We start from the raw sequence: 67,059 nt of genomic DNA, 5'->3' as shown, positions 1-67,059 counted from the left end.
CTGGTTCGATCCCTGGTTGGGGATCTAAGATCCCACATGCTTTGAGGCAACGAAGCCCAGGCACCGCAACCACTGAGCCCATGCACTCTGGAGCCCACGCGACACCACTAGAGAGAGAAGCCTGCACGCCGCAACAAAGAGCCCACGCACCGCCATGAAAGATCCCACATGCCGCAACGGAGACCCAAAGCAGCCAAAAAAATAATAATAATAATAAATAAATATTTTAAAAATTGTGTGTGTGTTTGTGTGTGGGAAGCTCCACAGGCTCCCATTAGTAGTTGGGGTGTGCTGGGGTGGTCTGGGTCCTCAGAGGTCTCAGAATTACTCAACGGAATCTCTCTTTTGGAAGAACAAAACTCCATACTTAAAAAAAATTATTATTGAAATCTATTGACAGATAATATTGTATAAATTTAAGGTATACAACATGTTAATTTGATACATTTATATATTGTAATATGATTGGTATTGTAGTGATAATTAGCATCTATCACGTTACAGAATTATCCTTTTTTAGTGGTTGGACAAAGCTCTATTCTTGTGAAAACGAATGGAAGCAAAACCCAGATTGATTGTGGCAGGAACTCTGGGGGTAAAGGAGAGAAAAGGTTCAGGTACTGAGGGGCAGGGGGGAAGTAAACAGAGGAGGTATATCTCTCTCTGAAATATTGGCAATGTGGCTATGCTGAGAGGTCGTATTTTTTCATACTGTATGGAAACAGCAGAGAGTGAACTATGAGAATGATGAGGCTAGGAAAGCTATCCTGGCCACCCCACTCCCTACCAAACAAATTCCTCAGTTACTTACATGTGAGCAAGAGAAGATGGATTGTGGCAACTGCATATAGAGGTGTGTACTGAGTTAAATAGCATCCCCTGGAAATGCCCGTCCCCTGGAACCAGTGAATGTGGCCATATTTGGAAATAGGGTCTTTATCAAGTTAATGTGAGGTCATACTGGGTTAGAGTGGTACCCTCGTAAGAAGAAACAGACACTGGGGAGAAGGCCATGTGAAGATGGAAGCAGAGATGGGAGTGTTGTGTCTAAAGCCTAGGGATGCCAAGGATTGTCAGCAACCACCAGAAGCTGGGAAGAAGCAAGGAAGGATCTTCCCCTAGAGCCTTTAGAGAGGGCATTGCCCTGGTGACACCTTGATTTCAGACTTCTAGCCTCTAGAACTGTGAGAGAACAAACTTCTGTTATTTGCAGCCCTGTAGTTTGTGGTACTTTCTTACCGCAGCCCTAGGAAACTAATAAATCCTCATTCCATTCTCCCACCAGTTGGTGGCAGTCACTGATCTGATTTCTGGCCCTATGAATTAGCCTTTCTCCCGGAATTTTGGATTCAGTAGGTCTGGGCTCCAGAACGTGCATTTCTAACAAGTTCCCGGGTGATGCTAATGCTGCTGGTTTGGGGCCACGCTTTGAGAACAGCCACTCTACAGCATCTCAAGTTTAGACCACTTGGGGTGCAGGTTCCGGCCAACGAAAGAGCAAACTAGGGCCACCCCCCAGCCCCTAGAGCTCACCCTGGAATCTGGACTCTCTGTCAATCAAGTCATCTACCAGCTCCCCTTCCCAGACTGGCTGCCCAGTTTGCTGTCAATTTCAAGGGGAAGATCTTGCAATTCTTTTGGTGCGTGTCATAGTTCCTCACTGATCACGCTTTGTACCTCACCCAGTGGAGGCTGCCAGGAGTCAAGTCTAGAAGCATTTGGAGATAAGGAGGTGGATCCTGAGGAAGATCGGCAGCCCTGTGTCAGGCAGCAACCTCAGAGGATGGTCTTTGGACAAGGGGACACTAACCTGCTTCTACCAGAAAGGAGGCACTACAAGTTGGGGGCTTAAAGTGCTCAGACCGAGTGACAGGTGCTCGTTTGAACACATTTTGCAGGTTCCCTGTCTGATTCCCTCTTTCTGGGTCCCCGCCCTTTTTCCAGTGAGAACTCTCCCTTGACTGAGCCAGTCTGGTTCCATCGGAGTGAGAAACTATATTTTCTACAAGACACAGATCTTCATTTTCTCCAGGCATTGAATCCCTCCCATGACCTTCTGGGACCCACACTTATATTCCTTTTGACTGAGATGTTCCTCTCACTTGGACCTTGGAATTTAGATCAAGGGCTTGAGACCACAACTCCTGTGAGGCTGCAGTGGTCAGTCAGACACCTGGGGTCCAGCCAACGCTGACCCACCCCTGTGAAATGTAGTCTAAATCTTTGACTTCAAATCTTTCCTAACCAGGAAATAACTTGCACAGCAATATTGAAATCTAAGTTGTGGAAAGGGAGGAAGATGGGCAACGTGCTCACTGAGACTGGATTCTGTGACAGTCATTACACTCCAAAGTCCATAAGCACCTGGATGGAAGCATTCAGATTCTCAGGTCCTTTCCCTGAGACCCAGGACTCCCAATCTTCAGCCCCTCCTCTCTCAGACCAGCGTGCCCAGGTTCTTATTCCCCTGTTCTCCAGGATCCAGGTGTCCAGGTGTCCAGCCCACTGATCCCTCAGGACCCAAGAGTGTGTTCCTAGAACCAACTACACCCCCAGAATCCAAGAGTCCTTGCCCCAGCACTGAGGACCAAGATGTCTTTCCATTCCTAGTGCTAAATGAACCCAGAAAACTACATTTCCCATGAGGCTGTGGGTCTGCTGTGTCATTTTTTTAAAATGTCCCCCGTTATTGAGTTACCTCAGAGAAATAGTTCCACAACATTAACACAAGGTTGGGGACAGGGGGAGGGGGAGGGGGAGAATAACAAGTCCTGTCCTGTCAAAGGGCAGGGATAGTCCAGAGTCCCTGGGAACAACTTAGTGGAGCAGAAATCTGAGGGCTGGCCAGGGGAGGGGGGGCAGAAAGACTGGGACTTTCCCACAGCCTGTGGCAATGCGGGGGGGCAAGGGGAGACAAGGAAGCTGACCCCATTTCCTCCCTCAAACACATGTGCTCACTCTGATCCTCCTCTCAGACTCTTTATTATTTCAAGTAAGAAAAAAAAGAAAATAAATAAGATAAATAATACAATAAATAAAGAGGAGACTCTAATAAACAGCCTGTGGCTTCAGGAAGTATAGCTGGGGCTTCGGCCATGTGAAGGTCCCACCATGCTCAAGGGGTCCGAGGAACCCACGTTGGGAGGCTCGGGGGCCAAGATCCCTGGAGGCTCCAGGGGTGGCGGGAGGAAGCCTGGCAGCGGCAGGAAGCGAGCAGGTCCCCGGGGGGCCAGGTCCCAGTTGGAGGAGCGGTGCGGGGGCAGGCGGAGGGGAATGCCAAGAGCCTCAGACTGGTAAACGTTGTATCCATCCTCAAGAAGCAGCTCCCGGAAGCTGCAGGCCTGGGGGTTGAAGTGGAGCTGAGGGGATGAGAACAAAGATCAGAGACGTGGGATTCCTCTACACCTGCCTCCTGCAGGAACCCCAGCTCCATCCTCTCCCACACTCAGGGGTGCAGGCCCCCAGCTCTCTCTTCTTTCAGACCACAGAGTCCTGTCCTCCAGCAGGATGTGGGAGTCCCGGGACTCCTGGGGAGCCAGGGAACCCACTCCTTCCTCAGATGCAGAGTCCAGGTCCCCAGCCCCTTCCTCAAAACCACAGAAGCAGGCTCTTCCTTTACCCCTAGGCAGTCCCGCCAGGCTCACCTCCTTGCCCTCACTTCACAGAGAAGAATATTCCAGCCCAGGGATCAGTGGAGGCTCTCTAAGTCCTGGCAGGGGCATCTGGCTAGCACCCAAGGTCATGTTCACTTTACAGGCCATCGATTCCCAGAGTGACCCTGCACCCAGCATGAGTCAGGTCTGTAGGAGCCCGTGTGGTCAGCATGGGTTACGAGTCACAAGACTCGGTCTCCCAGGTCATTCTGTCATTCACAGGCTTTGTGACTTGGGGCCGGTGGTGGCCCTGCCTGAGCCTCAGTTTCCTCTTCTTGTGAACATGGATGACAACAGTTGCCCCCTCCAGGGACTGTGGCGAGGTCGGGGCATGCAGAGAGCATCGAGCCAAGCCTGGCCAAGGTCAAAGGTGCAAAACATGGTCCCCCAGCCTGTGAGGGTGGGGAGAGGAAGGGTGGAGCACAGGGACAGGGGTCCTGGAAACTCACCGATCCATACAGCCTCCCCTCTGGCCCCTGGCACAGGAACCTGGATGTTTTAACTCCCAAGATTTGAATGACCCCTGGCTTTAGGGCTTTCAGCTCCAGAAGACCTGAGAGGAGAAAGTGATCAGGGACTCAGAAGGCCTTTGCCCATCCCTCTCCTCCCTCAGACCCAGGAGGCCAGCCCCCAATTCTCTCCTCCCTCAGGACCAGGCCCTACCCCTACACTCACTTTCGGGGCTCCGGCGGGCCGTCCCCACCACTGTGCCATCAGCCCTGATCTCCAGGTGGGCCTCTGTCTCCTGGGCGTCATCCGTGTAGAGGTATCGCTGGCGGACTTGGCCCCCAAACTGGAGGAGGGGGCTGGAGTCAGGAATGGGATGTGCCTGGCAGGGTCCCAGCAGGACAGCTAGCACAGGGACCCACAGTCCCAGGTGCTCGAATTTGGTCTTGTCCCAGCCCATCAACGGTTCACGTCCTCAAGTGAGGTATGGGGTCTGGGCTTTGAAGACCTGAATGGTCTAGATTCTGTTTCAGAGCCTGGTTGTCGGGGAGAGCAGATTCACGATGGCTTCTCTGGTAGCTGGAATGCCTGGGTCCTCTTGCACGCAGATTCACAGCTGACAGGACACCCAAATCTCTTGGGAAGAATGCAGATACTCCAGAATTTATACCCAGACAGACCCGCCCAATCACCTTCCCGACGCTTGACCCTTGATATTTGACCCACATGGCAGATGCTAGAATTCCACGGTGGCCAGGTCAGCCTGATCGGATGATGCAATCAGGGGTCCTTCCAGCTGAGGCCCTGGGCTCCTGGGTCTGAGGCATCAGGGGGATAGAAATGTGATGAAGTGGGACCTGAGTGATAGGGGCTGGGGGCCCAGACCGTTTGGTCTGAGGCAGGAGGGAGCTGGGGTTTCAGACTCGTGGGTCTGAAGAAGCAGGAGGCTGGGGGTTCAGGCTCTTGGGTCTGAGGGAGGAGGGGGCTGGGGGCCTGGACTCCTGAGTCTGAGCAGGAAGGGGGCTGGGATCCACCTCTCTGCCTGACTGATGCAGATGGTGTCCCACAACTGGCGTTTCTGCATCTCACCTGACTTTCTGGGTTTCTGGGGGTCAGACACTGAGGTTCCTTGGTCATTAAGAAAGCAGCAAGTGCTGCATGACCCAAGCGTTCTCCTCAAGGACACAGGAGTCCTGGTGTGGGAGCTTCAGACCAACCTGCCCACAAATCCCAGCCCAGGCACTCACACACCAAACATCCCAGCCTCCTCATCCTGGACCCTGATGCAATCCTGATGTTTCTTTCACCAGAGAAGCTAACCAAGATCAGACCGGTGCCCTCAGAATAGCCTGGGGAAGTTGGGGGAGGGTGAGAATCTTTGACTCAGAGTTGACAACTGACGCAGGCTCAGGAGGGAGAAGTTAGACCCAAGATCCCAAAGGGAATGAGGGGTTGGGCAATTTCCTGGAACCTAAACGTGCAAGAGTCTGAACACCAGATCTGAAGGAGGCAGGTGACTGGAGGCCCGGACTTCTCATTCTGAGGAGGGGGCTGGGGGCTGGGAATCCTGGGTCTGGAGAAATTATGATCGGATCTCTAGAGAGTCAAGTCCAATTCCTGGGTCTTTGCTTTCTTGAATGGTAATGGTCAGACCGCTCGGGCCAGGCTGGGGGTTGGCGGGAAAAAGCCTCGGTGGAGGGAAGCCGCCTCAGGTCTGCAAAAGAGGGAGGCTTTTGCTCCTAGCCGGGTCTGCCTCGGCGTCTGCGGAAGAGAGTTTCTCTTCCACTTCTGCTTTCTCTGTTCCTGTCCTCGGGAGAGGCGGGACGTTCCCTTCACCGTCAGGTGCCGGACGCTAGGCTTCGCTCAGACGGAGAGACTGGGAGCCGGGACTCTCGAATTTGAGGGTGGGTGGGGCGGAGGGGGGATCGGCGGCCCCTGGTGGGCGCGGGGACACGTTCCCGCCAGAGGCTCTCACGCCGGGACTCAGAGCCGGCGGAGGCTTTGCACCCGCCCGGGGAGCAGCCAGGTTAACAGGTTCTGCATCTCCACGGGAGGACGCGACAGGGGGCGGAAGCCGCTGGGCCGTGGCCGGACTCGGCGCATCCTGGTACACAGGGCGGATGGTGAACCCAGAAACTGGAGGGGAAGAGGGAGAGGTCGAAGTCCAGCATTGCAGCTGGGCGCTAGATCACGGTGTCCACGGAAGGATGGGCTGCTAGGAGGCCAGGTAGGCTGCCCCTCGCTGGCCGATGTCAGGCAGGAGGGGGGCTGGGGCGTGGGTCTCCTGGTCCGGGGGAGGGCAGACGGCGGGGGCTGCGGCCCTAGAACTGGGAGCTGGGGCTCGGCGCCAGGGAAGGGGCGGGGCTCCGCCTCCGAGCTACCTGCCGGCCGGGGAGGGGCGGGCCTGGGATCCTCCGGACCGCGTCCCCTCTCCCACCTCCGCTTCCCGAGCCCTCGCAGCCAGTCGGGGGAGGCGGCGTGGAGGGGGAGGGCTGTCGGGCCTGGGAACCTGGAGTCCAGGGTTCCGGGGGCCGCCGGATGTGGGCTGCACTTGGGGCCGGAACGCTCCGTTCACGCCAAGCTGACTGTGGAGCTCAGGTAAGTGAGAAATGCAGATGCCTCGGACCCAGGAATCGGGCCTTCAGTCCCAGGAGGCGCTCCCCCAACCTCTAACCCCCTGTGACCCCCAGGAGTCTCCTCCACCCCGACCCCCAACTCCTGCTTCTCCAGGAAACAAGATCCCCTATCCAGGCCTGGACCTCCAGCCTCTCATGTTCTACTTGGCCCGTTGCTTCCTGCCACCTCCCTGGTGGACTCTGCCCCTCACACACAGGTTCACTGAGAAAGAAGTTGGGGGAACACTGTCCAACGTCAGTGGACCTTACAGCCTGGGAGAGTGAAATTCCAAGATGTGAGGACAAGGTGGTGGGTCCTGGACCATTGCTATTTTGGAAACCACTAATTTTCACCATCTTCCATCTGCGCGATTCCAAGCCCTTAGCTTCTCCTAATTCAGATCCAGGAGCCCTGATCCCCTTTTCCCTCAGACCCAGGTCTCCAAACCTAGAGTTTCCTTTCTCTCAGGCCTCTCCTCCTTGACATTCATTCTCAAGCTTCGAGTATCTCGTAATTCACTTTTCTTCCCTTGCAGCCATGTGGGCACCCAGGCTCCGTCACCTCTGTCTGACCTTCCTGCTAACCTGTGTTTTTACCTCAATCTTCTTCTTCCACATCCGCCAAGACCTCTTTCACAATGGCTTAGGCCTGTCTGCCCTATGTCCAGACCGTAACCCAGTGACATCCCCTGTGGCCATCATCTGCCTGTCGGGCACACCCATAAACCCCAACGCCCCTTTTTCCTGTCCCAAGCATCCTGCTTCCCTCTCAGGAACCTGGACTATCTACCCAAACGGCCGGCTTGGGAACCAGATGGGGCAGTACGCCACGCTGCTGCCCTGGCCCAGCTCAACGGCCGCCAGGCCTTCATCCAGCCTGCCATGCACGCCACCCTGGCCCCCGTGTTCCGCATCACCCTGCCCGTGCTGGCGCCTGAGGTGAACAGCCGTACACCTTGGCGGGAGCTGGAGCTTCACGACTGGATGTCGGAGGAGTACGCCCAACTGAAGGAGCCCTGGCTGAAGCTCAGCGGTTTCCCCTGCTCCTGGACTTTCTTCCATCATATCCGGGAACAGATCCGCAGTGAGTTCACCTTGCACGACCACCTTCGGCGAGAGGCCCAGAGTTTACTGAGTCAGCTCCGGCTCAGCCGCACGGGGGACCGCCCGAGCACTTTCGTGGGTGTCCACGTGCGCCGTGGGGACTACGTGAAGGTGATGCCCTATCACTGGAAGGGTGTAGTGGGTGATCGCGCTTACCTCCAGCAGGCTATGGACTGGTTCCGGGCCCAGCATGAAGCCCCGATCTTTGTGGTCACCAGCAACGGCATGGAGTGGTGCCGGGAAAACATCGACACCTCCCAGGGGGATGTGACCTTCACTGGCGATGGGCAAGAAGATGTCCCCAGCAAGGACTTCGCGCTGCTCACACAATGCAACCACACCATCATGACTATTGGCACCTTCGGCTTCTGGGCCGCCTACCTGGCTGGTGGAGACACCGTCTACCTGGCCAACTTTACCCTGCCTAACTCCAGCTTCCTGAATATCTTTAAACCCAAGGCCGCCTTCCTGCCTGAGTGGGTGAGCATTAATGCAGACTTGACTCCACTCCAGATGTTGGCTGAGCACTGAGCAGCAGGGAGACTTTCTGAAACAGTCTGATCAACCTAGGGCCAGTGTTATGTATCTCTGGAAGCCCAGCAGCTTCTGGAGAAGCTGGTGGTCCTGCAGCTGGTGGACACCCATTTCTAGAGTGATTCTAGTTGGCTAGACTTGGAGAAAAAGGGGGGCTGGCGTTCTGCAACTGCCAGAACATTCTAGAACCAATGGAAGATCTTTTCCTGATGGCTGGCAACTCTGCAGAAGCTCATGGAAGTTCTAGAATGCACAGTGCCCACCTGTTCTTCCCAGCCCATATCCAGAGTACTTCTAGATCACTGCCCCACCAGGAACAGGGAACTCCCTGTTCCAGCATTGACCATCCTGGTCTTTTTGAGAAGAGATATTTCTCTTCCCTGGGTCATCAGGACAGAAGGAACTCATGGATGTGCTATAGCAAGCACTCACCAACTTCCCTTCTGTGTTTCTGGCGTGATTCCAGAGGAGGGATTTTTTCCGGAGAGGGTCAGCTCTAATGCCTGTAAAGAACCCTGTGGGGACCTTCCAGAGGGCTTGGGATTCTGGAATTCCAGATTATCTCGGCAAAGAAGCTAACAAAGGTAAAACCAGCAGCCCAACACCTCACCACTGCTAGAAAGGTTGATGAACGACAAACTCTCTGTAGCTGGGGCAGTTTGTGTGACAAGTGGAACTTTACCCAACATTTCAGCCCCTGAAAAACCACAGAGATGCTAAAACATGGGAGGGGTGGGGGAAGGGATGCTGCTGAATGCTGCAGCTTAAGGAGCAAGGCTCTGCAGAGATCTAGGGACACCATTTTTTTTTTTTAAGCTCAAAACTGCCAAAGGTAGACATGCACATCTTGGCTCCAAGTTCCTGTTGCTTTACCCAGTTAAGGAAGTTTCCTCCTCTGCAGCTGGGCTGCTGGGGAGTGATGGTGTAACAGGGAAGAACAAAATCTGACTCAATGTTGGATGTTTCTTTTATGTTAACTTTTGCTTTCCCTTGCTTTTGTTACTATAATCACTAAAAGGATGCTATCTATAGCTATAAGCATACATGATGGTCTGCATGGGGAACTCTGCCCCTCTGACTGAATGTTAAACCAAAGTGCCTTTGTTCAGCTCACAGGGAAACATCCTGCCCACGCACCCATGAAGGACTGCAAGAAAGAAGAAATTAACACACCCCCTCCCGGATGCTGGCCAAGCCAGGAGATGTTTTGCAAGACTTATGGCCTTTTTACTTTACTTCGTCACATCCTCCCCATCTCTGTTCTATAAAAGAAACTAGCATCCAGGCCCCATAAGATGGTACTCTAGGACACTAATCTGCCCTCTTCTCAAACACCCGGCTTTCTGAATAAAGTCACTGTTCCTTTCCTCAACACCTCATCTCCCAATTTATTGGCCTGTCATGCAGCGAGCTTGGACTCGGTAACAATGGGGTTGATTTACTGGAAGTCAGCTGGCGTAAGGGTGCCCTGTGGGCTTGCAGAAAGCTGCAGGTATTGTGCCCCTTGCCAACCACTCTCTGCCCCTGAATTCACAGAGCCTCTAAATCTGGCTTTGGGTAAGTCAGGGATGAAAGAATCAGAAGGTATGCAGACCCAAGACTGGTCTCCAACCCAGGCAGGAGCACAGCGTCTGGCCAAAGAGGATGGGATTCTTGACTCAGATTTCAGGACTCCCTTGAGGCTTTTTGAAGGAAGCGAAGGTAGACACTTTAATCACAGAGTTGTCTGAGAATTTAAGCCCTTTTCTAGTCTTCTCAGGGAGTTTTGGAGGACCAGTCCCTACTCAGCTGCCATAGGTGGGAGAGAGGGAAGTATGAATTAAAAATCCTCATCACCAACCCATCTCTGCAGGGTTTTGTTTTTTTTTTTTCCCCTTCGGTATGCGGGCCTCTCACTGTTGTGGCCTCTCCCGTTGCGGAGCACAGGCTCCGGACGCGCAGGCTCAGCGGCTATGGGTCTCGGGCCCAGCCGCTCCACGGCATGTGGGATCTTCCCGGACTGGGGCACGAACCCGTGTCCCCTGCATCGGCAGGCGGACTCTCAACCACTGCACCACCAGGGAAGCACTCTGCAGGTTTTTTTGAGTCTCGTGTGCATGAGGGTGTGTGTAAGTGAGTAGGAGTAAAGATGTGGAGCTTCCGGGGACTCTCACTTCTCACGTCTTGGGATACTGTTCCTGCTCTCTTGTTAGTGCACTTGTGTGAGTTATGGTCTCAGAGACCCAATTCCTTTCCCGGACTCTCAGCACTGGCCTCCAGACCTCTCTTTCCCCTGGGACCTCAGCATCCAGCCCGAGGCTGGAGAAAGAAGGAGGGGTGGATGGGGGAGTGAGCAAAGATTATAATTTAAAAAAAAAATTTTTTTTTGTCCACGCTGCTTGGCATGCGGGATCTTAATTCCCCCACCAGGGATCAAACTCGAGTCCCCTGCAGTGGAAGCGCAGAATCTTAACCGATGGACCGCCAGTGAAGTCCCAACATTACAATTCTTGAACTACATTTCCCATAAAGCTATGGGGTTGTCTCCAGTAATCTCCTACGGAGAGACCCCAGGGCCTTCTGGGAGTCGTAGTCCTAGGGCTAGAAAGGACCACTTCCCACGTTTTCGTGGCTAGAGGACAGTTTTCCGAGGGCCGTGGGCAGCTAGCCAAAAGCCTGGGTCCTGGGGCCCAGAGAGAGGCGGAGATTGAAGGCTAGAAGCCCTTTCCTTAGCTTGGAAACCAGAGTCCCCAGGGTAAGCCCCCTTCGGTAGACTCTGGGAAAGTTCTAGTCTGAAAAGGGGGCTGTGACATCACGGAGCTATGGGCGGGGCCTCCCTTTGTTGCGGTCCAATCAGGCTAAGAGTTGGGCTTCTGGGCGGGGCCAAGGAAACCTCAGGGAATATCTCTTGGGAATTTGGGACCCTGCGTGGGTAGCCGGAAGGCAGAGGCTGGGGAGTTCCTATTAGTAAGGGGCGAACCGTGGCTATGAGCCCCAGTTAAAAACTGTCTATACCGCGCAACCAACCTCACCCTCACCACCCTCCTCCGCCAAAATCTTTAATTTTGGTCGAGGGAAAAAGAGTGGAAGGAGTGGCCTGTTCTTCCTCTCTGAAAGCCCTCAGAACCTGGACTCTTCAGCGAACCCTAGTGTTGGAAGGTGCAACAGTCAGGAGTCAAGGTCGGGCTGCGGCTGTTAGAGTGCTTCGGGACTCCTCGGTTTTCTAATGAGAAGTGTGCGCCCTGCAGATTGGGGCTCCATTAGTCTCGGGGAAGGGTTTCTCTCCGTTTAGCGTTCACCTTCTCGGTTTGGGGTAAGAGGAGCCTCCCCGGAGTTCGGCGCGAACTGCGCGCTCTGGCCGCAATGGGGCCGTGGCGGCTCCCCCTCCTGGTGGCGGCTCTGGCCGGCTGCCTGCTTCCTGCCCGGGGCTGTGTCATGTGTGATCCAAACGTCGTGGAGGCGCTGAACTCCTTGGAGACGGATTACCTGCCTGGCCACCTGGAGGCCAAGCATCACAAAAACGTGATGAAAAGGGTAAAGCAGGCAGTGGAAGCTTTCAAGGACCTGCCGATTGACGAGGATTCCTATATGGGGGTCGTCGGTGAGGGCGGAGTGCGACTCCTGGGTCCTGGGAAAGGAGGGGTCTGGGGCTAGGATTACTGGGAGGTGCTGGGGAGAAAGGGCTGGAGGTACAGTCTCCTGGTTTCGGGAATGGAGAAGGCTGGGATGCAGATTCTGGGGTTCCCCAGGGCTGGCAAATACTGTTCTCCCTACCTTTTATCCTGCAATTTTATTCCATATGTAATAAATAAGACTACAACTCCCAGAAGGCAACGGCGTGGGTTAATCCCTTTACCAGGCCAATCCTTGCCCATTGGCCCCGTGGGTGTTGTAGTTTCTAAGACTAGGTGAGCCAATGAGACAGCAATGCTTGGAATCTGGGGTTTATCTCCCCCCACAGATGAGGCCACACTGGAAAAGGCAGCTTGGAGTTTGCTGAAGGATCTGAAACGCATCACGGACAGTGATGTAAAAGGTAAATGCACAGAGGGGGCAGGAGAGGGGCTTCCAGAAACTCTCAGGGAAGTGATTGCTGGTGACACCTGGTCTGGTGGTCAGGTACTGGACTCTGGAACCAGACTGCCTAGGTTCAAATTCTGGCTCTGCCGGTTTCCTAGCTGTGTGGCGTTGAGCGCTTTGTCACCTCTAAAATGGAAACCATAACACAGCCTTCATCCCAGTTGTTGCTTAGCCCAGTGGCCAGCATTATGTTAAGTGGTCATTAAATTGTATTGTCTTTCCCTGAGGAGACCCAAAAGCCACGCTCTGCAGGCAGAGGTCAACTTCCTGTGCCTCACATCTGGGAGGAGCAGGAGGGTGGGGGTGGGGACTCCTCTGCGTCATCCTGCTTCTTCCCAGGCGAGCTCTTCGTGAAGGAGCTGTTATGGACGTTGCACCTGGCAAAGGATAACTTTGCCAGCTACGCTGCTCAGTTTCAAAAAACGGGTGAGAGAAGATGGGAGGCCGGCATCCCAGCGTTCTCTTTTCACAGTCCAAGAGTCCCTGACCCCAGCCTTCTGCTTCTCCGAGTCCCATCCATCAGCTCTCCCAACTCCTTCCTCCCTCAGACCCAGGGGTCCAGACACCCAAGTCTTTCCTTCCTGGAACTCAAGAGCCCCAGCCCTAGCCTGTTCCTTCACCCCCTCTCTCATCCCCTTTAACGTAGAAATCTGATTTTTTTTTTAATTCTTTATACCGAGGCAGCGTTTTGTCCCAACAAATGTGGTGAGTCCGGATTATGGGAACTGGTCCTCTATCCCTCATCCCTGCCCCGTGAATACCCAGCCTCCCTCTTTTGGGTCTGTGTGTTTTTTCATTCTCCACGTGGAGAGGTTCCTGGGTCTCCCGTATTCCTTTTGCACCTCGGACTTCTTGGGAAGCGGGCATATACTTTTTGCACTCTTTACTGAGCTTGGTTAGACCGGCTTCCTACAGGGCTGTGTTCTAGCCCAGCCCCGCAGGCTGACCTCCTCAGGATTCGGCTCTTGAGCCCGCCCCAGCCCTTGGCCCTGCCCTCTCCTCTTAGCCCCGCCTGTTAGTGGGAGAACACCGCCTCGAACCTGCCCCTTCAGGTTTGATGTTGCAGCCTCTGATCTGGTGCAGTACCTGCCAGAAGCAGGTTCACTCTTGTCGAAAGTCCTCGAATTGCGGAGGTGAGAAAGCTGGGCCCAGCCGGAGGGGTTGGCGCAAGAGGGGCGGTGCCAGAGGAGAGATCAAGAGTCTAAAGAGGTCGGAGACTGGAGACAGCCAACAAGAAAAGGCGGGGCGAGACCAAGTGGAAGGGGGTTGGGAGAGGGCCCAGAACCGTGAAAGAGCATCCCACAGTAACCGCCTATTCCCAGAGCGCAAAGTCAAGGTCCATCAGATGGAAGATATGATCCTGGACTGTGAGCTCAACTGGCATAAACTCTCTCAAGGCCTGACCGATTACAGCTTTTACAGGGTGGGGCCCTCCAACTCCCGTTACCCTTGAACTCCATCAGGCTTGCATGAGCCCCCTGGCCCCTGTATCCACAGGCCTGCACCCATAATGCCCATGACCCATGACCTACCAAGTTTGGCTTCTTCTGATCCCCTGGGAACCCATGCCCTGACCAGTACACCCTGAAGCCCCATGATCTTCTCACCCCTGTACTCCCCAACCCCTGAATTCCCGAGGCCTGTGTGACCCCTTGAGCTTGGGTTTAGGTTTGGGGGAACAATTCTGAGACCTTGATGTCCAAGGGGAAGGAGCCCACGCTGACCAAGACCATGGTGCGTCCAAAGGATGCAGGCACCTATCGCTGCGAGCTGGGCTCCGTGCAATCCAGTCCAGCCACGATCATCTATTTTCGTGTCACAGGTCAGTGCTGGGGAGTTGAGAGAAGTGGGATTCAGGGTCCTGGTGTGTGTGTGGGGGCGGCTTCAGGGGAGTGGCCTGCTTCAGGGGCGTGGCTTATGGGGCATAACTTCCCATCGGGGTGTGGTTTCAGGCCACGAGGGTATGGCTTCCTGTCCTGAGTGTGGCCTCTGGCCACTGGGCCAGGGCTCCCTTGTGGGTGTGTTTGGGCTTCACGCAGTTGGAGGCGTAATTATGTCCCGGAGGGCCTGGGTCCTGGGGCAAGTTACTGTGGGGAGAGCTTGCCTTGGCCTTGGCAGGACCTTCGCGCCCTCCCAGGACTGCTCCTTAACCCTGTTCTATCAGTATTGCCCAAAAGAATCGTGGAGGAGATACCGTCACCAAACACTGAAACCGAGGATGAGGTGGCCCCAGGTGAGGTGACTTTGGATCGCCCCCGGACGGCCACAACCCTCCAGTCACAGTCTCCGAAGCCAGAGAAAGTGCTGAGGAGCCGCCTGGCCGGGCTGCTGATCTGGGGCTTTGTCGTGCTGATAGCCAGTGTTGCCACCGTGTGAGCCGCCCACTGAAGAAGGCAGGGCTTGGAGCGAGGGGCGGGGGCTTCCAACTACCTAATACAGAAGGGGGTCTCCAGCCAAGGAGCGCTGAGAGCCGGACTTCCTCCGGGAGCGGGGCTTACCTAGGAGGGCGAAGCTTGGATAACTGCTAGAATAAGATCAAACATAGGGAGGCCGAGAGGGGTGTTCCTCCCTCATTAGGACCTAACCTTGTTTCTGCTATTTGTACCCCAACCAGGATACTTTTATCTCGGTCTGGGAAAGTGATCGATTTCATAAAGTCCTCCTGGTTCAGCACTGGCCGTGGAGCTGCTCAGGACTCTGAGGTTTCAGAAGAAAAGGCCAAAGAATCAAGGAGAAAATAAATATTTATCTGGTTGTCTAAGTATCTGACTCACTCCTCCGGACTGATTCTAACTTTTGGTTCCCCTAGGGAAGCCTGGGGATGGTCTTCTGTCTGAGGGAGGAGGGGCTGGGAACCTGGTCCTGTGGGTCCTGGAAGGGGCCAACTGGCTGCGATGTAATTCCAGAATCAAGGAGTGGGGCCGGGCCAGCCTTCCCCAGGTCTCCTCCCCCAGGCCCGGTCCCCTCACAGGACGCCCCCTCCCCGCTCTTCCTGCCGGTTTCCTCTTGCCTTTTCCTGTCCCCCACCCAGTGCTGGGAGCTGGGGCAGAGGCAAAGGCTGAACAGGAGCAGCGGGGTCAGGAACCAACCAGGGCAAGCGGAGCCAGGGCCCCCGGGTGCTGCCGGGACCCGAAGCAGGGTAAGAGCTGGGGACCCAGGAGTCCAGCACCCTCCTCCCTCAGACCCAGGAGTCAGTCCCCAGCCACCCCCTATCCCAGCAACCAGCAATCCGGGCTCCCATCCCCTCCTCCGCCCAGATTCTGGAGGCTGGGTCCCAGACCCCTCCTCCCTCTGACTCAGGAGTCCAGGTCCCCCTTCACCCCATCCCTACCTCTCAAGGCCTCAGGAGCCGGGGCTTTATCCACCCTCCCTTAGGGCCATGCTATCTGGTGAGCGGAAGGAGGGCGGAAGCCCCCGCTTTGGGAAGCTCCATCTCCCGGTGGGCCTGTGGATCAATTCTCCCAGGAAGCAACTGGCCAAGCTGGGTCGACGCTGGCCCAGCGCTGTCTCTGTCAAGTGAGTACCCACCTCCTCACGGCTCCTGCCCCTGCCCCACCTGCCTCCCATCTGTCCCTGTTTATGACCCAGTCCCTGCACTGGGTAATGCCAGGGAACCGGAAAGAGTTGGCTCCAGTTCCTGTCCTGAATGGGCAAGTGAGATGGCAGGCGGTAGGGGACAGTGGGCCCCAGTGATATAGGGTCCGGTGAGGGAAGTGCTGGGCCTGGAGATGGGCTTAGGCCAGTGGACACGGGGATAGGGACACAGTAGGAGTAGCGGTTTGGTTCACCTTCCTCCTCTCCCTGCTCACCTCTTGGAATTTCCTTCTGTGGGACTCGCCTTTATTTATTTATTTTCTCTCCTTCGCTCTCCCTTTGCCTCTGGCCTCTGCCCACGCCACCCCCCATCTCTATACACCTCGCGTCTCTCGTCCTTCTGGGGGTGTCTGTCCCTCCCTTTCTGGGTCTCTTTTCCCCCCCCCCCCCCCCCACTCTGGGTCTCTGCCCACCTCTCTCTTTCTCTAACCCCTACCCCCGTCTCTGCATGTCTTTCTGGATCTCTCTCCCGTGTCTCTGCTCGCCGGTGGGCTCCCAGGTCTTCGTCTTCGGACACGGGGAGCCGCAGCAGCGAGCCACTGCCCCCGCCGCCGCCGCACGTGGAGCTGCGGCGAGTGGGCGCGGTCAAGGCGGCCGGGGGAGCCTCAGGGAGCCGCGCCAAGCGCATCTCTCAGCTCTTTCGGGGCTCGGGGACCACGGGGTCCGGTGGCGCGGGAGCCCCCGGGACTCCGGGGGCCGCGCAGCGCTGGGCCAGCGAGAAGAAGCTGCCGGAGCTGGCGGCGGGCGTGGCCCCCGAGCCGCCACTGGCCGCCCGCGCCACGGCGCCCCCGGGGGTCCTCAAGATCTTCGGCGCCGGGTTGGCTTCCGGCGCCAACTACAAGAGCGTGCTGGCCACGGCGCGCTCCACGGCGCGCGAGCTGGTGGCCGAGGCGCTGGAGCGCTACGGTCTGGCCGGCAGCCCCGGCAGCGGCCCCGGCGAGAGCAGCTGCGTGGACGCCTTCGCGCTGTGCGACGCGCTGGGCCGGCCCGCGGCGGGCACCATTGGCAGCGGCGAGTGGCGGGCGGAGCACCTGCGAGTTCTGGGCGACTCGGAGCGCCCACTGCTGGTGCAGGAGCTTTGGCGGGCGCGGCCCGGCTGGGCGCGGCGTTTCGAGCTGCGCGGCCGCGAGGAGGCGCGCCGCCTGGAGCAGGAGGCCTTCGGAGCGGCAGACGGCGACGGTGAGCTGGGGGTGGGTGGGGTGGGGAAGCCGGATTCTGGGGGCGGGGCCTGCGGAGGGATGGGTGGGACTTGAGGCGGATCCAGTGTGGGCGGGGCCTGAGGGACTGTTGGGACAGGATGGCGGGCGCCGGGGGAGGGGTCCGCGGGACGGGGACTGCGCGGGACCTATAGCACTGGGTCTAGGGGAAGGCGGAGGTGGGGCAGGACCTAGGTCAGCCAGATGGCCTAGGCCCGAGGACTTTGCTCTTGGGATAGGTGCAGAGTTGATGGGCGGGGCCTGCGATGCTGGGGCGGGGCCTCGGAATGGAGTAATAGGAAGGCAGAGATACTGCGCGGGGCAGATGAGTGGTCCTGATGGCAGATGGCCTCTCAGTAGTAGGCTGAATTGGCTCGTGAGGGGCAGGGCCTATGTGGATGGAAGCTAGAAGGGGGACGCGCTTGGAAGGTGAAGAAATGGGCTATTAGATCAGGGCCTAAGAAAGGGCGGAGCTTCAGAAGGGTGGGCCTTGGACCAGGTGACCTTAGGCTGGGTTGGCTGCAAAGCCTGAGTGGGGGCTTGAGGGTGGTGCACCGGAAATGAAGCGGTATTTGTATTGGCCAACGACCAGGCTACTTGGGGGCCTAGTATTTGAGAAGGCCCGGCCTGGAACAGGAGGTGCACCTGTGATGAAATAACAAAGGAGGGGGCACAGTCTGGCAGGGGTGGGGCTGGGCTCACAAAGATAGTGTCTGCTCAGGGAGCCTTCTCACAGCTTTTCTGTTCCCGAGTCTCCCTTTGAGAGATAGAGTGGTGTAGCAGTTACACTCATGGGCTTTCTTCGCCGGTTAAACCCAGCAAAATCCTAGGCGAAGATTCAATGATATAATGCATATAAAGGGGTTTAGCACAGGGTTTGGCACATAGTAGTTGCTAAATAAAGAATGCAATTATAACCATCATTGTCTTTTTTTCTTTTCCTTTTTTTTTTTTTTCCAAAAAGCATTCACTGAACACCTTCTGTGGGCCACACATTATTTAGGGCCCTGGGGGAATACAGTGGGGACATTGACAAGTTCCCGACCTTCTAGATTTCACAGCCCAGTGAGAAAAACATCAGTTCACTCATTCAGCTCATTTCCACTGGGCACCTACTAGATGCCAGGGCTGTGTGTGACAAAGTTCGGAGCGCCAGTGGTGCCCTTCTCTGCTTCGACTTGGAATGTCAGGGAAGGGTGTTCAAGAGGAGGTGGTTTCTGCTTTCCTTGGGGCAGTATCTTCTCGGTTCTTCGTGAACAGTTCTAGTGCCTAGAACAGTGCCTGGCACATAGTAGGGGCTCAAAAAATATTAACTGAAAGAATGAATGAATTTTTAAAAAAATTAATTAATTAATTTATTTTTGGCTGTGTTGGGTCTTCGTTTCTGTGCGAGGGCTTTCTCTAGTTGTGGCAAGCGGAGGCCACTCTTCATCGCGGTGCACGGGCCTCTCACTATCGTGGCCTCTCTTGTTGCGGAGCACAGGCTCCAGACGCGCAGGCTCAGTAGTTGTGGCTCACGGGCCTAGTTGCTCCGTGGCATGTGGGATCTTCCCAGACCAGGGCTCGAACCCGTGTCCCCTGCATTGGCAGGCGGACTCTCAACCACTGCGCCACCAGGGAAGCCCAGAATGAATGAATTTATGAGCTGAAATTACAAGATGGGTAGGAGTCAAGCAGGAAGTATGTTCCAGGCACAGGGAACAGCATATGCAAAAACCTAAATGTGGGAAGCAGCCTCACCTCTTTGCAGCCAATTGTCTCTTTAGAATCTCTAGCTCTTTCCAGTCTCTGTCTCATCTTTCTCCATCTCTCTCGGCAGGCACGGGCGCCCCCTCGTGGCGGCCACAGAAGAACCGCTCCCGCGCGGCGTCAGGTGGGGCGGCGCTGGCCAGTCCCGGCCCGGGGTCGGGGTCAGGGCCCTCGGCTGGGTCCGGGGGCAAGGAGCGCTCGGAAAACCTGTCCTTGCGGCGCAGCGTATCGGAGCTCAGTCTGCAGGGTCGGAGGCGGCGGCAGCAGGAGCGCAGGCAGCAGGCACTTAGCATGGCCCCAGGGGCAGCCGATGCCCAAATCGGACCTGTAGACCCCGGCGACTTCGATCAATTGACCCAGTGCCTCATCCAGGCCCCCAGCAACCGCCCCTACTTCCTGCTGCTGCAGGGCTACCAGGACGCCCAGGTAAGCGCAACCTGACCTAACGAGAGAGACCCATGCCCCACCCTTTGGTTGAATGGGCGGCAAAACTACAACTCCCAGAATCCCGTGGGTCGCGTTAGTTTCAGGTATGTTGGAAGGTACGGTCCCAGCCAGGTTCCAGAGTAGGAGATAATATCAGAGAAGAGAATGGGAGTGGTGGAGATAGATGTCGGAGAAGGATTTCACTGGAGGGGCAAGTAGGCGATGATTCATTTCTTTCAAAGTTGGGAGAAGTCTTCCTCCAGGGAGAATGGGAGAGCCCACTTTATTTTATATTTTATTTTATTTTCCCGCACTGTGCGACTTGCGGGATCTCAGTTCCCCGACCAGGGATTGAACCCGGGCCACAGCAGTGAAAGCCCGGAATTCTAACCACTAGTCCATGCCCAGCCGTAACTCCTGGGAGAGCCTATTTTAGAAAGATCTTCTTGGAGGCCTCTCTTTCTTGAGGGAGAGTAATGGAAGAGTATCTTCTGGGGAGGGAGATAATTTGATTGATGCCTGGAATCTTGTTCGGGGTAAGCCTATGTTGTCTTAGGAGGAGTGGATTGAATCATTTTTTAAAGAATATTTAATTAATTAATTTTTATTTTTGGCGGTCTTGGGTCTTAGTTGCGGCATGCGGGATCTCTTGTTGCGGGCGCGGACACTTCGTTGCGGTGCAAGGGCTTCTCTCTAGTTGTGTCGCGCGGACTCCGTACTTTGCAGCACGCGGGCTTAGTTGCCCCGCAGCATGTGGGGTCTTAGTTCCCCGACCAGGGATCGAACCCGAGTCCCCTGCATTGGAAGGCGAATTCTTTACCACTGGACCACCAGGGAAGTCCCTAAATCATTTTTTAAAGTTGATGGTTTACTTTGGAACGATTGTGAACATTGTTGATGGGGACAGGTGGTAGTGATACTTTTATTTTACATATATGAGTGGCAATAGGAGAACTTGTTTGAGTGTTGGGGAACTAGAGAAAGAAAGGATTAGTGGTTGGGGGCCAGTGGTAAGTTATTTCATTAAAGAAATGTAATGTATTATTGGAAATATTCGTGTGTGTGTGTATGATAATTAGGAGAATCATTCTTATGGTTTTGTCCACCTTTGGGTAACAGTGGTACAGCCAAGCTCAACAGGTACAACTGGAATCAATGGGAAAGCCCACTCTGGAAGGTGGTGGAGTTTACTGAACAGTTCCATTTTTACACTCAGAGAGGGATCCATCTGGGTTAGGTCACTTGGCTGTGTATATGGGTGAGAGGTTAAAACTATTCAAAGAACTTGCATTGGAGGAATTCATTCTTCCTTGCTGGGGCAACAGGACAGGGAAAGTTCATTGTAGGAAGGGCTTTGTCTATATTATAACAGCCCATTCCTCCAGACAAGGTTGGTGAATAGGAGGCTCTATTTAGGAAAGGTGGTCAAATTGGAAGGATCTATTCTGGGAATATAAGAAAGTACGTTATGGGAAGAGAGGGAAACATTGGAAACATCCATTCTTTCAGATGGGATTCATGAGAAATTTCTTTGTAAGAGGCTTCATTGGAAGTGTCCGTTCCTTGGGAACAGGAGTAATTGTTGAATCTCTTGTAGAGAGGAATTTCTTTGCATTCATCTATTCGTGGGTGTCTGTAATGTGAGAGTTCATATGAGGTGCAGTGGAAGAACCCCTTCTTGGGTTAAGGAACAGGGGAGCCCATTGTAAAAAGGGGGTTCGGGTAGTCAGGATCATTCCATTCCTCCAGACAGGGATGAAAAATAGGAGATTCTACCTTCAGAAGGTGATCAGAAATATGGAAAGATCCATATTTCTCAAGAGGCAAATGAACCAATACATTGTAGTAAGGAAATTTAGAAATGTGCATTCATGGGGTGGAGGTAGTGGGAGAGAGTTCAGTGTAGGGAGGGGATTTATGGATATCAGGATGACTGTTTTCTCAGACATGAATGGGGAACAGAAGTGTCTACTTTAGGAAGGGGGTCAGATAGAGTGCTTCCATTTTTATAGGATGCAGATGGGAGAGTCATTTTTAGGAAGGGGTCTTCTGGAATGCACCTCTTCATCTGGTGGATGAAATGGGACACTCCATTATAAGAAGAGGGTCTCCTTGAAAACATCTATTTATAAGATGGGGTTACTAGAAGTGCCACTGTATGGAGATCTCCTTGGAGACGTCCTTTTTGGGGATGGGGAATATTGAGAGCATCCGTTGATGGGAGGGAGAGTGTCTTTGGAATCCTCCATCCTGGGAGTGGGGGGAATAGGTGAGTCCGTTGTAGAATTACGGCTCCTTGGAAGTAAATTCATGGGGTGGGAAAAAATGAGAGTCCATTACAGAAAGTGGGTCTCCTTGGAAGTGTACATTCATGGGGTAGAGATAATGGAAGAAACCTTTGTTCAAAGGGGAAGTCTCTTTAAAGGTATCCTTGCTTTGGGAATATTGAGAGAAACTATTATTGGAAGGGGAAATGTCTTTGAAAGCCTCCATCACAGGGGTGGAATGATGGGCAAGTGGGGACTAGGGTAGGGAAATGGGAGAGTTCCTAGGAGAAAGAAGGTTTCCTTGGGAAGGTCCATTCTTAGAGGGTGAGGGTAGTGGGACAGTCCATTTTAGTAATGGAGATGTGGTGTCCTTGGAAGCACCCATTCTTTGGGCTGGATGTTATGGGAGAATCCACTGTAGGAAGGGATTGGCTTGAAGGAGTCCATTCAGAGGAGGTGAGAAGATGGGAGAATCCATTGGAAAAAGATCTCCCGGGAAGCATCCATTCTTTGAGGGAGGGAAATGGTAGAGCCCATGTCAAGAAAGGGGTTTCCTCGTATCCAGTCTTCAGGATGGATGTTATGGGACAGTTCACCATAGGAAGTGCCTTTGAAGAGTCCACTCATGGGAGGTCAGAGGTAATTGGTGAGTCCTTTGGGATCCCAGGAGATCTCCTTGGAAGTGCTCATTCAAGGGATCTGGTCAACTGTGGGTAAGGGATTTCCTCAGAAGCATCCAGTCCTCGTGGAGTGGTGTCCTTTAGTGCATCTTCACTTTCCCTCCAGGACTTCGTGGTGTATGTGATGACTCGGGAGCAGCACGTGTTCGGCCGGGGTGGGAACTCCTCGGCCCGCGGCGGGTCCCCAGCCCCGTATGTAGACACCTTTCTCAACGCCCCGGACATCCTGCCGCGTCACTGCACAGTGCGCGCAGGTCCTGAGCCCCCGGCGATGGTGCGCCCATCACGTGGAGCCCCGGTCACGCACAATGGGTGCCTCCTGCTGCGGGAGACTGAGCTGCATCCGGGCGACCTGCTGGGGCTCGGTGAGCACTTCCTGTTCATGTACAAGGACCCCCGCGCTGGGGGCGCGGGGCCGGCGAGGCCTCCGTGGCTGCCCGCACGCCCCGGGGCCACACCGCCGGGCCCCGGCTGGGCTTTCTCTTGCCGCCTGTGTGGCCGTGGCCTGCAGGAGCGTGGTGAGGCACTAGCGGCCTACCTGGACGGCCGCGAGCCCGTGCTGCGCTTTCGGCCGCGCGAGGAAGAGGCGCTGCTGGGTGAGATCGTGCGTGCCGCGGCCGCCGGTGCCGGGGACCTGCCGCCCCTGGGGCCCGCCACGCTGCTGGCGCTGTGTGTGCAGCACTCAGCTCGGGAGCTGGAGCTGGGCCACCTGCCGCGCCTGCTGGGCCGCCTGGCCCGTCTCATCAAGGAGGCTGTCTGGGTGAGCACTGCCAACCTGCGTCCAGTCCCATCTGCGCCCCAACTCCTTTCCCGAGCCTCCTCTAGCCACCTCCAACCTTAGTTCCGTAGTTGGGCAGGACAAAACTACATCTCCCAGGATACCTCAGGAGGGGGCTTGGGCTATTAAGCAAGGGGCCCCAAGGGATGCTGGGAGCTGTGGATTAATCCACAGTGCTTTAAGAGAAGACAGTACAGTAGTACCTATCTTTGCAGCCGGGGGATATTGGAAGAAACCATCCTGGGAGATGGGGTAGGGGAAGAGATCCCTGAAGGTTGGAGCCATAGTGGGCGAGACCATTCTTGGAGGCGAGTGAGAACAAACCCACTGGACCAGCAGATGGAACTGCCAGGGAGAAGCCATTCAGAGTTGGGGGTGGGGGAGGCGGGGAAAGTTCCATCCTATTGAGCTGGGGCCTAGTTAGAAGAAAGGTTTAGGAGGTTGTTTTTGAATAGGGGGAAACTCCATTTGAGCAGAAGTAGACCTAAAGGGAGACAGACCACCATTAATCATAGGTGTGTGTGTTTTAAACTGTAAGAAGAGGATTGACTATTCTGAAGCTTGAGGATCAGAGTCCATTTGAAAATTGGGGAGAGTCTCTTGTCAAAAAGGAAAACTCAGGGCATTAACTCATAGGCCTCTCTTCCTCATCCACCTCACCTTAATTCTGATCTTACTGTTCCACAGGAAAAGATTAAGGAAATTGGAGACCGTCAGCCAGAAAAGTAAGAGAAACTCTGGGGAGAAGGGTCTAGAGTGATGTGGGGGTCAGGATTCGCAGCCAGTTCTATGTTCACATTTCCTTGCATGTTTTAGTGCAAGCTTCTTTGGGACTCAACTTTTCTAGTTGTGAAATGAGGGTTGGACTCTGACCCCAGTTAGACCCAGATCTCAGGGCTTGGACATATTTGGGGGGGGGGAATTGGGCAAGGATTCCAAGTCCCTTCCCCTTTTCCCAGCCACCCTGAGGGGGTTCCTGAGGTGCCCTTGACCCCTGAGGCTGTGTCTGTGGAGTTGCGGCCACTCATGCTATGGATGGCCAACACCACGGAGCTACTGAGCTTTGTGCAGGAGAAGGTGCTAGAGATGGAGAAGGAGGCCGACCAGGAGGGTGAGCTCTGACCCAGGCCCATGCTTGTCCAAGCCTCCTGCCGTTCCCTGCACCTGGGGACCTGGGCTTCTGCCTGGCAGCCTCTGGTTCTCCCTCTCACTCCTATGCCTGTCCTCAGACCCACAGCTCTGCAATGACTTGGAATTGTGTGACGAGGCTATGGCCCTCCTGGATGAGGTCATCATGTGTACCTTCCAGCAGTCTGTCTACTACCTCACCAAGGTTGGCCTTGATCCCTGCTTCCTGTTTGGTATAGCATCACTTCCTGTTTGAACTACATCACATGAACTACATCTGGTGTCACTTCTTATTTGACCTAGCAACATGTCCTGCTTCTGACATCACTTCCCATGTCCCAGCCCCTCCCCCACCTCGCACTTTGCTGTTCTGGTACCAGTTCCTGTTTGAGCTTACATCACTTCCTGCCTTCCTGACTTCTCTTCCTGTCTCTGCAACTATCCCCTCCTCATAGGCTGACTTCACTGCCTGGTTATATCACTGTTACCACTTTCTCAAGCTACTGTTTTCTAAGTCCAGTCTTAAGTCACTGATAAGTTAGATAGATAGATAGATAGATATAGATCAAATAATACTAGGCACTGTCATTTAAATTAAACCTCTTTATTCAGTCCTCACTTTCTGTGTTTGCTGACCTCACTTCCTATAGCTTTGAATTCATTCCCTTTTCTGAGCCACAAGCCTTTTTCTCCCTGGAGTGCCCATCCTGTAGGGCCTGCTTCCTGCCCCAGTCCCCCACCACCACTCTTTTTTTTTTTTTAATATTTATTTATTTGGTTGTGCTGGGCCTTAGTTGCGGCAGGTGGGCTCCTTAGTTTTGGCATGTGAACTCTTAGTTGCAGCACACATGTGGGATCTAGTTCCCTGACCAGGGATTGAACCTGGGCCCCCTGCATTGGGAGCATGGAGTCTTATGCACTGTGCACCAGGGAAGTCCCACCACCTGCACTCCTGAACTTAATATTGCTTCTTGGAATTCTCAGGGTTTCTGTCTTATGGTGGGCCTCATTCCTTATCTGTAGAATGAAAGGGGATATTTTGGGACAGGTAGTCTCTATGTTCCTTGAGCAGCCTTGATTTGTGAAGCCCTTTCCTCCTAGGCTTCACTTCCTGTACATCCCTGCCAAGTGTGGTTTTATTTCTTCTTTGGCTCTGACCTCATTTCCTGTCCTTGGCCTGATCTCACTTTCCACTGGCTACCTGCCACCCCACTCCCACTTCCTGACTCTCCATTCTTTTCCTTTCCTTCGGGAATTCTGGATAAATAATTCTTTGATTGAAGGGAGCCTCTTTTTTCAACGTCCTTTGTCCTCCTTGAGCTGTCTCTGTTGAGAACTACATCAGAGGTGGTCTTAAAATACCCAAGACACTTCTGGAAAGCCTTTCTTAAACTTGAGGTATCCCAGGCCTGATGAATGCTAGGAACCTATCTGGAAAGTAGGATTTTGCTCATGGAGACCTTTGGGATGTTGAAGGTAGAATGGACTACAATTCCCAGAAGCCTTTGGTGGAGCTCCCCAGTACCTTCATGCTCTACTACCCTGAAGCTTCCAGGGAGTTGTAGTCCGATCCCTTGTTTGCATCTCTGTGTCTCCTCAGACTCTGTATTCAACGCTGCCTGCTCTCCTGGATAGTAACCCTTTCACAGCTGGGGCAGAGCTGCCGGGGCCTGGAGCCGAGCTGGGGGCCATGCCTCCAGGGTTGAGACCTACCCTGGGCGTGTTTCAAGCTGCCCTGGAACTGACCAGCCAGTGCGAGCTGCACCCGGACCTTGTGTCTCAGACTTTCGGCTACTTGTTCTTCTTCTCCAATGCATCCCTTCTCAACTCGCTGATGGAACGAGGTGAGGGTTGGTCTGGAAAGGGTCCGGGAAGCAGAGACAGGAGCCACTGAGACCTGCATCAGTTAAGACACATCAGAGGCTCAGGCCTCATCTTTAGGGACTCTGGAGAGGAAGCTCCAGATCCCAAGCTGAAGAATAGGAAAGGTCTGGGAGGCAGGAGGGCAGAATCCGTGCACCCATTGCTTTTCACACCGTTCCCCCACAGGTCAAGGCCGACCTTTCTATCAATGGTCCCGAGCTGTCCAAATCCGAACCAACCTGGACCTTGTCTTGGACTGGCTGCAGGGGGCCGGGCTGGGTGACATTGCCACTGAGTTCTTCCGGAAACTCTCCATAGCTGTGAACCTGCTCTGTGTGCCTCGCACCTCCCTGCTCAAGGTGACTCCTGACCCCTGACCTCTGAGTCCCCAATCCCACTCATCCATCCTCTGTATTCAGCTTACCCTTGGATCTCCCCTTGGACTCCATGGTATCCCCAGTCCCAGTTCAGACACCATGGGTGATGCATCAGCAGCTAGAAGGAAGCCAGCCACATAAATGTCCAATTTTGGCTGCATCTGAATCCCAGCTGGACTTATTAATAATAGTTTCCAGGGTCCCCTCCCTCAGACATGCTGATTCAGGAAGTCTGGTATGGGACCAAGGAATGTGACGTTTAAAACATTCATTGAACGTAAACTACACGCCAGATACTGTGTTTAGCCCTTCTCACTGAGTGCTGACTAAGTCTCGTGAAGTAGGTTATTAATTGACAATTTTGTTCAGACAAAGAAACTGAGAATCAGGCAGGCTAGGTCACTTGATTTCATTTATTTACTTTTATTTATCAAACTTCTACAGAGCATTTAATAAGCACCAGTCAGAGTTCTGTGTACTTTACAATCTTGCCATATTAAATCGTCCTAACAACCCTGTTAGGTAGTTCCTGTTCTCCCCCAATTTACAGGTGAGGAAACTGAGGCACAGGGTTTGCAAGAAGGTAATGAGTAGCCTGGGACTTTTGAACCCAGGCAATCTGGGTTGAGTTTCTTGTTTTAACCACAGTGATGATTCTGTTGCCTAGATCTAGGTTAGGTACAGAAATTTTCAAACAGTTACAAAAAGTAGCCACAGTAGAATAATGAACACCTATGCACACAGTAACATAAACTAATGGTCAGTTTTGTTTCTTCTCCACCCCCGCCTACTCCTACCTCCTCATGTATTCCAAAGCAAATCACATTTTTCTTTTTTAAAGCTGAGGGTATGCCTTTTCCCACTATCACTTTGGTGACAACCATGTCTCACAGTACCTAGAAAACATTGCACAGACATCACTGTCTACCCACTACATCCATGCCCTCTTCTATGGAGGGCCTTCCACTTAGGATTTCTCAGCTGCCCCATAATGATCGTGGACTTTTCACCTCATCTTCCCACCAGGCTTCATGGAGCAGCCTACGAACTGACCACCCCACGCTGACCCCTGCTCAGCTCCACCATCTGCTCAGCCACTACCAGCTGGGTCCTGGCCGCGGGCCTCCACCTGCCTGGGATCCTCCCCCTGCAGAGCGAGATGCTGTGGACACAGGTGAGGAGAAATAGGGACAGAGGCATTGGGGCTGTCAGCTTTCTTCTGTCCTCAGGACCTAGGGATCCATAGCCCCAACTCCTTCCTCCTGGTCCAAGATTCTGGACCCCTAACCCTCTCCTGCCCCGGGATCTAAGTGCAGGATCCCAGGATACAGGAGTTCAAGCCCCCAGCTCCTTATTTTTTTCGCAGCGGTTCAGGTCCCCAGCCTCTTTCCCCCTTTCCCTCTTTCCTCCTCACCTAGGAGGCCGAGTTCGAGGCCCCTCCACTCTAAGGAAACTGTACAACGAAGTTCCCAGTCCTTCCTCCCTAATGGACCCAAGAACCCAACTATATCGCCCGTTTCCCAGGCAACGGTGGCCTTTCATAGTCTGAACTACAGCTCCCATGATGCTTGGGGACTCCCAAGAGTCGCGTTTGAGGGGACCCTGCTCCAGTAGTTGCCAGGGTTTTTTTCCTTTCTTCGGGCGTGACGCAGTCTCGGCTATCCCCGACACTGCTGCCTCACGCCCATTTTCAGAATTTAACTCCGACTTCTTCGGTCTCATAGGGGACATCTTCGAAAGCTTCTCCTCCCATCCTCCCCTCATCCTGCCCTTGGGCAGCTCGCGCCTCAGCCTCACCGGTCCTGTGACGGACGACGCCCTGCACCGTGAACTGCGCAGGCTCCGCCGCCTCCTCTGGGATCTTGAGCAGCAGGAACTGCCGGCCAATCACCGCCACGGACCTCCCGTGGCCACGCCTCCTTGAAAGCCAATAGCAAACGAGCGCGCGAACCTTGAAAATTCATCGGCTTCTCTAGAGTCTAGAGCCTGTCTGAGCGCAGAGCTTTCTGGGAGTTGTAGTTTTTCCCCGCGTGGAATGCTGGGAGTTTGAGTTTTGGGGTAGTAGAGGATGGGACCGTGGGAAGATGGGTTTGGGAATTTGAGTGCCAGGAACAATAAAGGTATCTGTGGTATTGGCAATGCCTCTATTGTTAAGACTCGGGAGCGGTAGTGATGATTTTCTGTGGAATAAGGCATCAGGGCCCTTGCCTGGAGCATTGGGCTCCTGCCGAATCCTCCGTGATATTTATAGCCACGGCCTCAGCTTGCCCTCTTGCATGTAATCCAATCCAGGAGCACTGTGGCCTCCCACGCATCTCAGGACAGAGCCCTAAACTTGTTCTGCCAAAGATCACGCCCTCAGTCCTGCCAGTGGGAAATAGCCAGCGCTCCCTTCGACCTTCCATAGCCCATACTCCAGCCTCCTCCCTCAGACCCAGGAGTCTGGGTTCCCAAGCCCCTTCTGGACCTTTCTGCCTGTCGGGCACACTGATGAGTCTCAACGTTTCTTGTCCCTGTTCTGGAATCCCTCTTCCCTCACATCCGAAAGTATGGGCCCGCAACGCACTCCTCCCTCGGGCCCAGGAGTCCAAGCCTCTGCCTCTTTTTCTTCAAACGCAGGAATTCAGGTCTCCAGCCCCCTCCTCCCTCACACCCAGGAGTTCGGGGCTCCAGTTTGAACTTTTCCCTCCCCTGAATCCGACTCTGGCTGCTGCGTCAGGGAAAAAGTAAGCGACAGGTGGCACCTGCCTATAGGGACGGGGCACGACCACCTGCCGCTGCTGCTCACCCTGAGCCCCTCTCCTGGCACCTGCTTCTGTCAGTCCTCCCGCCGCTGCCCCTTTCGACCCCGCAGCCCCAGGACGTGGAGGAGGAGCGAGCCGGGAACCCCGACTTCCGCCCCGCCCCAGGCCCTCCCAGTCCGTGCTCCCGCCCCTTCTCAGGATGCCAGGAGGGGCTCCTGTCTCCCCCCGCCCCTCTCCATCGCTCCCGACACGCCCCCAAAAGGGGGGTACGAGGCGGTCCCAGGCCGGTAGGGCGGAACCTGCCGCCTCCAGCCTTGACTGCGGGACTCAACCCGCTCCAGAGCACAGCTGAGCCGAGCCCACCTGGTGAGAAGCCCCTGGGGTGGGGGGTGGGAGGGGAACCCGCCTTAACCCTTCTGTCACCTCTCTGATCCTAGTCCCTTCCCCACAGACCGTGGCGGCTGACACCCACCCACGCCCTTCTCAAGTGCAGGTGGCAGAGACCCTTCCATTCCCCAGGGACCTATCGGGTCCCCTTTCCCCTCTTGATCAAGGCTGTTGGATTCTAGGCCCCTTAGAGTATTGAGTTCCTTCCCTTCACCCCCTTTTCCTCCCTCTCCTTTCATAGACCCGGGGTCCAGGCCACCAGTGCCCTCCTTCTTAGGACCCAGGAGTCCCAGATCTGAGGTCCTTCCTCCCCCAGACTCCAGGAGTTGGGGCCCTCAGCGCGTCCTCCCTCACACCCAGGAGTCTGGGCACCCAGCCCCCTCCTCCCCCAGGATCCAGAAGTCATGGCTCAAGGCCGCTCCCATCTCTAAGTTCCTCAGGCCCTTTCCCTGCTGCGTTCACATGCAAGGGACGCCTCCTGACCTCCACTCTGACCCTGCCTCCTGTGGGGGGCCTGCTCTCCCCGCCAGTCCAGGTGCCCATCCCAGCCTTGGCAATGACCCTGGCAGCTTCCTCCCAGCGCTCCCAAATCATTCGCTCCAAGTTCCGATCTGGTGAGAGTCTTCTCTCTGTGCACGTAGGGAAGGGAGTCTGGGAGTCCGCACGGCGGGGTGACATGGGAGGGGGTGGTGACACATGCCAAAGGCATGTGTTTTCTGTGCAAGAGATTATTTATGTAAAGGAGGCCCCAGCAAAGGGGTGGAGTTGTGGTTGACAGTGAGTGTGCAAATGGCTGGTGCAATGCTCACGTGAATAGTGGGGAATGGGCGGCTAGGGGTGGGTGTGCAGAGGACCAGGTACTGCAAAGGAACAGGGGCTTAAATTGACACCTGTGCAAATCGGAGGAGCGCCCAGTGTGGAACTGTGGGCAAGGGGACAATGAGCTCTCAAGCCTTGAAAGCGGCAAAGGTTGCATTTCAGGTCCCAGCACAGGTGAAAAGTGTGCAAGTGGATACACCTGGAGGTAAAGTCCTGAGTAGACAGAGTGTACTTGAGTGTGCAAATGAGTCTGCTTCTGTGGTTGGGTGGGTGCGAAGACACCAGTAACCAAAGAGCAAGGAGTGTGCAAAAGAGTGCACGTGTACAAAGAAATGTGCAAAGAGAGATCCTTGCTCCACAACTGGGGGCCAAATTCTGAATGCGTTAACGTGGCTGGGTGTGTGCCGAGACAGTGAACCTAGGATGAAGAGTGGCAAAGGGTACCAGTGCACAAAAGTGCTGTAGATGCAAAAATAGAGGCCAGGGAAATGCGTGTTTGAAGGTGGGTGTGCAAAGGGGGCGACTGAGGGGAGGCCCAGAGGTAGTGCAGAAGGGAGTGGGCGTGTGCAAAACGGGGTGTGGGGATGAAAGGGGGCGAGGTACAAACACTAAGATGGTGATTGGGCGGAGGATGGGGTGGGCATCAGCTGACGAAGGGGGCAGGTGGAGGAGTTGGGGGCAGGGCTGCCTCCTGCCTGCACCGCTGGCTGGCTCCTGGCCCCAGAACGGCTCTGGCCTTCGGCGCTGTGCTGGCAGGGAACAAGCAGGAGGCCCTGGAAGGGAGCAGGCTGCCCGCCCACCCGCCTGCACGGGGTGTGTAAGGGGGCTGGGCACACGTGTCCCGCCAACAACTGCAGCTCACACTCGCCTGCCAGGCCAGGCTCTTGGACACTCCCTTCCCGCCTTTCTCCTCCCACCTTCCTCCACAGTCCTCCAGCTTCGGATCCACAGACGCTATCAGGACACGAGTAAGTGTGGGCCCTGAAAGGGAGGGGATGGCGGCCCTACTCCCTTGGGGCACCCTGGAGTGCAGCTGCCACACATCTTGTTTCGGTTCCCGAGCCTCAGCGCCTATGCCCCAGGGTACTTGCAATCCCATCCTGCCCTTCCCCAGGACCCAGGAGTACAGATCCCTGGCTGCCCCACCCCTAGGAGCTTTTCTTCCTGCTCTTGGGCTTTTCCCACTCCAATGAAATGCATGGATCCAGATCCTGTTTCTTTGGAGAAGACAGGCATCCCACACCCCACACTTGGCACACATACAAATCTCAGGATGTGGCTTTCAGCTTCTTTCTCCCCAAGAACCAGGAGTGCTGGTCCCACCCCTGTCCCAGCAAAACCCCAGGAATCTGTGATCCTCAGCTACCACACCCCTCGGTGACTGAGGAGGAGATTCCTGCCTTTCTTCAGAATGTAAAATTCTGGGTCCCTAGCACTTCTGCCCTTAGATCCAGGAGTCCAGACAACCAGCTCCTGCCACTTGGGTTTCACTCCCTGGCTCTGTCCTCTTGCACCCGGGGGGGCGGTGGGGCCTCCAGGGTCCTCCTTCCCATGCAGCCTTGTTTCTCCCTGCCTGGCTTGCTGCCTGCAGGCCTCTCAGGGTCCTTTGCTGCCTCTCCATTCTCGGATCCAGATCCATGGATCTCAGCCGCAGACCCGGCTCTGGCTCCGGCCCCAGCCTCACCCTCGAGCCCAGCGCCTTTCCTCTTCAGCCCTGGGGTCCTTCTCCCTGAGCCAAAACACTACCCTTGGCGGTCCCTGAAGAAGGTGAGTCTCGACCAGAGTGAAGGGAAGTCCCCCTGAGAGTCTAGCCTTGGTCCTCCTTACTGCTGCCCATTTTGCTCCTCTCTGATGGGGACAAGCCGACCCCATACTTTTCATGGGGCTCTGGGGCAGGAAAGTGGGAATGGAGCAGAAGCATTTGACGTCATACCTGCTTTTTCAGGAGTCTTCCAAGATCTCCCAACATTGGAGGGAGCCCAAGCCCAAGAAGAACTTGACATACCACCAGTACATGCCCCCAGAGCCGAGACAAGGGTCCAGGGCAGACCCCCAGGCTGAAGGGTCGGCCTTGGGTCCCCCTGGACCACCTCCATGGGAATGGACAAACTCACAGCAGCCACCTCCTAGGTATGACCCCTGTTTTTGTTCTCTGGGAAGTTCAGGCCCCCAGCTCCCTCCTCCCCCAGGACGCAAGAGTCCAAATCCCCGGCCCCTCTTCCTTCAGTTCCCAGAAATCCTGACCTCATCCCCGAGAGCCTGAGCCACCTCCTCCCCACCCCCGCCCCCTGCCGCGGTTCCTCGTCTCTCAGGCACCGGAACTAGCCTCCTCTGTTCTCGCGGAGCTTCAGAACTCAGGTCCCTTGCTTTCCTGCATCTTCACGAGCCCCTGTCTTTGAGGACTCCAGAATGCCTTTTCTCTCTGCTCCTTCTAACCTGTTTTCCCTTCACAACTCTCGCCAGGATGAAGCTCAGTCCCCTCACTCCCTCCCCACCAGGAGTCCCCAGCCCCTCGCCCTCTCCACACAAGTTGGAACTTCAGACTCTCAAACTGGAGGAGCTGACGGTGAGTTTGGGGAGTAGCTTCCCAGGCTGGCCCTCTCGCTCAGTGGGGACCCAGAAGTCTAACCTTGCAGCCTCTGCTCCATTGGAGATCCAGGACCTAGGGTCCCCAGTCCCTCCTCTCTCGGTTTCCAAATGTCCAGCTCCAACCTCCCCCTCCCCGCCACCTGCGCCCCGGAGCCCGCCTAGCACGGCCTCTTTCCGCCTCCCTCCGTAGGTCTCAGAGCTCCGGCAGCAGCTGCGCCTGCGGGGCCTCCCAGTGTCTGGGACCAAGTCGATGCTCCTGGAGCGCATGCGCGGTGGCGCCCCGCCCCGCGAGCGGCCGAAGCCGCGGCGCGAGGAAGGTCCGGCGGGTGCTCCCTGGCCTCGCTTCAGGCGCAAGGCTTTGGGAGCCGCTGGGAGGCCGGGCTCGGTGAGAGCGGGACTACGCGCATGGACCAATGAGGAGAAGACAAAGCGGGACGGGGCGGGAAGTCGAGAAAAGAATAGCCAATAAAGTGTGGGGGGCGCGGTTAAGAGCAAAGGGGGAGGATCTTAAGGGAAGGGAAGCCAATGAAAGAATAGGGGGCGAAGCCGAAGGGAGCCATGGATGAGTGAAGGCCTGGGCCGGGACCAGGAGGTGGAGCCACAGGTAGCGAGTGGATAGGGTTGCTCCCCGTGGGCACGGCTTAAAGGAACTCGTCCTCTTCGCCGTTCTAGTTGAAGCCGAGTCAGACATCTCACTCGCTGCCCCCTCCACGTGCCGCGGAAACCCTTGTGACGGTTCCGGCTCCTGCTCCGGCTCCGGCTGCATCGACGGCTCAGGCTCCAGCTCCAGCTCCAGCTCCAGTACCGATTCCTTCTTCAGCAGCAGCCTCGACAGCCCTGACACTGGAGGAGGAGCTGCAGGAAGCGATCCGCAGAGCGCAGGTGAGAGGGAGCGGGCCTAGGGTCTCAGTCAGGATCAGGCTGGAGTCCCAGGTTCACGCCAGTTCTGCCCGTCCACAGTTGCTTCCGAACCGGGGCATCAGTGACATCCTGGAGGATCAGGTGGAGCCTGAGGGTAAGAGCCGAAGTCCTAGATTTGGGGGGAAAGGGGGCCGAGGTTCTGGGCTTCTGTGTTCGCGGGAGGAATAGGTTGGTATCTGGACTCCTGAGGTGTCTGGACTCCTGAGTCCTAGGGAGGAATGCGCTGGGGGCCTAGACTCCTGGAAAGGACGAATAGGGAGCTGGGGTCCGGATCCCTGCCTTCCTAAGCTCACGCTTCATTCCTTTCCCTACAGACATGCTGCCCCCCATTCCCCTGGACTTCCCCGGCTCCTTCGACTTGCTGTCCCCCTCCCCGGACTCTGAAGGCCTCTCATCTGTCTTCTCTTCCTCGCTCCCATCCCCCACGAACTCCCCGTCCCCCTCTCCCAGGGGCCCCACCGACTCCTTGGATTGGCTGGAGGCTCTGAGTGGGGGTCCCCCACTGGGCTGTGGCCCCCCAGCCCCCAGCATTTTCTCTGCTGACTTATCTGATTCCAGTGGCACCAGGCTGTGGGACCTGCTGGAGGATCCATGGTGATGGATTTTGGGGTTTCCAGGGACTGTGAACTGGTGGGGATGGAGAGGCCACAGAGATAGACTCCGTGAGGGAGGGGTTGGAACAACCAGCAGAATCCCTCCCACCACAGACACAAAATCAGAGACAACTCTCATGCCCACCTGGCCCCTGCACTGCTGCTGACATGCCAACCTCCTGGCTTCTGCCTGACCTCCATGTGATCCCCTCCATGGTTGTGTGGTTGGGGGCAAAGAGGTTTCATTTGCTGCTGACCAGGGCAAAATAAGCTGCTTGCTGCTCCCCTCAGAGAACTCCTGGATGTTTTTGTTCCCACTTTCATCCCCCCGTCCCACTGACTAGATGGATGCCTGTTGCTGGGGAGTCTGGAAGGTGGTCTGTGCTTTTTGGATGCAGGAGAGGGACAGGGAAGAGTAGGGAGAGAGAATAGTCTGCCAGACCCTTGGCTTCTGATTGGAGATGAGAAAAATCAGATGTGTCACATCTGGGGTCAGATTCTCTCGGAAGCAGAGTCTGAGACAAGGTTTGTGTATCCATGACCCGGGAAAGAAATGCTCCCAGGAGAAACGAATGAAGGAATAGATGAAACAGGACAGCGATGGGGGAGAAGACTAGCTAGAATGCGATTTCAGGTGAAGTCCCAGCCTTAGCCTGATCCCATGGGGAGCTCTGCAGGCTAAATTAAGTGGTAGAGTCTTTCCCACCTTGAGGCAAAGGGAACTGGGCCTTTGAGGCAAAGGGAGATCTCTGTTTGGGTTTATTGTTGCTGAATAACAAACCGCCCCTAAATTTAGAGTCTTAATTCCTGTCTGTGATTGTTCACAATTCCATGGATTGGCGGGGCTCAGTGAGGCACCATATAATGTCAACTAAAGCTGCAGTCGGGACTTCCCTGGTGGCACAGGTGGTTAAGACTCCAAGCTCCCAATGCAGGGGGCTTGGGTTCGATCCCTGATCAAGGAACAATGTCCCACATGCATGCCGCAACTAAGAGTTTGCATGCCACAACTAAGGAGCTGGCAAGCCTCAATTAAGGAGCCCTCGAGCTGCAACTAAGGAGCCTGCCAGCTGCAACAAAGACCTGGCACAACCAAATAAATAAATAACTAATAAAATATTTATAAAAAAAAAAAAAAAAAAGCTGCAGTCCTCTTAGGGCCCAACTGGGCTGGAATATCCCAGATGGCGCACTCAGGTGCCTCTGGCACCTGGGCAGGGATGGCTAGTAGGCTTGACCCTACTGGGCTGTGGGATATCTGGACTTCTCTCATTCTGGATTTGGTCTCAGTGCTCTCCCTCTCCATGTGGTTCCTTTCTCCAGCAGGTAGCTGGACCCCTCACATGGTAGCTCACGGCCCCCCAAAGTGAGCATTCCTAGGGGAGGAAGCAAAAACTTCCAGTCTCTGAAAGACTAAGCTTGGAACTGGCACAACGTCACTTCCACCACATCTTATTGGTTAGTGCGAGTCAAGGTAGCCCAGGCTGAATATGATATGGGATAAGACTACACAAATGTATGAATACCGGGGGCGTGGTCATTGGGCACTGTCTTCAGAGACCTGCCACTACACCCCTCTAGGCAGTCATGGGCCACAGGTCACAAGAAGGGGCCAGGATATAAACTCCAGGCACCTCAAGCTCAAGGGCAGTCTTGGGAACAAGGTTGCAGGGTAAGCCCTTAGCAGCAAACTGTTTTAAAATATAGGTTTATTATCATTCAGGTATGGTGAGGCCAGTAGATCGGGAGACAATTGCCATTGAAAAGATAGTTTGTTATTTTCAGAGATCCCAAAGGAAGGGGGCATGCCAAACTCTGCAGGGCACCAGGGTCGGTCAGGAGTTAGAGGGGAAGAGGAGAAACTTGGACAAGAGTCTTGACTGTGGTTTCCTTGGGAAGGAACAGATGAGGCAGGGTAAGCTTAGGATTGTCTAGTTTGAATAATTTCAGCAGGCTCTGGGGTGTAAGCGTTGTCCCCAGTTGCCTGGAACTTGGCCCTGGGGTGACTAGGCAGATGGAAAGTGACCTGAAGTATAGAATGCCATAAAGGAAGTGGTTGGGGGTATGGGCTCTGGGTTGGTTGCTTTGCATGTGAAAGGCATACTTACATGTCAGTCCTTTATTACCTCTAGGAATTGGCTAGCCCTGGGAGGGGCAGTCCCTCCAATGTCAGCAAGGCCCCAGATGTCAAAGCACCAGAAATACAGAAATAAAAAACCATGATTAATGCATAAAGCACACAGAAGCCGGGTGTTGGGTGCACAGAACTGGTAAGAGGAATCTGAGGGGACCTGGGCAGGCTGCCAACAGTGTCCACTACAGGTGGGAAGGTACAGTGGATTAGTTATGTGTTACAGGACCTAGAACCAGTGACTTCCCCTGGCTTGCTGTCATGTCAGTTTCCTTATTTGTACCTACAGCCAAGTGTGGCTGAGAGAGTTCACTGAGAATGTCCATGAACTGGACCTGGCATGTGACGTGTGATGGTAAACATTAATCACCATTATTAGCTGCTGATCGACAATTCTAGTGCCTCGAAGTGTGTAAACTCTGGTGAACATTGAGGATCCAAGACAAAAATGGAAGGGAACAAATGCTCGTTACCATGAGGCAAAGGGAATCTTTGATGTCTTCCAAACCAATCAGGTAGAATTTGTCCTCCTTACTTTCCAGATGAATTAATTAAAGATCAGAGAAGGGGAGCGACCTGCTCAGTGTCACACAGACAGGAGGTGTTGGAGTAGGGTTTTGGGGTTTTTTTTTTGCGGTACGCGGGCCTCTCACCGTGTGGCCTCTCCCTTTGCGGAGCACAGGCTCCGGATGCGCAGGCTCAGCGGCCATGGCTCACGGGCCCAGCCGCTCCGCGGCATGTGGGATCTTCCCGGACCGGGGCACGAACCCATGTCCCCTGCATCGGCAGGCGGACTCTCAACCACTGCGCCACCAGGGAAGTCCCTGGAGTAGGGTTTTAAATCAGATTAATATGTCTACAGCCTGTACCCTCAGGGTTGAAAAATCAAAGAACCTCAATCTCTGCTCTGGTGAAGCTCAGACATTTGCAAAGAGAGTCCCAAGGCAGGGTGATAGGTATTTTCATGGCAAAGGTACAAGGAATAGGAGGGGCGTGACTCCTAGAAAGTGACCAGAAGCTGCAGGGGAATGGGGAGGTTGGTCAGAGAAAATATTTTTGCCAAGACGCAAAGGGTGAGGAGAAGCTGGTCAGAGGAACCTCTTGGAAGACAGCATCCTTGTAGAGGGAGAAGAACATGCAAAGCCTTGAAGGTGTGAAGGGCGCTGCCACCTGGGGAAACTTGTGAGGTCAGGGGTCCTGGAATAAAAGGTGGGTGTTGGTGCTGTGGCAGAATTCAGGGCTGAAGAGGTGGTGGCGGCCGAGTCCTGCAGGACCCTTCACATCAGGATGAAGATTGCTGGGAAAAGGGTACAGTCAGCCCTGGAAAGATCAGAAGGGGTCTGGCAGGTCTTCCTCTGTCTCTCTTTCCCTTCTGACACTTCTATGCCTATACCCCTATATCAGTCTCTTCCCATCTCTGCCTGCCTCTGTGTCTTCACTCTGTCCCCATCTCTTCTGTGTCCAGAGGAGGGTGGCCTTGGGCTGAGAGCCTGTGGGCCCTGTGTGCAGTTTCAAAGAGAGTCAGGGCTAGGGGCGGCTAAGGAATTCTCTGGAAGGTGGAGATTTGAAAGACAGACCCAGGATTGCGAGGAGTGTGCAGGTTTGAGTCCAGAGTCTGAGGGGCGGGCTTGGGTCCTGCATTTTCCATGGCCTGTCCCTCAGCCCTCTTCCAGACATGTCAGCTACTTCCTCCTGCCCCTGAGGCAAGGACTGGGCCTCCCCCAAGGGGGTGGGGAAAAATGAGGGCTGGACCTATGGGGGAGCTGGGGGGAGGCTGAGGTCAGATGGGGATCCCTCCCCCCACCATGCTGCCATCCCACGATCTCAATGGAAGCATGAAAAACACCAAGAATATATTTGACAAATTACCAATTTATTTTATAGACGTATTCCCCAGAAAGGTACATTCATATTCATTGGGTAGACTGGAGAAGAATATATTTTGCTTTTCTCCCCCTTCTCCTTCCCTCTGCTTCTCTTCTCTGCCCCCCAACCCCATTTCTCCCTCCCTCCCTTCGTATCTCTCTTTCTCCCTCCTTTCTCTGTTACCACATAGCTAACTGGCTGCTTCCAATCACTGACTTCTATTCTATTCTGCCTTTTACCTCTACGTTATTATTATTATTATTATTATCATTATTATTTGGCCTCGCAGTTTGTGGGATCTTAGTTCCCCAACCAGGGATTGAACCTGGGCCCTCAGCAATGAAAGCATGGGGTCCTAACCACTGGACCGCCAGGGAATTCCCATCATCCACCTTCTTTTTTCTTTCTGCTTCACCAGAGATGACCACCCCCCAGCTCCCAACTGCACCAACCATCATCGAGCACAGCCTCTTAGGGACCTGTGGGAGAATTTCTCTGGGAAACACACCCAGGAGAGCTTGACACAGAAGCAGGTGCCTTGGTGGTTGAGGGTCATCTCTGGGGCCAGATTTACCTGTGTGGACTTATCTCTCCATCACTAGCTGCCTGGCCTAGGGCAAGCCATTTAACCTCTCTGTGCCTCAGTTTCTTCATTCATATAATAGGAACAAGGGCAATAGTACTTTGTGTGGGTGGTGTGAGGAATAAATGAGTTGACCTGTGTAAGGTGCTTAGAACAATGCCTGGCGTATAGTAAGTGCTCATTAAGTGTCAGTGACTGTCACCGCCCCACAGGATTGATTTGATTTCCAGTCCTCTGCCAAATGGCTGTGTCCCCCCACGCCACCACCGTGTGTGTACGAGGGTTGCCCTGCCCTTGGTGTTGTCCAGCTATCTCATTTTCAGTCTGTCCACTGTTACCTCTTGTTTCTCTCAAATCTTGTTTATCCCTGATGGTGGATTATGGGGACTCCCATACCTCAGACAGCCTGGTGATGAAGACCTCAGAGCCAGGGCAGGGGGGAGTTAGATGGCTGAACTGGGAGGAAAAGAGGGAAATGGGAATTGTGAACATTTATTCTCTAGAAGACAGGCTCTTTCCTTCCCTTGGGCAAACTGCTTCAGTGCCAAACCTTCATTCAGACTTTGAACCCAGCCCCTCCCTATCTGGGGATCCTAGACAAGTCGTTTCTTCTCTCTGACCTCATAGATGACCAGGTTCCTAGGTATTTTCCCAAGAGAAGTGAAAACATGTTTGCATAAAGACTTGTACACAAATGTTGATAACAGCATCATTCATTATAGCTCTAAACTGGGGAGAGCCCAAATGTCCATCAGATGGTGAACAGATAAGCACCCCATGGGACACCCACACAGTGCAATGCTACTCAGCGGTGAAAAGGTGGTGAATGGTTGATGCCTGCAAGGATATGAATGAATCTCAGAAACACGAGGCTAAGTGAAAGAAGTCAAACACAAAACACTAAACATGGAACGATTCTTTATGATTCTAGAAAAGGCAAAACTAAAGTGACCAGGAGGTGTAACCAAGCACGACCCTATGGAGCCTTCCCGGAACAGATCCCCCTATGTCCTCCACATACCTCTTGTCTGTAGAAACACTTTAGCCTCCTAGGCCTTCCCCGAGTTACAAAGAATAAATTTTATCAGAGAGGTGAGATATGCAGAAGCAAAGGAAAAACAGTCTAGCAAGACAATAATAGTTTAGCCATTAAACAAAGTCAAGGACCTTTAGTTCCTCCTCAAGGGCTATAGATAATATTCTGAGTCATATCCTTTGAGCTGTTTTGCAGATACTGAAACCCCCACCAGGTGGAAGAAGTTAATTGTATGCTGCCCACAAGAATGTAGACCCCAGACTGGTTGGAACCAGAAGGTTGATGATGTTGACTCCCAATTACCTCACTACCAACCAATCAGGAGAATGTCCAAGAGCTGATCACGCACCCCACAGCCCCTCTCCCTTACCCTGTCTTTAAAAACCTTTCCCTGGGCTTCCCTGGTGGCACAGTGGTTGAGAGTCCGCCTGCCGATGCAGGGGACACGGGTTCGTGCCCCGGTCCGGGAAGATCCCACATGCTGCGGAGCGGCTGGGCCCGTGAGCCATGGCCGCTGAGGCCGTGCGTCTGGAGCCTGTGCTCCGCAACGGGAGAGGCCACAGCAGTGAGAGGCCCGCGTACTGCAACAACAACAAAACACCTTTCCCTGAAATCCATCGGGTCTTTTAAGCACTTGCTGCCTGGACTCCTTGCTTGGTACCCTGCAATAAACACTGCACTTTCCTTCACCACAACCCGGTGTCAGTAGATTGTCTTTACTCCACGTGGGCAGGCAGACCCAAGCTAGGTTCAGTAACAGAAGCAGCTCAGTGGTTCCTTTTAGTATATTCACAGAGTGGCCCATCCAGCAGTACAATCAATATCAGAGCATTTTCATCACCACAAAAAGAGACCCCATCCATACCCATTAGCAGTCACTGCCCATTTCCTCCCAAACCTCTGCTCCTCCCACTAGGCAAACACTAATCTACTTTTTGTCTCTGTGGATTTGCCTGTTCTGGATATGTCATATGGAACCACATGGGGTCCATTGTGTTCAGCTTCTTTCACTCAGCATGATGTTTCCAAGGTTCACCCATGTTTTAGCATGTACAGTATTAAAATGGAGCAGGACCCTATGGTCCTTCCCCGCCATGTCCTCTGCCTGCCTTTTGTCTGTGGAAAACCTTTAGCCAAAGAATAAATTTAATCAGAGAAGTGAGAAGATGCAGAAGCAAAAAAAGCAGTCAAACAGGACAAAACAGTAATAGCTTAGTCACTAAGCAAAGTCAAGGCCCTTTAGTTCCTCTTCAAGGGCTATAGATAATATTCTGAGTCATGTCCTGTGATCCATCTTGTAGATACTGAAATCCCCACCAGGTGGAAGAAGTTAACTACATGATGACCAGAGTGTAGGCATGACATAAGCTGCCATAATTCTGAGAGTTGTCCTCAAGGAAATGGGAACAAACTGACCCTGGAACTGAAGACTAACCGTACTTAAAACAGTCAAGATGATGCTGGTCAGACCACCAATGACCAATTTCAAGACGACGGTCAGAGCTGACCGCTATTTCTGCATGTAGCCCCCTCCCTCTGTCTATAAAAGCTCTTTCCCACTGATTGTCAAGGGGGGCGAGTTGGCCTTTGGACAGAATTCCACCCTCACCCCCACCCCAGTTGCCAGCATCGAAAATAAGGCAAACTTTCTTTTCCACCAACTTTGCCTCTTTATTAGCTTTTGAGCGGTGAGCAGCCAGACCCCCACTTTCGGTTCCAGTATTTCACTCGTTTTTCTGGCTGAATAATATGCCATTTTATGAATCCACCGTATTTTGTTCATCCCTTCAGCAGGTGATGGACATTTGGGTTGTTTCCCCTTTTTGGCTGTTATGAATAATGCTGCTCTCAAACGGGTGGATATTACGTATATAAATTGTATTCACTGAAGCTGGGAAATAAAGACCAAGCAGAACAAAATGGTTGTGTTTACAGACACATCCAGAGATGGGAAAAGGATAAAGAAAGGTAGAAATATGCCAACAAAAGTGAGGATCACCATCAACTGCAGTGGAGGGAGAGAGGCTTTCTGGGTGTTTCCGTATCCTGACAGCCTCCCTGGTGTGCAGTAAAGGGTTAACTCAACAGTCTTGGGGTGCTTAAACCCTGCACATTCCAAAGAGAGGACTGACCAATGATCAGCTCCTGGGACATAACCTCTAAGCTCTTGGCTTGTCCTACCTGATAAGAGTGTCTTTGTTTACTTGGGGCCTTGGACCACATGGTGTCAGCTTAACTTCTGGAGGTACTGGAGACTGAGTAGCTGAGGTCAGTCCCATGGGCATCCAGCCATTCCTACACGACCAACCCACAGTAAAAATCCTGGACACCAAGGCTCGTGGGAGCTTCTCTGGTTGGCAATACTTAGTATGTGTTGTCCCACATCGTTGCCGGGAGACTTAAGTGCTGTTCATATGACTCCACTGGTAGGGACAACTGGAAGCTTCCACCTGGTCTCTCCTGAACTCTACCCTGTGCACCTTTTGCTGATTTTTTTTTTTTTTTTTTCCTTTTGCTGATTTTAATCTGTATCTTTTCACTGTAATAAAACACAAACATGAGTATAACGGCTTTCCTGTGAGTCCTTCCAGCAGATCATTGAACCCGAGAGCGGTGTTGGGGTCCACCGACACACCAGGTCGTAATCTGGATGGGAGTTTCTGCCGTTATTCTTTTTATTTATTTATTTATGTATTTAGGCTGCACCGGCTCTTAGTTGTGGCACGCAGGATATTCGTTGCTGCATGTGAACTCTTAGTTGCGGCATGCACGTGGGATCTAGTTCCCCGACCAGGGATCGAACCCAGGTCCCCTGCATTGGGAGCACGGAGTGTTACGTACTGGACTACCAGGGAAGTCCCTGCCCTGTTATTCTTTTTTTTTTTTTTTAAATAAATTTATTTATTTATTTTTGGCTGCATTGGGTCTTCGTTGCACGGCCTTTCTCTAGTTGCGGCAAGCGGGGACTACTCTCTGTTGCGGTGCGCGGGCTTCTCATTGCGGTGGCTTCTCTTGTTGCGGAGCACGGGCTCTAGGCGTGCTGGCTTCAGTAGTTGTGGCTCGTGGGCTCTAGAGCACAGGGCTCAGTAGTTGTGGTGCATGGGCTTAGTTGCTCCGCAGCATGTGGGATCTTCCTGGACCAGGGCTTGAACCCATGTCCCCTGCATTAGCAGGCAGATTCTTAACCACTGCACCACCAGGGAAGCCCTGTTATTCTTTAAACTGTGCATTTTATGAATGTTTCACATGTATGATGTTAGAATTTAAAAAAATAATCAGGACTTCGTAATGAACAGAAGGCAAATAAAGAAAAGGGAAGAACTAAAAGTAAGTTTCAGGGCTGGGTTGCTGCAGAAGGCTTGCTGTGGCTGTTAAGAAAACATACAAAAGAGAAATAGCTTCAAGGTGAGCAAAGTGAAGAATCAGTCAATTCACTTTGGCCTCCTGAGTTTTAGAATCCGAGAACCTCGCTTAGCAGACTGACTTCAAAGCTCGGGAGAAGTGATAAAAAGACTAAAAGAGACCTCATTCAAAGAGAAATGTAATTGAAGATGGTGCCGTTTTCCCCCAAAGAAATCGGAGAAAATTTTAAAAGATGGTAATATCCAACTTTGGCAAGACTGTGGGAGAATGGGCTTGGACAGAATATAAATGGGGTTGGACAGACTATAAATTTTTCACAAGTTATACAGCATAGTTGACTTTAAATGCACACTTCATGACCCAGAAATTTCAATTCTAATAATATATCCTTTAAAAGAAATATTAGTATGCATGCATAAAGATTTCCCACACTATAGCCAAACACGGCAAATGACAAGGATATTCTCCCCAGCATTATTTGTAATAGCAAAAAATAACAAACATCCTAAAAACCTTCAGGTGGAGTATGGACGTGCCATAGTTGAGGAATACAATAGAATCTTTTGCAACTACCGGAAGAGAGTGGAAAGATGCTTACTATACACAAAGCAGATTTAAAAAGAACAGCAAGGACTTCCCTGGTGGTGCAGTGGTTGAGAGTCCGCCTGCCGATGTAGGGGACACGGGTTCGTGCCCTGGTCCGGGAAGATCCCACATGTCGCGGAGCAGCTGGGCCCGTGAGCCATGGCCGCTGAGCCTGCGGGTCCAGAGCCTGTGCTCCGCAACGGGAGAGGCCACAACAGTGAGAGGCCCGCGTACCGCAAAAAAAAATAAAATAAAATGAAATGTGAGAGTCATCAAAATACAGCATGTGAAACTATGAAATCACCCAGGGAGAACAATGGGCCATGGATAGAACCCTAGGAAAACTAATTCTTGGAAGGAACACCCCATGACCATGAACATAATTAATTAAATTAAAATGGACAGGGCAACAGCCAGCCTTTTACTGAAGCTTGGTTCACTGAAGAAACTCCATAAAATCACCAGAAACAACCCTCTCCCCTCCCCATTTCCTTAGGTACTTTTAGTTTCCTAAGGTTGCTGTAGCAAAGTACCCCCAACTGAGTGGCTAAAAAAGCAGAAATGTAAGGTTGCGGGGTCAGAATAATTCCCTAGGTAATGACAGGAGATGCAGTAGTAAGGAATCCCAGGAGGAAATACCTCTTATCCTAACATCCCACTACATACAGTCAGCCTCCAGAATCCAAAGTGACCTGAGAATCGCCCCCTTCCCTCAGCTATGGGGTAGAGAGGGTGAGCTGTAAAAAGAAACAGTTGGGAGTAGATCTCGGGACAGTGACGGAGGAGGAAGGAAAATAATCAACCTGAAAATGAACACATATCTTCATGTGCTAATTGACATTTGCTTATCATCATTTTCAAACCATCTGTTCAATTTCTTTTTTTTTGCGGTACGCGGGCCCCTCACTGTTGTGCCTTCTCTCGTTGCGGAGCACAGGCTCTGGACACGCAGGCTTAGCGGCCATGGCTCACGGGCCTAGCCGCTCCGCAGCATGTGGGATCTTCCCGGACCGGGGCACGAACCCGCGTCCCCTGCATCGGCAGGCGGACTCTCAACTGCTGCGCCACCAGGGAAGCCCATCTGTTCAATTTTTTTTTGCCCATGTATTCTAATGAAGCTTTTGTCTTTTTCTTATTGACTTATAGATATTCTTTATATCTTCTGCATATGAGCCTTGTTAAATGTAGATACTGCAAACATGAAAAGTGTCTTTTTTTTCTTTAGCTTTTTATTTTTTATTTTTTTGCCACACCTTGTGGTAGGCAGAACTTTCCGGCTCATAAATTGAACCTGCACCCCCTCTCGTGGAAGCAAGGAGTGTTAACCGCTGGACCACCTGGGAAGTCTGAAAAGAGTCTTTTAATGAATCACAGTTTTTCATTTTAATGAAATCCAACATACCAATGTTTTTATGGTTACTGGGTTTTTTTTGTGTGTGTCTTAGTTAGGAAACCTTTGCCCACATCAAGGTCATGAGCTTTTCTTCCGTGTTTTGTTCTAGAAGCTTTATGCTTTTAGCTTTCACCTTCTGGTTTGTGATCCATCTTGAATTAACATTTGTGCATGGTGTGAGGTAGGGGTCAAGGCTTACTTTTTCCCTATGGGTATAGGATTTCTTGCATTTATTTATTTATTTTATTTATTTATTTTAAAATTATTATGATTTTTTTAATATTAGTTTTTTTAACATCGTTACTGGAGTATAATTGCTTTACAATGTTGTGTTCGTTTCTGCTGTATAACAAAGTGAATCAGCTATATGCATACGTATATTCCCATATCCCCTCCCTCTCACCCTCCCTATCCCACCCCTCTAGGTGGACACAAAGCACCGAGCTGATCTCCCTGTGCTATGCGGCTGCTTCTCACTAGTTATCTATTTTTTTTTTTGCGGTACACAGGCCTCTCACTGCTGTGACCTCTCCCATTGCGGAGCACAGGCTCCGGACGCGCAGGCTCAGCGGCCATGGCTCACGGGCCCAGCTGCTCCACAGCATGTGGGATCTTCCTGGACCAGGGCACGAACCCATGTCCCCTGCATCAGCAGGCGGACTCTCAACCACTGAGCCACCAGGGAAGCCCTAGTTATCTATTTTACATTTGGTAGTGTATATATGTCCATACCACTCTCTCACTTTGTCCCAGCTTGCCCTTCCCCTCCACCGCGTCCTCAAGTCCATTCTCTATGTCTGCATCTTTATTCCTGTCCTGCCCCTAGGTTTTTCAGAACCAGTTTTTTTTTTTTTTTTTAGATTCCATATATATGTGTTAACATATGGTATTTGTTTTTCTCTTTCTGACTTAACTTCACTCTGTATGACAGTCTCTAGGTCCATCCACCTCACTACAAATAACTCAATTTCATTTCTTTTTATGGCTGAGTAATATTCCATTGTATATATGTGCCACATCTTCTTTATCTGTTCATCTGTCAATGGACAATTGGGTTGCTTCCATGTCCTGGCTACTGTAAATAGAGCTGCAGTGAACATTGTGTTACATGACTCTTTTTGAATTATGGTTTTCTCAGGGTATATGCCCAGTAGTGGGATTGCTGGGCCATATGGTAGTTCTATTTTTAGTTTTTTAAGGAACGCACATACTGTACTCCATAGTGGTTGTATCAGTTTACATTCCCACCAACAGTGCAAGAGTGTTCCCTTTTCTCCACACCCTCTCCAGCATTTATTGTTTGTAGGTTTTTTGATGATGGCCATTCTGACCAGTGTGAGGTGATACCTCATTGTAGTTTTGATTTGCATTTCTGTAATGATTAGTGATGTTGAGCATTCTTTCATGTGTTTGTTGGCAATCTGTATATCTTCTTTGGGGAAATTTCTATTTAGGTCTTCTGCCCATTTTTGGATTGGGTTGTTTGTTGTTTTGATATTGAGCTGCTTGTATATTTTGGAGATTAATCCTTTCTCAGTTGCTTCATTTTCAAATATTTTCTCCCATTCTGACGGTTGTCTTTTCGTCTTGTTTATGGTTTCCTTTGCTGTGCAAAAGCTTTGAAGTTTCATTAGGTCCCGTTTGTTTATTTTTGGTTCTATTTCCATTTCTCTGGGAGATGGGTCAAAAAAGATCTTGCTGTGATTTATGTCATGGAGCGTTCTGCCTATGTTTTCCTCTAAGAGTTTGATAGTGTCTGGCCTTACATTTAGGTCTTTAATCCATTTAGAGTTTATTTTTGTGTATGGTGTTAGGGAGTGTTCTAATTTCATTCTTTTACATGTAGCTGTCCAGTTTTCCCAGCACGACTTATTGAAGAGGCTGTCTTTTCTCCATTGTATATTCTTACCTCCTTTATCAAAGATAAGGTGACCATATGTATAGTGGAATAACTGAGGACATGGAAAGGAGACGTGACCCATGAGCACCCCCCCCCCCCAGCAAACTGGGGGCTGGCGAATAAGCCAGAACTGCAAAGAGTCCTGATTGGTTTGAGCCCCCCCCCCCGGCAAACTGGGGGCATGCGAATAAGCCAGAACTGTGAACAGTCCTGAATGCTTTGAGCTCCCCCCCCCATCCACAGCAAACCAGGGGCCTGCGAATAAGCATTGGGTTCTTTGGGCACTGATCCATGAGATGTCCTCAGTATAATCAGAATGGTGGGAACGCAAGGAAATGTCCTTGTGCTACTTCAGTATAATCAAAATAATGGTGGGAACTTTGTGCTGCTTTTGCGCTCAAGGACGAAGCACGGCATGTTTTCAAGAAAGCCCTTTATTGCTTGTATAATCAATAGAAGCATATCTTGCTGCTTTGACATTTCTGAAATGTTAAGAAAACAAGTCTTAAAATGTAAACATAGATAATGCTTTAATAAAAGCTACCACAGCAGGACAGACGGCGCTGTTTTGCCTGAGCGAGCGGCAGCCCTCTACTGCTGTGCTTCGGCACAATTCATCTCGTGTGACAAGCTTGCTTTCGGCCCTGTCATAAGATAAACTACAACACATATGTGCATGGGTTTATCTCTGGGCTTTCTATCCTGTTCCATTGATCTATATTTCTGTTTTTGTGCCAGTACCATACTCTCTTGATTACTGTAGCTTTGTAGTATAGTCTGAAGTCAGGGAACCTGATTCCTTCAGTTCCATTTTTCTTTGTCAAGATTGCTTTGGGGCTTCCCTGGTGGCACAGTGGTTAAGAATCCACCTGCCAATGCAGGGGACACGGGTTCAAGCCCTGGTCCAGGAAGATCCCATATGCCACAGAGCAACTAAGCCTGTGTGCCACAACTACTGAGCCTGTGCTCTAGAGCCCACAAGCCACAACTACTGAACCCACGTGCCACAGCTACTGAAGCCTGTGTGCCTAGAGCCTGTGTTCCTCAACAAGAGAAGCCACCACAGTGAGAAGCCTGTGCACCTCAACAAAGAGTAGCCCCCGCTTGCCGTGACTAGAGAAAGCCTGCACACAGCAATGAAGACCCAATGCAGCCAAAAATAAATAAATTAAATAAATAAATTTAAAAAAAAAGATTGCTTTGGCTCTTTGGGGTCTTTTGTGTTTCCATACAAACTGTGAAATTTTTTGTTCTAGTTCTGTGGAAAATGCCATTGTTAATTTGATAGGGATGGCACTGAATCTGTAGATTGCTTTGGGCAGTATAGACATTTTCACAATGTTGATTCTTCCAATCCAAGAATACGGTATATCTCTCCAACTGTTTATATCATCTTTAATTTCTTTCATCAGTGTCTTATAGTTGTCTGCATACAGGTCTTTTGTTTCCTTAGGTAGATTTATTCCTAGGTATTTTATTCTTTTTGTTGCACTGGTAAATGGGGGTGTTTCCTTAGTTTCTCTTTCAGATTTTTCATCATTAGTGTATAGGAATGCAAGAGATTTCTATGCATTAACTTTGTATCCTGCTACTTTACCAAATTCATTGATTAGCTCTAGTAGTTTTCTGGTAGCATCTTAAGGATCCTCTATGTATAGTATCATGTCATCTTCAAACAGTGACAGTTTTACTTCTTCTTTTCTGATTTGGATTCCTTTTATTTCTTTTTCTTCTCTGATTGCTGTGGGTAAAACTTCCAAAACTATGTTGAATAATAGTGGTGAGAGTGGGCAACCTTGTCTTGTTCCTGATCTTAGTGGAAATGGTTTCAGTTTTTCACCATTGAGAATGATGTTGGCTGTGGGTTTGTCATATATGGCCTTTATCTTGCATTTATTGAAAAGCTCTTTCATTCCCCCACTGAATTGTGTTAATATCTTTGTCATAAATAAAGTGATCATATATATGTGGTCTGTTTCTGGACTCACTATTGGATTCCATTTCTCTATCTTTTATGTCGGTACCACTCTGTCGTAAGTTTACCTTTATGGTAAATCTTGAAATCTAGTAATCTCACTGGTCTCTAGCCTCAGTTCCACTATTACCTCACTGGTCCATTGTCACTGCTGGTTAATGTAGATCAAATTCATTCCTCGAGGTATATTTTTAATATTTTTTTACAGCATAACTTTCTTATAATTGTGATACAGAATCATGCACACACACTTTTTAAAATATTTATTTATTTATTTTATTTTTGGCTGCGTCAGATCTTAGTTGCAGCACGTGGGCTTAGTTGCCCCACGGCATGTGGGATCTTAGTTCCCTGACCAGGGATCAAACCTGAGTCCCCTGCACTGGAAGGTGGACTCCCAACCACTGGACCACCAGGGAAGTCCCTGACACACACACTTTTTAGCTCTAACTCTGGTTCACAGGAAATGCAGGGAACACAGGAACATGTTGAATGACAGAAAGAGGACTCAACCAGCCAAATGAAAATGACAAATGACTTGGTTTACAAATTAATGGCTTTTTTTAAAAGAAAAGGAAGGGGATCATTATAGATTAAAAGATATTTAAGACACTTGTCAACCAAAGGCAATGGATGAAGTTTGTTTATTCTTTTTTCTTTATTCTGCTCTGCAGTAGTTATTTCCACTATTTTATCTTCCAGGTCACTTATCCGTTCTTCTGCCTCAGTTATTCTGCTATTGATACCTTCTAGAGTATTTTTCATTTAATTTACTGTGTTGTTCATCGTTGCTTGTTTCATCTTTAGTTCTTCTAGGTCCTTGTTAAATGTTTCTTGCATTTTGTCTATTCTGTTTCCAAGATTTTGGATCATCTTTACTATCATTATTCTGAATTCTTTTTAAGGTAGACTGCCTATTTCCTCTTTATTTGTTAGGTCTGATGGGTTTTTATCTTGCTCCTTCATCTGCCGTGTGTTTTTCTGTCTTCTCATTTTGCTTATCTTACTGTGTTTGGGGTCCCCTTTCACAGGCTGCAGGTTCTTAGTTCCCGTTGTTTTTGGTGTCTGCCCCCAGTGGCTGAGGTTGGTTTAGTGGGTTGTGTAGGCTTCCTGGTGGAGGGGACTGGTGCCTGTGTTCTGGTGGATGAGGCTGGATCTTGTCTTTCTGGTGGGCAGGTCCACGTCTGGTGGTGTGTTTTGGGGTGTCTGTGGACTTATTATGATTTTAGGCAGCCTCTCTGCTAATGGGTGGGGTTGTGTTCCTGTCTTGCTAGTTGTTTGGCATAGGGTGTCCAGCACTGTAGCTTGCTGGTCGTTGAGTGAAGCTGGGTGTTGGTGTTGAGATGGAGATCTCTGGGAGATATTCGCCGTTTGATATTACGTGGAGCTGGGAGGTCTCTTGTGGACCAGTGTCCTAAAGTTGGCTCTCCCACGTCAGAGGCACAGCACTGACTCCTGGCTACAGCACCAAGAGCCTTTCATCCACACGGCTCAGAATAAAAGGGAGAAAAAGTAGAAAGAAAGAAAGAAAAAGAGGATAAAATAAAATAAAGATAAAATAAAGTTATTAAAATAAAAAATAATTATTAAGAAATTTTTTTTTATTTTTAAAGTAAAAACAAACAAACAAACCGGACGGACAGAACCCTAGGACAAATGGTGAAAGCAAAGCTATACAGGCAAAATCTCACACAGAAGCATACACATACTCACAAAAGGAGGAAAAGGGGAAAAAATAATATATCTTGCTCTCAAAGTCCACCTCCTCAATTAGGGGTGATTCGTTGTCTATTCATGTATTCCACAGATGCAGGTACATCAAGTTGATTGTGGAGATTTAATCCGCTGCTCCTGAGGCTGCTGGGAGAAATTTCCCTTTCTCTTCTTTGTTCGCACAGTTCCCGGGGTTCAGCTTTGGATTTGGCCCCGCCTCTGCATGTAAATCGCCGGAGGGCGTCTGTTCTTGGCTCAGACAGGACGGGGTTAAAGGAGCCGCTGACTCGGGGTCTCTGGCTCACTCAGGCCGGGGCGGGGGGGGGGGGGGGGGGCACGGAGTGCGGGCGAGCCTGCGGCGGCAGAGGCCTCCGTGACGTTGCACCAGCCTGAGGCGCGCCGTGCGTTCTCCCGGGGAAGTTGTCCCTGGATCCCGGGACCCTGGCAGTGGCGGGCTGCACAGGCTTCCTGGAAGGGGGGTGTGGATAGTAACCTGTGCTTGCACACAGGCTTCTTGGTGGCGGCAGCAGCAGCCTTAGCGTCTCCCGCCCGTCTCTGGGGTCCGCGCTTTTAGCAGCGGCTCGCGCCGTCTCTGGAGCTCCTTTAAGCCGCGCTCTTAATCCCCTCTCCTCGCGCACCAGGAAACAAAGAGGGAAGAAAAAGTCTCTTGCCTCTTCGGCAGCTCCAGACCTTTTGCCGGACTCCCTCCCGGCTAGCCATGGCGCACTAACCCCTTCAGGCTGTGTTCACGCCGCCAACCCCAGTCCTCTCCCTGGGATCCGACCGAAGCCCGAGCCTCAGCTCCCAGCCCCGCCCGCCCCGGCGGGTGAGCAGACAAGCCTCTCGGGCTGGTGAGTGCCTGTCGGCACCGATCCTCTGCGGGAATCTCTCCGCTTTGCCCTCCGCACCCCTGTTGCTGCGCTCACCTCCGCGGCTCCCGTGAAGTTTGTTTAGATCTGGATCCAAACACAGTAATAAGACATTTTTGAGACAGTCAGAAAAGTTTCAACACAGACTTCTGATAGACGATATTAACATATTATTATAAAATTGTCTTAGATATTTATGTGGTTATATTTTTATTAATTCCTCATCCATTAGAGATACAGAATTCATGCATGGAAGAATTTGCTGTCTGAGATTTGCATAAAGTAAAAAGGGGGAAGATGAGGGGCATAGATGAAAGAAGAATGGGGACATTTTGAAATTATTGAATTGCGTGATGGGCATTTTCTACACTCTCTATTTTATGTATAAAATGTTTAGTTTGTTTTTAAAGAAACTTCTACACCTGTCCAGGTGGAGATGGTGGTGACTTGGACAGAATGGTTATGGTAAAGGAAGGAGAGAAGATCAGATTCAGGGTATATTTTCTAGGTAAAGCTAACAACTTGCTGGTGGATAAAATGTAAAAGAAAGAATCAAGGGTAAGATTAAGTGTTTGGTTGAAGTAAATGGACAGCGCCATTTACTGACATGGGGGTGGGCAGGGGAAGGCTTGGTTGGCCGAAATGAGGGGAGATGTTGTCACAGACATTTGGGGAAACTATGACTAACCATGATGTTGTTTTAATTTAGAAGCATGTAAAATGTGCCCCCCAATACATTTTTAAATGTACATGAAGAAAATAGAGAATGCTGAATTAATAAATGAACATAGAATTTCTTTTCTTTTGTTTTAAATAGCAAAACCTGGTCCAGTGACCACCACCCATTCAAGCTGTATAAAATAAGGCTGGAGGGCTTCCCTGGTGGCGCAGTGGTTGAGAGTCCGCCTGCCGATGCAGGGGACGCGGGTTCGTGTCCCAGTCCGGGAGGATCCCACATGACGCGGAGCGGCTGGGTCCGTGAGCCATGGCCGCTGAGCCTGCGCGTCTGGAGCCTGTGCTCCGCAACGGGAGAGGCCACAACAGTGAGAGTCCCGCGTACCGCAAAAAAAAAAAAAAAAAAAAAAAGATAACATTCCTTCTTGATCTCGTAAGGTGTCACGTGACCCACCAGGATGACGCTTAGATCCGGATTATGGAAACTGTCAATAACACATCATTTGATGTACAGCTCTCTGTCTCAAAAAAACTTATATAACTGTGCCTTGATTTCTAACCGGTGGAACAGTTCTCAGAGCTTTCTGAGATGCTCTTCCCTGGTTATAATCCTCAAATTTGGCCCAAATAAAATTTTCCATTTCTTTCTTAGGTCCACTGATTAAGTTTTCGTCGACACCTCTTTGAAATTGGGTATGACCACGTGACTTTCTTCAGTCACTGAAATGTGAGTGGCAAACCTTTTTTTCCTCTGTACCCATTTTTGGAGCTTCCTCCCAATTTTTTTTTTTTTTTTTTTTTTTTTTGCCACACCGTTCGTCATGTGGGATCTTAGTTCCCCCACCAGGGATGCAACCCGTGCCCCCTGCAGTGGAAGCGTGGAGTCTTAACCACTGGACCGCCAGGGAAGTCCCAGCATCTTCCCAATTCTTAGGGTATTCTTTCATTACCTTTTCTTGAATCAGCTCCCTTACAAATATGGTGGCCGTGTTTGTATTAGGTGACCCACCCCCATGACCTCAGGTAATTGACTCATGGTGGATGAGTCAATGGATATCAATCCGATTGAGCCCATCAGATTATCTTTTTCAGGAATGTCAAACTGTGGCAGAGAGACACTAGGAGTTTCTGTTGGGCCCTTGAAATGAGACTTCTATTTCACCATTACCTCCGTGGTCCACCATCTCTGCATGCTGGAAGTGTTACAGTAGCCTTCTCACTGGTCTCTTTGTCTCCATCCTTGCCCTTACAGCCCTCTCTCCACATAGCAGCCAGATATGTCCACACAGCAAATCAGATCATATCACTCCCCTAATTAAATTAAAGCCCTCTGATGGCTTCCCATCGGTCTTAGAATAAAACCCAAAGTCCTCATCATGGTCGACAAGGCATTTCATGGTCCCACCCTGCTAACTTCTCCACCTATATCTGTCTCCATGTGCTCCAGTCACACTGGTCTCATTTCACTCTCATGTATAACTAGACTACCGCCCCGCCCCGCCCCAGGACCTTTGCACGTGGGATCTCAAGTCAGGTGAGGATATGCATGTTGGCCTCCTTCATGCCAAAGTCATAAAAGATTTTGCAAATGCAGAGACTAATCTATTTAGTTTGTTATCCAGTTATTTATGGCTGCCTAACAGATTATCCCCAAACTTAGTGGCACAAAACAATCAGAGTGCTGTGCTCACAGAATCTGTGAATCAGGAATATGGCTTGTCTCTGCAACATGTTGTCGGGAACCTCGGCTGGATCACTCTAAACGCTAGGTTGACTGGAACAACTGTGGAATCATCTGGAGGCTTCTACACTCACATGTCTGATGTGTGGGCTGGGATGACTTGAAGCTGGCCTCAGCTAAGACTGTTCCTCTGTGGCCTCTCACTGAGTTTGGGCCTCCTCACAGCATGGTCGCTTCAGGTGGCTGGACTTCTTACATGATGATGACGACTGAGGACTCCAAGAGTAAGTGTTTCAGCAAACAGCTTGAAAGCCATGTTGTGAGGGAGTCCAAGCTATCCTGTCTTGCAGGATATTCCAAATGAGCGCCACTAAGTGCAGCTGCGTAACAGCACCCAGCCAGCGTTGCACTGGAGCAGAGAATCACCCAGCAGTCCACAGACTGGTGGGAAAGAATGAATTGCTGTCACTTGAAGCCACTATGTTTTGTTAACGCAGTCCCTGAGAGCAGGGATCGTGTTAGGTTCATCACTACAGGTATTTACTAAAAGAATGAATAGACTCTCGTCAAGTTCATTGAGCCATGCTGGTCTCTGAGTTCTCAACAATAATCGTCGTGGTCCCCAGAAGCCAGGGTTGCAGAGGTGGGGCACAAGGTCTTGGATTCACACCAACTACTAGCCAATATGGCTCTCTTGTAAAAACTGGGCAAAAGGTCCCCACTCTGGATGGACTAATTAGAAAAAAGTGAGCCCTCTGGGTGGACACAGTCCCAGGGACACATGGCTTGGAGAGCAGACTGTAGGCTCTAGTTAAGCCCCACTTGCCTCCTTGTCTAGGGACCTTTGTGTAGTGACCAACTTGCACAATAATCCAGGGCTTCCCTGTTTTGCACCCTACGGACATTCCTCCCTTCTTCCTTGGTAAGAGCACCCCAATTTTCTTACTGCAAGCCACCATGTCCTTCAGAGGAAGCTGATCAACTCCCCAGCTGCAGGGGGCAAAGATTTATTGATCTGAAGCTAAGTCAATCCCAGGCTCTCATTCACCATGCCTTACAAGGGGTCAGGGGGCATGTGACACAGTTCTGGTCAATGAGACATGGGGCCAGTTGCTGGAGGATTTGGAAGGTTTCCCACACTCTTCAGAAGGGACCTAAGATAAGAACAAACCTCTTTTTGCTGCCTTGGGAAAAGGATATCTGTGTGACACCTGAGTAGGTGGCAGCTTTCTTGGGACCACGGGGAGCACGTGGGAGCTGATTTAAGAGATTATGGCAGCTCAACAAGATGGATAGAACTGGGGTCTTTTTTTTTTTTTGACTTATTTTTATTTAAAAAAATATTTATTTTATTTATTTATTTTTGGCTGCTTTAGGTCTTCGTTGCTGTGCACGGGCTTTCTGTGGTTGCAGTGAGCAGGGGCTACTCTTTGCTGTCATGCGTGGGCTTCTCATTGCGGTGGCTTCTCGTTGCGGAGCACGGACTCTAGGCGCGCAGGCTTCAGTAGTTGTGGTGCACAGGCTCAGTAGTTGTGGCTCGCGGGCTCTAGAGCACAAGCTCAGTAGTTGTGGTGCACTGGCTTAGCTGCTCCAGCAGCATGTGGGATTTTCCTGGACCAGGGCTCGAACCCATGTCCCCTGCATTGGTAGGCAGACCCCTAACCACTGCGCCACCAGGGAAGTCCCAGAACTGGGGTCTGGTTGAGCTGCTAAATTAACCCTGGAGATGTGCCACCTCTGGTCCTGTTGTGTGAGACACATGAACATGTTATTTAAACAAGTTAGTTGGGACTTCTGTTACTTGCAGCCTGAAGCATTATGGTACAAGAGGGCAGTGTTCTGGAACATGTAATAATGTGCTTCTCATACCTTGGAACAGATCTTGGGGGATCCAGAAGAGGGGAATGGAGTGCTGATGGACCAACTAACATCAGTGCTTGAGGAGTGGGGACAGGTCTGCCGCGATCCCAGTCCAATCTGGCAGGAAGGCTGCCTCTGGCTTAAAGACTTTGAGGAAGGGAGAGTCTGGGAGGGTATAATTGGCCAGGTAGATGGTCTCTCCACCTGCGAGGTAGGCGGCCCAGATCCCAAACGTCCCAATGGTCATGATGGTGTGATTACATTGCGTGAGCAATGCAAAGTCCTTGGCGGGTGAGCCCTCAATGCCATTGCCGGCAAAGACCACATCCCCACGGGAGGCCTCAATATTTTCCCGACACCAGGCCATGCCGTTGCTGGTGACCACGAAGATGGGGGAGCGGTAGCGAGCCCGGAACCAGTCCAGGGCCTGCTGCAGGTAGCCCCGGTCAGCCACCACGCCCTTCCACACGTTGGGCATAACGTGGACGTAGTCCCCCCGGCGCACGTGGACCCCTACGTAGGTGCTCGGCCGGCTCCCATTCACCTGCAGACCCCGCAGAAAATTCTGGGCCTCCTCACGCACGTGGTCGTGCAGGGTGAACTCCTGGAGGATCTCGGCGCGGAGGTGGTGGTAGAAGGTCCACGAGCAGGGGTAGCCGGTGAGGCGCACGTACTCTCCCGGGATGTGTCGGTACCGCTCTTCCATCCAGTCGTTCAGGGGGTAGTTCTGCCAGGGGATCCTGCTGGCCGTGGTGTCGTGCAGGACGGGGAGGGTGATTCTGAAGATGGGGGCCAGCGTGCTGTGCATCTGGGGCAGGATGAAGGCCGGCCGCCCATTCATCTTGGCCAGGGCGTACAGGGTGGCGTACTCCCCCATCTGGTTCCCCAGGCGGCCTATGGCATTGATCGTCCACATGCCCTTTGGCCGGGGGCTCTGCTGGGGGCTCGAGGGAGATTCCTCGGTTGCTAGCTCCAGCGTCTGTAACTCCCATGTGGGCTGAATCTTCACTAGCCTCTGCTGAAGGTGAAATACGGTGGAAGCCGTGAAGACAAAGAGGATGAAGGGGGCCGTGGGGAAGAAGAAAGGTGCCTGTGTGCTGAGCATGGCTGTTAGGAGAGGGAGAGCAGGAAACGGTTAGCTCAGGGGACGGAGGCCATGGGCTAGTGCATGAAGCTGGCGGCGCAGTTGTCCGGGCAGACATTGCGTGGACGTATGTACGTGTGGGTCTGCTTTGCATGTGCATGGAAATGAGTGTGAATACTCGGGTTACATGTATGCAGGTACAGCTCTGGAGTGTGTGTTATGTGGCTGTGTCTCCACTGGACTCATATGTGCATGTTTACATGTGTATATAGACACCATGGCATGTGTGTTGTATGAGTAGATATGGGTATTTATATGCTGTGTACGTATGTGAGTGTGGAATTGTGTGCAGGTGAATGGACATGTGTACATTGTATTGTACGGTTGTGTATATACAGGCACACCTGATTCTATTGCACTTCGCAGATACTGCATTCTTTACAAATTGAAGGTTTGTGGGAAGCCTGCATTTTCAGATGATGGTTAGCATTTTTTAGCAATCAGGCGTTTTTTAAAATTTTTATTTCACACATAAAGTATGCAGATCTTAAGTGTCTAGACTGATGAAGTTTTTTTCTTCTTTTTTTTTTTTTTATCTTTTGGCCACAGCGCATGGCATGTGGGATCTTACTTCCCCCACCAGGGATGGAACCTGCGCCCCCTGCAGTGGCAGCACAGTCTTAACCACTGGACCATCAGGGAAGTCCTGCATCCAGGTATTTTGTTGTTGTTTTTGTTTTTTTAACTCTAATACAGTATTTATTTTTCATTCACCAGGTCTTTTTTTTTTAAATCAGGTGTTTTTAATTAAGGTATGTACATTGGATTTTTTTAGATATAAAGCTATTGCACATTTAATAGACTACAGTACAGGGTAAACACAACTTTTATATGCGCTGGGAAACCAAAAAAAATTGTGTGACTTTGTTGTAATATTCGCTGTATTGTGGTGGTCTGAAACCAAACTCAAAATATCTCTGAGTGATAATTGTATTGTGTACATATAGGGGTGTGTACTACATATATGGTGTGCAGGTGACGGTGCACAGATAGCATGTGTGTATACGTGACGCTATGCATACATTACGTGTATACACATTGTATGTTGAAATGTGGGTGTTTATAGACTGTAAGTATACATGTGTGGCTGTCTATATATAATGAGTTCAAGTGTACGAACCTACTATTTACCGGGGATCCAGTTTCTTTTTTTTTTTTATAAATTTATTTATTTGTTTTTATTTTTTTGGCTGTGTTGGGTCTTCGTTGCCGTGCACAGGCTTTCCCTAGTTGCAGAGAGCGGGGGCTACTCTTTGCGGTGCGCGGGCTTCTCATTGCGGTGGCTTCTCTTGTTGCGGAGCACGGGCTCTAGGCGCGCGGGCTTCAGTAGTTGTGACGCTCCGGCTTAGTTGCTCTGTGGCATGTGGGCTCTTCCCAGACCAGGGATTGAACCCGTGTCCCCTGCATTGGCAGGCGGATTCTCCACCACTGCGCCACCAGGGAAGCCCGGGATCCAGTTTCTAGAGATGTCCATCTCTGCATGCCCTGCCTATCTATATCCCCTTTGATGGGAAATTGCCCTGCTCATCAAGAGCTTGACCTGTCCACCCTCCTGGCCAGAGATGACTGAACTTGAGATAGATGCCTGGCTCCACAGTGGCTTCTCCTTTCCTTGGTTAAGGTCTTGACAAGTGTAGGCTGGCTCTAAAAGACGAGGTGGCCAATTCACTCTTTTGAGTATTTTTTTTTTTTTTTTTTTGCGGGTCGGGGGCCCCCTCTCTTTTTTGGCCTCTCCCATTGCGGAGCACAGACTCCGGACGTGCAGGCTCAGCGGCCATGGCTCACGGGCCCAGCCGCTTCGCGGCATGTGGGATCTTCCCAGACCGGGGCACGAACCCATGTCCCCTGCATCGGCAGGCGGACTCTCAACCACTGAGCCACCAGAGAAGCCCTTGAGTATTTTTATTAAAAGGCTCAGAAGGCAGTTGGTAGGTGAGAGTTTTTTCCTCCTGAGGCCATTCGGGTGTCCAACAGTTCAAGTCAAATCTGACACTGTCTTCCTGGACTTTAGTATCAGATCCCACAAGTGAAACAGTTCAGCTCCAGAAGACTGCCTCCAACCTCAGACACCAGTCACAAGTCCAGGGCCATTCATACTCTGACTGACCAGTCATAGATCGGGGATTCCCATGACCAGGAAACTACCAGGCTCGATAATTTGCTAGAATGGCTCACAGAACTCAGGAAGACACTTTACTTATGTTTACTAGTTAATTATAAGGGAGACAAATGAGTAGTCAGAAGAGGCCCACAGGAGGAGGTCCAGAGGGTCTGAGCACAGGGCTTCTGTCCCCTTGGATTTGGGGTAGAACACCCTCCTAGCTCACGTTTGCTAACTCAGAGGCTTCCTGAAACCCACTGTTTAGGGGTTTTGTGGAGGTATCATTATGTAGGTGCGATTGATTAAATCATTTGGCCACTGGTGATGTGCTCAATCTCTGGTCCGTCTCCCCTCCTCAGAGCTGAAAAGGGCCAATCCTCTAATGAAGGCTTGGTCTTTCTGCTGACCAGCTGCCATCCTGAAGCCATCTAGAGGCCTGGCAACAGTTGCCTCATCAAGTCCTATCACTTATCAATGAGAAAATGCCAAGGATATTAGGTGTTATGTGCCAGGAACTGGGGACAAAGACCGAAGATCATTCTGTGACACCACAGCAGGTAATCTTGAAAGGGAGAGTAGGGGTAGATGTGGCTGGGACATATCAGTGCAGGCTGAAGCAGAGGAAGCCAGTAACCAGAAGATACCTGAAGAGATGTGCAGACACCTCAAAGGAACTTCAACTCCTGATCAAGAAATCCCAGAAAATCTGCTTATATTTGAACAATACAACCTGTTCCTTTCAACTCTGGTTACAACAGAAGCTAGTTCCAGGAGTTAGGGTGGTTGCATAGAACAGGCCTCCTGAAAACACATGGGACTCACTATGGTATTGAGACAGGAGGGAAGGGGGCAGGGCACACCCTTAAAGAATGTCATTAAAGAATGACACAGCCATTGAGAAAAACAGGGTGTGGTTAGGGGCTTCCCTGATGGCGCAGTGGTTGAGAGTCCGCCTGCCGATGCAGGAGACGCGGGTTCGTGCCCCGGTCCGGGAAGATCCCACATGCTGCGGAGTGGCTGGGCCCGTGAGCCGTGACCGCTGAGCCTGTGCGTCCGGAGCCTGTGCTCCGCAACGGGAGAGGCCACAGCAGCGAGAGGCCCGCGTACCGCAAAAAAAAAAAAAAAAAAAAAAACTGGTTAGAACCAGTTAGGTCCAAGATGGCAGAAGATTCAACTTCCAGTAGACCCTGAGCCTCATTCTATGCTCATTGTAATACATTAGCATATGCTAAATGACACACCCACAGGGGCCACGACAGTTCCGAGGCTGACCATAAAAGCCCAAAAAGCGGGCGATGGTCCAGTTCCTAGAACTCTCTGTCCCTTCTCCAAAATAGGTGGAATAATCCTCCCACTTCTTAGCCTGTGAAATTTCCCAGCCCATAAAAACTAACCACCCCATATCTTGGGGCCACTCGCACCTTCTGAGATGGTCTGCATTCTGCCTATGGAATGTGTATCTCTCTAAATAAACTTGCTTTCACTTTACTATGGCCTGCTCTTGAATTCTTTCCTGTGCAAAGCCAAGGACCCTCACTTGGTGGCCCGTCCCAGAGACTCACCCGAGACCTGGGACGTGACAGTCCTCTCACACCACATTCTCCTGCGACATCGTTATAGGAGGTCCAGGGCATTGAGGATTCCCCATCTTGGGTCATAAATCTTGACGCGGTGGTTTGTAGAGTGAAGCAGTTAATTAAGCTATTGGCTGAGATTGTTTAGAACGAATCAAAGGCCCCGAAAGGATGAGGTTGCAGAGCACAAGTAACGAAAAGCAGGAAATGAATTGGTTCTGACTCCCCCTTACGTGGCTAGAAGGCAGCAAGGAAAAGCAGAAGAATCCTTACTTAACGTCATCACAGTTAACACCTTACTGTTGCTAAGACCCCATCTAGACATGATTGAGGGGCTTTGTCCTTCTGCAGTCTAGGCTGGACCAACACATGTCGCCGCAGGGAAAGTCCAGGTCTGGCCACTGACTCAGCAAGCTTGGACTCTGAGTGAATGGGAATGCCGATATCTGGGAGGAGTCCCAGGAAAGATGGCTTTCTGTTCTCTCAGCTCTTCCAAAGACTTCCCCCCTCCTTCTCTGTGAATATGAGGTTCCCACCCAGGTTAAAAAAAAAACCCTTCCTCCTGAGCAGGCTTTAATCGCAGCATATCCTGGAAGCTCTGCACCAAAGTAGGTTAGAGATAAAGGTTTCTGTTTGGTTTGGTCTAGAGCTCGTGTTCCTGGTCAAACTGTTGAACCAAATGGCCATTAAGAAGGGAACCCTGGGGCTACATCCAGCTAGCTGTGACCTGATTGAAGCTGGGAAGCTTCCAGAAGCTATGCCGGTGTGGTCCTTTAGGGTTCATTATGGTTGAGAAAAGTTAGCACGAGACCTAAGGTAGCAACATCCCTGCTTCTGATCTATGTCTCCGAAACCCTCCGAGTCCATTAAGATCACAGGAGGGTTCTCTTTCCAGAAGAGACTCAGCCTTGTCAACTAGATGCCTGGATTTGAATTGAACCAACTCAGCTGGGGGTGTGGGACCTTTGGGTGCCCCCAGGTGTTGGACACAACCAGAAATAGACTTCTGGGTGGTCCAACCTCCTCTAGCCCCTTCCGCATTGAAAGGAAGGAGCCAGGGAGGCTGGGTTTGGTGAATAAGGTTTATTTCAAAGCTCAGTTTTGGTTCACGAAAGTCTCAGCCTTATTGAGCACAAGCTCCAGATAAGGCCGCTTTCTCAAGGCCACTGAAAGTGAAGCCTCCACTCACTCAGCCCTGCACGGAATGTACTTGACTCGGGTACTTGGAGAGGACAGCACTTTCATTCGGGTCCAGATCCCCACAGGATTCCTCAGACTCTGCCCCTGACGGGGGAGAGGAACCCTCTGAGGACCGGAAAGCTGGAGGAAGGAAGAGAGAGCATCGAGGGAGGAGGAGGAAAGCTCCTTGTGGAGTGGCCTCTGCCTTCTCCCCACCACGGTTTTCTCTTCCTTCCTCCAGCTTGAAAGGCAAGGAGAAGACTTGGAGCCTCTGTCTGGCTCCAGATTTGCCGAGCTTGGGACATGGAACAACGGGGGCCAAGGGGGATGCTTGTAGGAAGGCAGAAGGATGGAGGGAAGGAAGGGAGAGAGAGAAGGAAGGAAGGGAGAGAGAGAGATGGGAAAAGACAGGAAAAGAGAAAGGGAAGTAGAAAGAAATGGAGAAAAAGACAGGGACAGAGAGAGAGAGACAGAGAGAGACAAAAAGAGACTGAGACAGAGAAAGATGGAGGCAGGGAAAGAGAAACACAGAAAGAAACAGAGACAGGAATAGAATGACAACAGAAGAGACAGAGGGAGAGACAGAGAGGGAGAGAGAAAAAGGCCGCCGGGCAGGATGGATCTTCCTCGACTGGGTCCCACCTCCAGCCCCTGCTCTGCCCCAACTCTCTCTCTCTCTCTAGGTCAGTCCCTTTCGAGATCTCTCAGTCTTAGTGTCTTTATTACACACTTCCTCCTGTGAAGGAAGGGACAGTGTCCATCTTGTCCCCTGTGTGTCCCCTACAGCCCTCGGAAGCTGGGCTCGGCACATAGCAGGAAATACACGCGGTAAGAATGCAGTCCCTGTCTGGCCCCATTTTTTTTTCCTCCCTCCTCAGTGAGTCCCTGCCAGCATCTTCCTGCCTCATTCATTTTCCTATATCCCCCCCTTGTTTTTTATTGGTCTCCATTTCCCAGCACCTAGTAGGTTAAAAAAAATGAATATTAAAAGCACAGACCTTCACAATCAAACCTCTTCAATTCTGGACCGGCAGCGGGTGCCCCTGAATGTTCCTTCGAAATTTGTTTACAGCAGACAGAAAGACCAGGTAAAAGGAAATGCAGAATGTTCTAGAACAATGTCTCTCAGTCTACCTGGTTGCTTCTCCCCTCCCCACCCAGGAAGGGGGATTGGCCACTGCTGAGGAGCCTTACTGACCTCCAGAACTCAACCCCATGACCTTGGCCGAGGCTTCGGGGAGAAGAGGAAGAGGTGGGGAGAGCCTCACAGGGTGAAACCCAGTGTCTGGGAGTAGGGGGCCACGCTGCGAGGTTTTGAAAGATTTAGGTTTGGAGAGAAGCTCTTTGGGGTGTGGTGAGAGTCTCTGATTATCTGTGTGACCTTGACCAAGGGCCTCTCAGTGTCGTCATCCAAAAAGTGGGGATAATATAATATAATAACAGCACCTCTCTGCAGGGCTGTGGAGTGAATGCTGGACCACACGGGCTGTTCCTTTCATCTGGAGCGGGGTTAATACCCCAAACTCACATTTATGTCGGGCTCGAACCAAACGTCCTGTCTGCTGTCGTCGTACTCCCCTTCCTCCTAGTTCAGTTATCTTGCTGAATTTTAACAACAATCTTGCGATCATAAACACATCAATTTAAAAGCTAAGGAAACTGGGGCTCAGAGACCGGTCAGAGAGCGGGTGAGTGGCAGGCTTGGGGAAAGGCCAGGGCTGCGGGGGGTGGGGGGGGAGGAGACCTGGAAATCAGCACCTCCTGACATCGTCGGGGTCATTGGAGGTGAGCTCTTGGGGAAAGCCGACAGCTGCAGTCAGAAACTAAGGCTGCACAGCTTCTGACAAAGGGGAGGAGTCTGCCTTTCCCTTCAGTCCTCTGAGGTCAGGAAGTCCATCTCCTTACCTGCCCTCAGTCCTTCCAGCTGCATCACACCCTTCAGGGAGGGGTGAGAGGAGGAGTCAAGGTCCCTCGCTCCCCACCCCCCCGCCCCGGTGCCCTAACTTGGCAGTCATCCCGTGAGGGGTTGCCCTAACTTGGCAGGGGGATTCTGCCTCCAAGTCCCTGAGAAAAGTGGGGCCACCCAAATCTGCTGATAGCTTCTTTTAGACTTTCTCATTCTCGTCCACTTCCCTCTGTCCCAGGCCTGGCCTCATCCCCTCCCCTCTTGGAGTCTAGCCGGAGCCTCCGTGCCTCCCCTCCCCCCGCCATCTGTCCCCACGTGAGAGCTCACCCTACCGGCTCCTCTGCTCAAAACCCCGACTCTCCCCAACCTGAAACCCAGTCCCATCACACCCTGTAATTTGCGTGTCCGATTCCTTGAGCTCAGTCCCTGCCCAGCTGCAGGATCCCCTCCACACCCACGCTGCCGGGCACGGGCAGCTTTGCCCTGTCCATCCCTGTCACCGAAATTCACCCTATAATCACAACGCTGAGGAAGAGCTTAAGACAACAACGTGAGGCTACCACTTTGAAATCCCCAGCGTTCTGCTCGGCCTAGAATGGAAACGGTGACTTAGGATAGAATCCAGGGAGTCAGGGATCCGCTCACCTCCCCGGCGGGGGGCTTGCCTGGGGCTGGAGCCTGCAGCCCGGACTCTCTGACCAGGGTCCTGCCGTCCGTCTCTCGGGGGTCGGCGAGCAGCCTACCGTGTGGGACCAGCACATTCCAGTTACTGCGGGCCCCATCCTGGCCTTTCGTTCTCAGTTTGCCTCGGTTCCGGAGAACCGGGTGACGGGAGGGAGGGAGGGAGCTGGTGGCCTTCGGTGGGGCAGGGGAGAGGGGTGGTGACAGAGGGGATGGGGGTGAGGTCAAGTAATAGATTTGCCAGGAAGGAAGGTGATGGGAGCCGAGGAGGGCGGCTGGCTTGGGGGCTGACGGAGAGGTCAGGTGGCCAGTGTGCTGGGGGGCAGAGGCGGTGGGCGCCCGGGCTGGGAGGGATGGACCCTCTGCTTCCGGAGACGCCCCAGCGAACTGAGTCTCCACTTGCCGCTGAATCCCTGGGATCAAGTCTCTTCTCAGCTCTCTGTGGTGTGTGTGTGTGTGTGTGTGTGTGTGTGTGTGTGTAAACACAAGTGTGCTGCAGGTGCAGGGAGAACTCCCAGTCGCCATCTCTCACCTGGTTCTGGCTGGACGACGAAGTGGCTCCGCGAGCAGCTCAGTGCATTCTGTTCCCTCGGGTTGACTTCTCGATCAGAATCTCCCGAACCTCCCAGCACCTGTGGCCGAAACCCGCCCAGGATCTACCCGGAGCCCGAGGGAGGCGGGAGCTGGAGCCAGGTGAGCCCGGAGCCCCTCCCTCTTCCCTGGGCGCTGCCAGGACGCTGGCCCAGAAGGCTGCCTGGAGGAGGGGAAACAGAGTTCTGCTGGGCCCGGCTCCTCCCGGCTCAGTCGTCTCAGCGTCCTACATTTATTTAGCTTGGCCAACAACTGTTAGCACTTACCTGGCCAACCAAACTCATCCCATCTTCACAATTCCTTGAGAGGGGCACCCTCTCATGGTACAGAGAGGAAAACCGAGGCACAGAGAGGTGAAGTAACTTGCCCAAGGCCACATGGCTAGAGAGTTGGAGAAGCTGGAATATGAAACCAGGCAGGACGGAATCTTGGAAAACACTTGGCAAGTAGCAACGCTTCTCAGTTTCCCTTATTTCAACAAAGATTCCCTTAGGAAATGACCGTTTTGCATCTCTTAATGGTATGTTATGGGTCCAGGTGTGAGCAAGCATTTTGCAGGAAACTACCCTCAGCCCCTTTCCCTCTCACTTTACTTATTTATTTTAATTTATCTATTTTATTTATTTATTTTTGGTGGTGTTGGGTCTTCGTTGCTGTGCGCAGGCTTTCTCTAGTTGCAGCGAGCATGGGGCTACTCTTCGTTGTGGTGCGAAGGCTTCTCATTGTGGTGGCTTCCCTTGTTGCAGAGCACCAGCTCTAGGCGCGCGGGCTTCCCTAATTGTGGCGCACGGGCTTCAGTAGTTGTGGCTCACGGGTTCTAGAGCACAGGCTCAGTAGTTGTGGCACACGGGCTTAGTAGCCCCGCGGCATGTGGGATCTTCCCGGGCCAGGGCTCGAACCCGTGACCCCTGCATTGGCAGGCGGATTCTTAACCACTGCGCCACCAGCGAAGCCCTTCCCTGTCACTTTAGCAAAGCTATATTATAATTAATTTTTAAACTCAGGCATCCTCATGCTCAACTCCTCTCCAGCCCAAGTACACCTTTCACGTCTTTTAATCGCATAATACTCTGCCTAACTTGTTGGTTCTTTCCGTGGATCAAAGAAGTAGAAATGAAGAATTAACAGATGACCAGATCTCTCCCCTAGCTTCCCCTTCAGTAATCTCCTGAACAAACTGTGTGACCAAACTGTGTGAACAAGATAACATCTAGAGGAAGATTACGAGAGTCCACAAGCCTGCACACAGCTGGATGATGGTGATGACTCTGACCCCCATCTCAATGATTAACTGGGACTACTTCCCTCTTTCCCTTACAAGTTTCATGGCAGAATCTTCAGAAGTAGTTTTTGGGGGGACACTGAGTCCACCATCTCCCCAGATTGCCAGCACTCTGATTAAAGGCACTTTTCCTTTGCTGTCAACGTTTGTATTGATTTTGTAAGTGGCGAGCAGCGGGACCCGATTCACTCGATAACATTAATGGTGTATCATGGGTCCAGGCAATGCTTCTGCCACACTCAGGCGCAAGACTGATGAAGAATTTTACCGGGGAGGGGTGAGGCAGGCATCAGCAGAGCCCCCAGCAGTCCTAACACTGAAAGAGGAACAAGCAGCACCTCTACCCCGTGAAGTGACAGGAGGTCCCTGCACCATCTACAAATGCCCCCCTCAGCCTTCCCTTGCCAAAAAAAAAACAAAAAAAAACACCTGAATCCTATCAAGCCTC

General features: G+C 51.9%; 6 protein-coding genes across 32 annotated transcripts; 4 read left to right on the top strand and 2 right to left on the bottom strand.

The window, feature by feature from the left end:
• Positions 1–2,971: 2,971 nt before the first annotated feature.
• FGF21 (fibroblast growth factor 21) lies at positions 2,972–5,618 on the bottom strand. Of its 2 annotated transcripts, XM_027080120.1 has the most exons (4): positions 5,190–5,618; positions 4,329–4,734; positions 4,103–4,206; positions 2,972–3,359 (listed from the first exon to the last, which is right to left on the bottom strand). In XM_027080120.1, the coding sequence occupies exons 2-4, from the start codon at positions 4,558–4,560 to the stop codon at positions 3,069–3,071; spliced, it is 627 nt and encodes a 208-aa protein (XP_026935921.1). In that variant the 5' UTR covers positions 4,561–4,734; positions 5,190–5,618; the 3' UTR covers positions 2,972–3,068. The 2 variants fall into 2 exon arrangements, with proteins under 2 accessions (XP_026935921.1, XP_026935920.1); XM_027080119.1 differs by having other exon boundaries at positions 4,329–5,618.
• Positions 5,619–7,221: 1,603 nt separating this feature from the next.
• FUT1 (fucosyltransferase 1 (H blood group)) lies at positions 7,222–9,727 on the top strand. The gene is given in 2 exon segments (XM_027080118.1): positions 7,222–7,548; positions 7,551–9,727. Coding segments are annotated over 2 exon segments (1,095 nt in total). The 5' UTR covers positions 7,222–7,253; the 3' UTR covers positions 8,351–9,727.
• Positions 9,728–11,052: 1,325 nt separating this feature from the next.
• IZUMO1 (izumo sperm-oocyte fusion 1) lies at positions 11,053–15,174 on the top strand. Of its 12 annotated transcripts, none has more exons than XM_027080116.1 (9): positions 11,106–11,933; positions 12,294–12,368; positions 12,752–12,838; positions 13,097–13,117; positions 13,465–13,545; positions 13,735–13,835; positions 14,081–14,234; positions 14,577–14,805; positions 15,027–15,107. In XM_027080116.1, exons 1-8 carry the CDS (start codon positions 11,696–11,698, stop codon positions 14,786–14,788), a joined length of 969 nt encoding a protein of 322 aa, XP_026935917.1. In that variant the 5' UTR covers positions 11,106–11,695; the 3' UTR covers positions 14,789–14,805; positions 15,027–15,107. The 12 variants fall into 12 exon arrangements, with proteins under 12 accessions (XP_026935915.1, XP_026935911.1, XP_026935909.1 ...); XM_027080111.1 differs by having other exon boundaries at positions 11,130–11,933; positions 14,577–14,784; positions 15,027–15,174; XM_027080113.1 differs by having other exon boundaries at positions 11,227–11,933; positions 14,117–14,234; positions 14,577–14,784; positions 15,027–15,174.
• Positions 15,175–15,306: 132 nt separating this feature from the next.
• RASIP1 (Ras interacting protein 1) lies at positions 15,307–28,609 on the top strand. The gene is made up of 12 exons (XM_027080091.1): positions 15,307–15,551; positions 15,788–15,928; positions 16,506–17,185; positions 19,022–19,377; positions 22,431–23,084; positions 23,790–23,827; positions 24,062–24,213; positions 24,332–24,435; positions 25,831–26,074; positions 26,280–26,452; positions 27,497–27,644; positions 28,195–28,609. The coding sequence occupies exons 2-12, from the start codon at positions 15,792–15,794 to the stop codon at positions 28,392–28,394; spliced, it is 2,886 nt and encodes a 961-aa protein (XP_026935892.1). The 5' UTR covers positions 15,307–15,551; positions 15,788–15,791; the 3' UTR covers positions 28,395–28,609.
• A 105-nt stretch (positions 28,610–28,714) lies between these two features.
• On the top strand, positions 28,715–37,047 carry MAMSTR (MEF2 activating motif and SAP domain containing transcriptional regulator). 13 transcript variants are annotated; one of them, XM_027080101.1, is made up of 9 exons: positions 28,715–29,580; positions 30,137–30,215; positions 31,350–31,388; positions 32,012–32,187; positions 32,366–32,550; positions 32,884–32,986; positions 33,200–33,394; positions 33,682–34,024; positions 34,245–34,813. In XM_027080101.1, the coding sequence occupies exons 2-9, from the start codon at positions 30,158–30,160 to the stop codon at positions 34,526–34,528; spliced, it is 1,383 nt and encodes a 460-aa protein (XP_026935902.1). In that variant the 5' UTR covers positions 28,715–29,580; positions 30,137–30,157; the 3' UTR covers positions 34,529–34,813. The 13 variants fall into 13 exon arrangements, with proteins under 13 accessions (XP_026935902.1, XP_026935899.1, XP_026935901.1 ...); XM_027080098.1 differs by having other exon boundaries at positions 31,296–31,388; XM_027080100.1 differs by having other exon boundaries at positions 30,132–30,215.
• Positions 37,048–51,894: 14,847 nt separating this feature from the next.
• Positions 51,895–66,015, bottom strand: LOC113606126 (galactoside 2-alpha-L-fucosyltransferase 2). Of its 3 annotated transcripts, none has more exons than XR_003427449.1 (2): positions 65,271–66,015; positions 51,895–52,024 (listed from the first exon to the last, which is right to left on the bottom strand). XR_003427449.1 is itself a non-coding variant. In XM_027080089.1 (2 exons), exon 2 carries the CDS (start codon positions 57,256–57,258, stop codon positions 56,224–56,226), a length of 1,035 nt encoding a protein of 344 aa, XP_026935890.1. In that variant the 5' UTR covers positions 57,259–57,260; positions 65,271–65,379; the 3' UTR covers positions 55,887–56,223. The 3 variants fall into 3 exon arrangements, 2 of the variants coding, with proteins under 2 accessions (XP_026935890.1, XP_026935889.1); XM_027080089.1 differs by lacking the exon at positions 51,895–52,024 and adding an exon at positions 55,887–57,260 and having other exon boundaries at positions 65,271–65,379; XM_027080088.1 differs by lacking the exons at positions 51,895–52,024; positions 65,271–66,015 and adding exons at positions 55,887–57,260; positions 60,961–62,589.
• Between the last annotated feature and the right edge of the window lie 1,044 nt (positions 66,016–67,059).

The sequence above is a fragment of the Aethalodelphis obliquidens genome, unplaced genomic scaffold, assembly GCF_003676395.1.
Source record: "Aethalodelphis obliquidens isolate GAN/ISIS:26980383/991018 unplaced genomic scaffold, ASM367639v1 scaffold43, whole genome shotgun sequence".
NCBI classification, from domain to species: Eukaryota; Metazoa; Chordata; class Mammalia; order Artiodactyla; family Delphinidae; genus Aethalodelphis; species Aethalodelphis obliquidens.
This window is presented reverse-complemented; position numbering and strand designations above follow the sequence as displayed.

Bases quoted from the DNA above. Each gene is read 5' to 3' on its own strand.
- IZUMO1 (XM_027080106.1), top strand. From the start codon at position 11,696: ATGGGGCCGTGGCGGCTCCCCCTCCTGGTGGCGGCTCTGGCCGGCTGC. The intron at 12,369-12,751 runs GTAAATGCACAG...GCTTCTTCCCAG, and splicing joins CACGGACAGTGATGTAAAAG to GCGAGCTCTTCGTGAAGGAG. The intron at 14,235-14,576 runs GTCAGTGCTGGG...CTGTTCTATCAG, and splicing joins CATCTATTTTCGTGTCACAG to TATTGCCCAAAAGAATCGTG.
- LOC113606126 (XM_027080088.1), bottom strand. From the start codon at position 60,997: ATGTGGTGTGAGAGGACTGTCACGTCCCAGGTCTCGG. The intron at 57,261-60,960 runs GTGAGTCTCTGG...CTCTCCTAACAG, and splicing joins TGTCACGTCCCAGGTCTCGG to CCATGCTCAGCACACAGGCA.
- FGF21 (XM_027080119.1), bottom strand. From the start codon at position 4,560: ATGGGCTGGGACAAGACCAAATTCGAGCACCTGGGACTGTGGGTCCCT. The intron at 4,207-4,328 runs GTGAGTGTAGGG...TTCTCCTCTCAG, and splicing joins GGCCCGCCGGAGCCCCGAAA to GTCTTCTGGAGCTGAAAGCC. The intron at 3,360-4,102 runs GTGAGTTTCCAG...TCATCCCCTCAG, and splicing joins AGGGGAGGCTGTATGGATCG to CTCCACTTCAACCCCCAGGC.
- MAMSTR (XM_027080092.1), top strand. From the start codon at position 31,034: ATGGTGATTGGGCGGAGGATGGGGTGGGCATCAGCTGACGAAGGGGGC. The intron at 32,987-33,199 runs GTGAGTTTGGGG...CTCCCTCCGTAG, and splicing joins TCAAACTGGAGGAGCTGACG to GTCTCAGAGCTCCGGCAGCA. The intron at 34,025-34,244 runs GTAAGAGCCGAA...CTTTCCCTACAG, and splicing joins GGATCAGGTGGAGCCTGAGG to ACATGCTGCCCCCCATTCCC.
- RASIP1 (XM_027080091.1), top strand. From the start codon at position 15,792: ATGCTATCTGGTGAGCGGAAGGAGGGCGGAAGCCCCCGCTTTGGGAAG. The intron at 15,929-16,505 runs GTGAGTACCCAC...GTGGGCTCCCAG, and splicing joins CCCAGCGCTGTCTCTGTCAA to GTCTTCGTCTTCGGACACGG. The intron at 23,828-24,061 runs GTAAGAGAAACT...CCCTTTTCCCAG, and splicing joins GGAGACCGTCAGCCAGAAAA to CCACCCTGAGGGGGTTCCTG.